This window comes from Pundamilia nyererei, unplaced genomic scaffold (assembly GCF_000239375.1).
Source record: "Pundamilia nyererei isolate P.nyererei 1_Seehausen unplaced genomic scaffold, PunNye1.0 scaffold00008, whole genome shotgun sequence".
Lineage (NCBI taxonomy): Eukaryota > Metazoa > Chordata > Actinopteri > Cichliformes > Cichlidae > Pundamilia > Pundamilia nyererei.
The window spans coordinates 6,421,887-6,475,672 of NW_005187409.1; the positions used below are offsets into that span (position 1 = coordinate 6,421,887).

A 53,786-nucleotide genomic window follows, 5' to 3' on the forward strand; every position below is an offset into this window, starting at 1 on the left:
CATGATTTTCTATTATTTCAATACCAAGTAAATACAGGGCCAGTATTGCAGATACCATTACCAGCACTGACATGTTTACTTTATAAAGGCAGCAGGGGAGAGCAGTGTGTAATAATTTATATGATGAATCATCATCAGTTTGAAAACTAAATCCCTGTGATTTTCATTTTTACAATAATTTGTTAACATAATAAAAGAAACCTTTTAGCAAATCATGTATTTTGAAACCGAGCTTCTTGGAGACCTGGAATTTAAATGTCCCCGACTCTAAAGCGCTGTGGGGCGAGTTCTATTGTTTAAATATGACACCGACTATAAATAAAAGACATGACAGTGAACAAAAAACATTCAGATATGTTTCATAGTGCATGTTTGAGGTATATTTTTAAGCTTTCAGATTTGACTCTGTCAGACTTTGTTAGTTTTCATTTTTGTCTTCTTTGTCTTCAGACATGATGTATCTGGGGAAATGTTTGCAATTTATAAACAAAACTGTATGAGAACAACCTACATGTCACAGTTTCAGACGCCAAAAGAGTTGGGTTGTTACAACAACCTTCGGAAACACTCTTTCAGTCTTTTAATAGTTATGACTTTCTCTGTTAAATTACCTTAAATGTGAGACATCTCCACATTGTGTGGTGAAGCCCTTCATTGCCAAATAAATTTTCTTTTGTTTGTTTTATTTTGGTTGTCTTTTTTTTTCTTGCCTATCCCATTTGGTTCTTTAGCCATCAGAATTATTGTCTGAAGGCCAAGAAAAATACCCAGTGGATTAACTTTACTAAGTGGTCCATTTGATTCATCTGGATCACCTGTTGAGAGAAGAAAACAAGCAAAAAAAAAGAGCAACATATCAACCCAACGCCATCACAATAATCTAGCTAAGTATAAATAACAGTAAATACTAAATATTGAATGCTAGTGTAGCGGGAAGAGGGAGGCAGCTGGGGATGGGGAGGGAAGGAAGGGCCAGCTCCCCCGCTGACCCCAGTAGGCACCAATACTCTCTGGAATCCACCAAGACCAGGAGGCCCAGGCCCATCCGAACCAGGATGGGCCTGAATACAACTATTCTGTCAAACGGAATGAAGTCTGTTCCTTCTAATATATGTTCCAAGTATTTGATTCCACTCCAATCTGGGAAGTTAATCATATTATTGTTTTGTAATATGTCAGGGTTGTTCCAGATAGGTGTATGTTTGCATGGGATTAATGAAGACTCCGTCATTTTTAGGAACTCCCACCATGCTGTCAGAGATGCTTTTAAAGCACTCATGTCGTTTGATGTTTGAGCTGATAAACTGTTGTCGTATTAAATGTATTTTCAGCTTGGTATGAAACATTAACCACATATGTGCTGAATCAGTTATTCTATGTGATCCCGTATTGCAGTGACTTTCCTTTAACCTCCCAAGACCCGGACTCTTTCATGGCATGCATTTTTAATTTCTCTTTGCTATTTGGCCTGATTGGGACCTGATGACTGTAAAAAGAAAAAATTACTGTAATTTTTTTTTTTTTTTTTTACCTGATTTTTGTTTCTGAGAAAAATGCAATCCACATATGAGGAAATTCACAGTGGTAGTATAAATTCCTTGTAAGTGGATATCAGGCCCCTGAAGAGCAAAATTTAGTATTTTGGTCTGGACAACTCAAAATGTGATGTCCACATATGTGGACCCCAGGTCCTACGAGGTCAAGGGCTCTTTAAAACTTCCATGCGCAATGCTGGAGGACATTTGCATGGAAGGAAAGACCAGCATGAATGTGTGTGGCGTAGTGACTTTTCTCCTCCCCTCAACAGGCGGTAAACTAGATGGGAGGGAGAAGTCAAATTGAAGGGGGAAGTGTGTGGTGTAACCGAAGAGAGAAAGGGAGAAAAAACGTGGACTTACAGGCAAGGAACATCAGTCTTCAACCAGGAAGAAAGGGAGAGGACAGAGGGAGGGGGAAAAGTTGTATTTAGGGGACTCGGGCTCAACTTTGCTATTAGGACAACAATTAGTTAAAGTTGAGCTTAAATTCTTATTTTGTTATTCAATAAGGAACCTTTATTTCGAGCCCCTGTGAGAGGACACACAACTGAAGTAAGTGTATGATGTTTACTTACATTTCCACGTTTTGCCGCTGTTGTGTTCACGAGTTTAGTGTTATATGTTAAAAAAAATAAAGAAAATTAAAGAAGTAAGCGGTGGCTTGAAACAGCAGGAGGAACAATCGACCTCTGATACACGTGGCATGAGATGGACAGTGTCAGCTTTCACGATACAGACCAAACGCTGCGTATTAAACTCACAATATATGTGTGTGTGTCCACGTGTGTTTGTGCGTCCGTGGCCTGGTGAGGGGAGAAATGGCGCAAAGTACGGGCGCTCACAAAGGGAGGATAAAAATGTGAGAATCGGCGCGAGCGGCAGATGTTGAGAAAGTTTCGGAAGTGACGATTAAAATGTGTACAATACGCTCAGTGAAACCTGAGCCTTCATTTCACGGAGCATCGGAGTCCTGCCTGTTATGACTCATTTATAATATTTATAAAACCCCTGGAAAGCCATAAATGCGCACAAATGTCTTAAGTTAGGCGTTTGTTTTATTATAGCCCAATTACAGCATAACAGGGTTCTAGAGGGGTGGCATGTGGTGGAATGTGCTGGCATAGACCCCTAATGCCACCCTGTTGCATATGACACTATTGCATATTAAAATAAGATTGCATTAACACTTTGAGCCTAGCTACAGTTAACCTAGCTACAGTTAACACTAAATATAAATTCTAAAACTGAATATATTGCATAGTGTACCCCTCCCCCACCATTAACACACAAATTTTTCTTGTTTTCAGTAGCAACCGATGCTTATGATTGTGCCAGAGACTTATTGCCTTGTGCCACATGCTATACAGTATATCAAATCAAAATCACGTTTTATGTAACTGAAATGTTTAATTATGTGGGCTAAAGAAAATAATTAAGCTATAGACGATATTTATATGAAACATGTATACTTACTGCATTTGAATCTTTTTAACCATATGTAACACCTGGAAGAAACTTTACATTGGGTAGTAGTCTGATGAATTTGTTGTGCATTTAATGTATCCATACATGCCTGTACTGACTTATTAAGTTGGTTTATGTCAGTCAGTGAAAACTTGCTGGGATGACATGATGAAAATCTTGTTTGCATCTTGAAAAACCAAAAGTTGGTTGGTTTCATTGATGAGGAATCAAATAAAACAAAATAAAATGACAACCCCTTAAATGAAAGAATATATAAAAAATGGGGAGAACGATGGGTGAAGCAACTGTATGTTTAATATGTGTGGATTTTAAATGCAGCATGTCCCCAAGTCACTGGGTGTAGCCTCTAACACCCAGTCTAAAGCATCAGATAGAGCAGAGCTCCCCATTTCTCTCAGAACTGGGGCGCTGGCGTTCATAATCAGTGGATGTTTTTGGGTGATTAATGGTCACAAAACCCTTGAAAAGCAGATTAAAAATAATTTTGATCTTTAAACAGCCTAATTATATATTTGTTTCCCTTTATCCAGCCAGTATGCCTATATTTTATGTATTTATTGCTCGTTTGCCTTCTTGATTTATTTCTTAATTGTGTCACGCTTTGATGGGATCTGGAGGCCAGGGGAGAACTCCAGATTTTGACATTTGGAGCAGCACATGAACGCGTCTCCTCTTCTGCCCTGCCTGGTAAGCGGAGGCTGACTATCACACCCATGGAGAGACAGCTGCTCGCTGGCCGGGCAACTTTTGGACTCTTTGGGGAACAGAGAGGCCCGGGGCTTTGTGGTTTATTTTATTTGGAAACATTTTTCCTGCGGTTCTTATAGTCCCGCAGAGTTTGATAAACACGTCAGGTCAAGGTCATCTATATCCCCAGCAGGGAAAAAAAGAGCATGGCTGGAAGTAAGCAGCAACAGGGAGACTTGAAAGTAAGCATGATAGGGACAATTGAGCCTATATGTTCACTCAGTTGTTGATTGAGAAGGAAGGCCCTGTTCAATAATTCAAAACCCATTAAAACCCCATCCGCTTATCCAGGCTGCCAGTGGCAAAGAGGAGTAGAGTAAGTCTTGGAGTTATTGCATCATTCAGCTGCTACTGCTCCGGTATTTCAGGAAACACCCTCCTTTTGTGGAATTTATCCCAAAGCAGGCTTCACCTGCTCTAACTTTACAAGCACACACTTCACAGTGTTGTGACAGGGACTCACAACTGCCTGCCAACAAGACAAAAAGCCGGGCTTTCATGTTTTAAGTTGTTGCCACATGTCTGTCATGTGTTGACCTTCCTGCACGGTAACACAGTAGCACTCCTGTTCCCTTTATTGACAGCGTGCAGTTTACTGCAGTAGTAACAGGCACCTGGAAATGGACGGAAAAACGGTGACGAGGGATGTGTGATAAGTAGTAGTTAGTCCGAATGGATCCGTGCCCTGCATCAGTTTGTGTGAAAGCGAAGCAGATGACACCACAGCCTTTTTTTACAGTAACAGACATGTGTTTGTGATACCAAGAAGCCATGAACTCCCATTTTCATTTACTGCTTTGCCTCCTGAGCGATGTGTGTGCACGATATTTTCATGCACACACATATTTCACCATGTGTGTGTTGATGCCCCTGATTCAGCCCCCGCGGTAAATCAAATACATGTGACTGTAACTTGTATACTTAGACCTTTAATGGTCTGTGTGTTACTTTAACATTTTAGTTTGTATATGTGGAAACTCTGACACTACTTAGGAGTTACTGATTTTTTAAAATATTTTAAAAAATTTTAAGTTAATGACTTTTATGGACTTTAAGTGGCTGTTTTTTAGAGTTTAATTTTGTGCATAGTGTAGTGGTGTATATATATATCTGCTTGACAAGCAAAAGGTTGCTGGCTCAATTCTAGTCAGAGACACAAATCCTTTCAGGGGCCGTGTCATGAAGGGCAGCAGGTGTAAAGATTAGCCAAATCAATCATGTTTGACTTGGCAGAGTTACATTTGCTACCTGCTTTAAAAGTGCACATTGAGGTTAATTAAACGACAGATTTCCTCAGCGAGATACTAACTAGGTTAGGCTGTCCTTACTTCACATCAGCTTTGGCTGAAATTAACAAGATTTAGATTTACGCTAGATTAAAGAAGTAATGTGTGCATATCGACAGACACCCTATCAGGATCATCAAAATAGCAGTTCGCTTGTTGACTGTAGCAACAGCTAAGCAACAAATTTTTATCTGTGTACAGTTATCTCTTATATACAAGGACACATGGGATAACTGTAATGGTTGGGTTTTTTTTGTCTGTTTTTTTCCTCCAGGCTAAAAATAAAATACAAAGCATATATGACACATCATGCAGGATCCAAAGGGGAAATGAACTCCTTCCTTCATTTTTGCCCTGTGATTGATAGCTGGAGTCTGTTTTTATTATCATTTATAAATTTGGTTGTAAATGATAATAAACTCTATGGACAGAAAATTTGGTTATCATTTTGCCCTTTGATTGATAGCTGGAGTCCGTTTTTGTAAGCAGGTGGATCTCTGACACATTTTAAAAGCTCAAATATGAACATCTTAGGCCTTTGCAACAGTGGATCTAATAACTTTGGTTCTCTCTGGCGTGCTGGGTGGATAAAACAATCAGTTTGAAAATGGTAATGGATCGACAACAAAATTCCTAACTTAAAGATGATATGAATGGTTGTAACTCAAGTGTTTGTAGAAGTTTGGCTAAAAGTTAGCCTCTTTACTGTTTGTGTGCTCAGACTTAATTAACGGGTTAATGTGTGGATTGGGCATTTACACGACAGCGTGAATAAGCACCGTCTTCCGCTGTCACCTCATTGTTGAGTGAGTGTGTGTTGAAGGGGTTTTTGTCGTGGGGTGTCAGTTACAACGAAATCCCGCTTTTCAAACACTCTTCAGCACAAAGGCGGTTCAGCGGGCAGTGGATAATCGCATTACACACACGCCTCGTGAAGGCACACGCAAGCTTGTGAGCACAAGCGGAGACAAATCTGTCCCATTAGGGCCTCTCTGGTTCTCCAGTATGACACATGCTTAAAGGATGCCGCCATTAAGAAGCACTGAAACTGATTTCCTATTTGAGGCCTTGACTGTAGGCCTCTTCTCTCGCTGTTCCCCTCCGCCCCCTTTTGTGGTTTGGCTGCCAAATGGAATAGCTGGTCATATTTGGATCATGGCTTCTTGTTTAGATGTTTTTCATATGTGTGTTATCAGATTCATGACTGTGTTGGGCGCTCATGTTGCAGATCATTGTGACCAGTGACCTGTACTTTGTGTGTCTATGTGTGTGTGTGTCTGTGTCTGTGTGTACTTTTCAGGTGGCCGTGACTAAGATGACTTTATTTAGTCAGTCAAATCACAGCTGCTGTGTTTTTGCCCATGTGTGTTTATGTAAAAGCAGCCTGATTATCCTGTGACTTAAAACCAAAGCCAAGCTGTAGTTCCATTTGGTTTCCATACTCATTTAATCCCACTCCCCTTTGCTTTTAGATGGAAACAGCGGCACTTTAAGGTGCCACCCCAATTTCCATAAGGAAAGCAGACCAATTCAGCACTCTGCAGTGTTTCTGGGAGTCAAACTCAAGTGCTTTGTTCACAGCACAGTAGGTGAACATCTGAAGCTGTCTGGCCTAGGATTTACAAAACAGTGACTCTCCACATGGACACTTATTAGATGTACTCATCAGGTTTCAAATGTCAATGTGAATGAGAGCTTAAGTTCACAGGAAGTAAATCTGGACTGGAATAATTTCACAAACCCAAAGTCATGGAAAGTGGTGTGAGTCACTCAGACTTAGGGTTACAGTTTGTGCCTTTTTTTTTCTTCCCTGAAACAACAAACTGGTTTAGCAAAAATCCTAACATTCACGTCGCTAAAGAATTTCCTGGTCCTTAATAAATATGGGAACATTGGGAAAACATTACTGAATGTTTTTGAGCTAAAACTAAATAAGGGCTTCAAGTAATTAATGTTGTTACTTCAAACTAAGACACCGGGTAATCAAACCTTTGGAGGAGGTGGTTTAGCATCAGTAATGACTCACATCAGTGTGTAATATTATTTAATAAAATCTGTTCAGCTTATTTAGTGTGTCTGGAAGTTTTTCAAAGGTGTTAAACAAATGGAAAACCCTTCGCATTTACATTGGATGCATCAACTATCTTTTTTACTTGTTAGAAAAAAAATAAATAACCTCCATGTTTGCCTAAAGTAATTTCAATTTATCCTCCCCCTCCCTCTTTGTTGCTCCTCAATCACAGAGCAGCAGCGATGGCGCCCACTCTCGTCCAGGCCTACAGGAGGCGCTGGTGGATGGCGGTGACAGCGGTAATTGAAAACCTGCTGTGTTCGGCTGTGCTGCTGGGATGGGGCTCCCTGCTCATCATGTTAAAGAGGGAAGGCTTCTACTCTCACCTGTGCTCAGGTAAGATCAGAATCTCTGAACCTTGATATGGAGATAACACATCTATTAGACATTTGCATAGATTGTAAATAGAAGATAGACGTACCCAAAATACCAGCAGCCAAATTATGTGTTAGCAAGCTTGCTACAGTTTTTTGTTTTGGGAGGCTTCTAACTTTAAGCCCTGATTAAATCCTAACAATTCACCCCATCAACAGTTCCTATGAAGGCATAGAGACAATGCTCAAGTACATTTTAACATTGGAGTCCATGAGGACTGACTCATTTTAGAAACGTCCCTTGAGTGGCCATTTGAGGAACTGCAGGTTTTAAGGCCTCATCACTTGGAATTACTTTTCGGGAAACATATGTATTGTGTTCAAATGTGTCATTGCAATCTATAAAGCATGAGATTGTCTTGTTTTGGAAATTGCAGAAAAGTCACCTTTAAGACAAGTTTAGAAAATGGGGAAAATAATGCTTAGTTTTGGAGTCAAGTCAGAGCCCACAAAAAACCTGAAAGACCCAAATAGTTCTTGAGTGATCTCTCATCAAGCCTACACACTTGTTCCCACAGAAAATGACACAGCGCACACGTCTTTGGGTAACTCCTCTGGCCAGAAGGTTGAGGAGTGGGTCAGCTGTGTGGACCAGGAAGAGATGCTGAATCTGGGCTTCACCATCGGTTCCTTCTTGCTTAGTGCCACCACCCTCCCGCTTGGTATCCTGATGGATAAGTTTGGACCACGTCCCATTCGACTGGTTGGAAGGTAATATTGTAACATTTGACAATGTATTCGTATGTGTGGCTCATAAATGATCCTTGTATGTTTGGCTTAATCATAAAAAAATCTTCCTTGGCACATGTGGAGACGAGGAAGGAAAACTTGATATTCAATCAATTCATTTACTGGTAATTATGTTCTAGTACAAAAAGTAGATGGATCACATTCCCACAGCAGGAGCGAGAAGTTGATCCAGTTTCTGCAAATTACCGAGTGTAGGCAGTCCTCGTTTGTATGTGTGCACCTTTTCTCAGTACACGTGTAGTTAGTCTACAACCGTTCATGTAATTACAGGATGTGTTCTGTAAGGTAGAGCTTGGACTGACTTCAGAGCCAGACTCAGAGAGACACAAGAAAAAAAAAAAATATGAGAAGATCCGAAAAATTTAAAAGTGAGAAAAGAACAGTCTCATGTTTTTATGGTAGTTTCAGTTTAATCGAGAGACATAAGATTAAACAAAAACACATTACATAAAAGTTATACTTGCATGAAATAAACGTTTGATCCTCAAGTAAAACATGACTTGGTACTTGGTGGAGGAACCCTTTTTGGCAAGTGCATTTGTGCATAAGATGTTTCCTGTAGTTTGGTACCACATTTGCATACGTCTCAGGAGGGATTATGACCCACTCCTCTTTACAGGAATGCTTGAGGTTTCTTGGCTGCTCAGCAACTCGAAGCTTAAGCTCCCTCCATAGGTACTTTTTTTTATAGGGTAGAGGTCTGGGGGTTGGCTAGCTGCTCCTTTGTTGTGTTGTATTGTCTGTATTTTTGGGGGGTTATTGGTCATTGCCTAAAGACCCATCTGTGATCCACCTTCAGTCTTCTGGCTGCGGGAAAGGAGATTCTCATGATTTTAGGGTACATGGTCCCATGGGCAGCACGGTGGCACGGTGGTTAGCACTGTTGCCGCACAGCAAGAAGGTCCTGAGTTCAATTCCAACATCAGGCCGGGGTCATTCTGTGTGGAGTTTGCATGTTCTCACCGTGTTTGCGTGGGTTCCCTCTGGGTACTCCGGCTTCCTCCCACCGTCCAAAGACATGCAGCTTGTGGGGATAGGTTAATTGGATAATCCAAATTGTCACTAGGTGTGAATGTGTGAGTGAATGTGAGTGCGAATGGTTGTCTGTCCCTGTGTGTTGGCCCTGCGACAGACTGGCGACCTGTCCAGGGTGTACCCTGCCTCTCGCCCTATGACAGCTGGGATAGGCTCCAGCGCCCCCCGCGACCCTGAAAAGGATAAGCGGAAGCGAATGGATGGATGGATGGGTCCCATCCATTGGCCTCTCAGTCCTATGAAGTCGTCCTGCACGCTTAGCAGAAAAACAACCCCCAAGCATGTTTCCATTTCCTGCTTGTCTGTAGGGATGGTATTTTGTGGGTCATATTCAGCATTTTTCTTGCTCCAAACACGACAGATCGAGTTGGTCCCAGAGGGCTGAATTTTTGGTTATACCTGACAACCGCACTCTTTCTCCAAAGCCTACTCAGAATCATTTAGATGTTCACTGGAAAACTTCAGTTAGAGGTTGGGTTATCTTCAAAACAGAAGGGTAAAAAGTCATGTTACATAAACAAACACACATGATTTCTGCCTTTCTCATCCACAGTTTGACTTTACTTGACTTTTAAAAGTCAAGCGTGACACTTATCGGATTTGAATGTATTCAAAAAGCATTCAGGCTGTTAAATCATTGACCAACTGTTTTATAAACCAGACTTTTTATAGCTGATTTAGACTTCTGGTCTTAGTCTTTGTAGACGCTTCAACATAACCTCCATAAGTGGCTGACACCGTTGTTAGTTTTATGTGTCAGCCTCGATGGAAACTGATAAAATGCTGATTTGGCAGATGACAGATTTTACGCCTGAGTTCCTGTCACAACTTCAAAGGGGTTTTGTGTCTCTAGCTGGAACGAATCAACAATCTCTCCAAGTCACCAAGCTACCCACTGTGGCGACCCCTTGTGGATAAGATAGCAGCAGAAAGTAGCTTTTTATTACTGCCGACGATGTCACCAGCAGCTAGCTATCTCGAGGTTTCATTATTTTTCTCTCTCTTTGTTGCAGCTCATGCTTTGGTCTGTCCTGTATTATGATGGCCACCTCTGCCTACAAGACCGACAGTGAGTAAAAACAGACAAGATATTGATGAGATAAATGATGCAAAATGGCACACAGGCTTTATAGAAGTCTGTATACCTGGATTTTTTTTTAATCACTGTAAAAACAAACTGATTTTTATCACTGATCAATAAGGTATCTATCTATTTGCATGACAAATGAGTTATTTAAAAAAAATTGTTCCTACCTGTCACTCATAACTTATAATTTTAAGCCTAATTAAAATTTAGATTAATTTTAGGGTTATATGAAAGTGTCTGTCACACTGGCTGGAACCATTTTATGTACCAGCTTGTTTATTTAAGCTGCTGTCTGTGTTGCTCAATATTACACTTAAACCACAGAGAAAGTGAAGGAGTTGCAGCTGCATCAATGTGTTTCACCACACCCTCATCTTCACACCACTTCACAAGTTAAAAGCCAACTGCTTTAGTGAATATCCGCTGCGGTTAAATTTTAAGGCCCATGGTAATTTGCTTGTTTTTGAAGGCGGTCTCCTTAAATGTTAACTTAAACTGACTTCTTGTAAAATGAAGTCCTCCAGTTTACCAAAGCGAGTTTTAATGTTTCTCTTGCTTTCTCTGCAGTCCTCTCAGCGCTCATCTTCCTGGCTCTTTCTCTGAATGGCTTCGGAGGCATCTGCCTGACCTTCACCTCCATCACGGTAAGACACATGGCTAACAGGCGAAGGGATAAGACATGCAGTATGGCTGATTAATTGAGGGGAATAGTGTGATATATATATATATACTGCACAGGCAGCTCAATATATAACCTATCCAGAGCCCTCATCAGTTGTTTCAGTTCAGTTCTTTCTGCTGTGACAAAACAAATTTCCCACGTGTGGGACTAATAAAGCTTGTCTTGTCTTGTCTTGTCAACGGCCAGTTCCAGTGCAGTTGGTTTCATGTTCACATCTCATTTATTGGTATCGTTGTGTCTTTTGTGATGTTGTTAGAACAAGACAATCACTCCACTCAGTACCAGTTTGGATTTATTTTTGGGTGGCAAAGGTCTTATTCCATGTGGTCAACTTTACAAAACCCCTAAATTAAAAGAAGGGAGCCTTTGCATGGACACCATGTCTTGTATTTCTTAACAGTTGATAGTAGTATGACTGGTAATCCTGTGCAGTACAATCAGTAACATTAAATGCTATTAGTCATCTGGTAGTCAGTCAGTAACTCTATGTCCTATAATATAATTTAACACCATCTATTTACATAACTCTTTCTAAGAAAGTAGTGACAGGGTTTTATTTTTTTATTCTTCCTGGAACAAATGAGCAGAAACATTTTAGTAGCATGGTTGGTCTCTCAGCTGACAAAATGGCATGTGTTGTTCTGACTGGGTGGGGGTAAGGGGTGGTGGTGGTACGGTGTGTGATGTCCACATCAGGCATGTGCATATGCGTGTGCTCTATCAGCAAGTGTGTTTTTTTAAATCATTGTCCTGGCAAGTATTTAGGTTGGTGCTTAGTCCTGGTACAGTGTTTTCGTCAGAGTGCACATGACTTCTACCACATGGAAAGTTTCCACCAATTGCAGCCCAAGGGTGACTACACACCCTCCCTAGTGCTCGGCCCCTTTACCTCTAATCAAAGATACTCAAGGACACATTGAGCACACATTGAGCTCTTCCTCGCGACCTTCTTCCTGCTCTCTTCAGTTTCTCCGCTCAGCAGTCAGCAGAATAATCACTACACAACCTTTTAAACTCTGCATGACTGTGCACACATGCGGATGCGCAAATGTGCGCGCACGGGGAGATGAACAAGAAACAGCTGTTTAAATGCTGAAGTTAAAGACTGACTGTGGACAGATGACCTTATCCTGGGACCTTTTTCTCTTTAAGCTTGCAAACTGCTTACGTGGGTGTTTTTACAGAAAGAAAAGCGTTAGAGGAGTCTATTATGAAACTGGATGCCATTGGGTATGAAAGATGTTTAGGGTGATATAAACCAGACAAACAGTGCAGATGTTTAAAAAAAAAAAGTGTAACTTGCAGGGACCTGTTGGTGGTGACTCAGCAGGTAGACTTTTTTCTTGTTTCTACATTGAACAAAATCGCAGCGTTGAATTTTGATGAAATGTTTTGGAAGTAGTCCAGCAGCAAATCGACAGAGTGGTTCGTTCGTTCAGGTTTTTACAGATGCTGCTGACTCATCTTTTTTTTTTTTTTTTTTTTTTTACACAACAGTGAAAGATGTTTAATTAGCACTTCTTCCCCCCCAGGTAGAGGTGTACAAAAACAACACCAATTTTAAAAGCAGAAACGAATGCAAAATTAAGAATATAGCTACGTTTCATACTCGCGTGGCTAACATTACATTAAGGAAACAGGCATAACACATGCAGGAACGTGGAGCTCCTTTTAGTGTTAGCTCACGCCGACACAGAATGTTCTTTCAAGCCTATCAGACAAACACGGCTAATAACACACGCACACACACACACACACACACACACACACACTGTTGAGTAATGATCAGCTGCCCCCTGTTGTTTGTCCCTGACTGACCTCCGTGTCCCTCGTTCCTTCCCTCTGTCGACACTTCTAATCAGGGTGAGGTTTACCAACACCGAGTGACCTCAATGCTGCTGCTTTTCTAAAGAGTGCAAGGGCAGACACACACAGACGTAAATTCACAAATGCCATCATAATTTAAACCATGTGGTCGAGAGTTATACAAGACCATCTCAGTCGTTTTGCGGTATTGTGCTCTGAGTCAGTTACTGGGGGGAAACTCCCAATACAAAGCCCATCATTGGATTTTTATACAATACATAAATATAGTAATTCATTTAGACAGACATTATAACTTCAGATTCTTTAAACTTGGGGCCGGTCTTAATTGGGATGGAAATTCTATGGATGGATTTCCTATAGAAATGTCTGTAGGAACCGCTGATGTCTTTGTCAGTAAGAAGACTGTAAAGCTGACAGAAGCACTGATGAACGTCCACATTTTATCCTCATTCTTTACAGTTTTCACATTTTCCAAAAGTGGACTGGACGTTTGGCGTTGATGAAAGTTTTAACATTTTTAACTCCATAACCTTGATCAGGGTAATTAACTCTGCCTCACTTTCACAGGTACTCTTGGTCCCCCTGTGATGTCCGTACATGTTCAGTGTTATTTTGTAATAATACATTCATGTTGCCAACAATAACACAAGATTGGCATAAAATTGTAAAATCATTTGAAGAGATGCTGTCAATTACAACAACAGGTTAAAAGATTGTGGGTTTTATTTCAAGGAGGAGTGACATAATTGAGTTTGGTTGAATATTAAATAAAAACAACTGAACACTGGGACATTTGAGGTGCAGTATCTTGCACAATGAGCTGAGATCCTGTGTGGGTGATGTAAAAGAACAACAACAGGCGCCAAAAGCTGCAATTGTGACGCCCTGTAGTTTTCAGTTTTCTGATTTCTTTCCTTCATGAAATATTTAGTTTGACTCATTACTGTGCTCAATATGCAAACACACCTTTAGTTTTTTTGGTTTTACCAACTAATTAAAGCCTTAAATGACAACAAGGTGATTCACAGACACCTTCTTTTCCAGTGAGTCACATTGTTAGGAATGCATGAGGTCCTTTGAACGCCCTATGTTCTCTATGTACAGAATGAAAGTTTTTCTGCTCCCAGTATCATGTCATTCATTTTTAAAGGAATGAAGCCTGGCCTGCAACTGACAATGCAAATACTTTACCACTGGCATGCGATTAGACAATGCAGCTACTTCTGTTAATCATGTTCCTTGTAATGACTGTGAAAGTTGTCAGTCTGCTTCTGACCTACTTTTAAATTTACTCAGTGAATAGAAGCAACTTCAGGGAATTGGGGGGGAAAAGGTAATTATCGTACATACCCTAATATTAAAAAGTCCCTAGTCTTTATACAAGTCCACTACAGCAGGCTTTTGACGGCTTTGCTAACACTCTGAAGTTGACAGTTTGACCAAACTGCGAACACTGAGGGAGGGAGCAAAAAGAAGTCTGTGCTAATCGGCTCCAGTTTAGGGTTTCCTGCTGGGATCTCCACAGAGGGAGGCTCTGCAAATGTAGCGTTGGGAGATCAAACACAAAAAGTTTTACTCCTGCTACCTGTCTTTTTTTTTTCTTACCTTGCTGATTTTTTATTTATTTATTTTTTTCTTGTGGCTTGTCCTGTCTGGCAGATTTGTGATCTGAATGTACAGTGGTGAAAGAACAGCTCTTCTTCATGTGAATTACATTATATGTGGTTTGGTATGACAATGCAGAGGCAAGACAGGTGGGGGGTGAATGCACAACTGCCGCACCTGTAAGACACAAAAGACAAAACAAACATACAGAACCTGGAACACAAAAATGAGAAAATACACAGATACATAAGCCAGCAATCTTCTTATAGTGTGTGTGAGTGTGAGAATGCCCGTGTCTTTGTCACAGATGTGCTTGCTGATTTGATACTCCCATCTGTCTTTCTTCCTCTCCTTTTTTTCCTTTCCCTTCTTGCGTCCTGTCTTTCAAAATTTCACTGCTCATTAATCTGCTATTTGGCCCATTCTCCCAGTGATTAAAGTCTTAATTAAACTCAGTGCCAAAGCCTTACAACACCCAAGTGAGTGAGCACGGCAGGAGTAGAGCCTGAACTCATTAGCTGTGGCAAGTGAATGGCTAAATCCTTTTTTTTTATGTGTGTGATTTTGACCCTGTGTGTGCGTCCATACAGTCATGCGTTTGTGTCCACATCCCCCTAGCAGCATTCGCATGCATAAGTGTTGCAAGGCCCTGTAAAAAAAATATTTATTTAATAGGATCTGACAGAACACAGAGGTAGATGATAGACATTTGCACTTTCCATATTTGGTAACCTGACATCTTACAACATGAGATGCAAGCTCGGAGGGCCCCGTTTCCCACATTCCATAAACTTCCACAGCACTGCAGACCTTATGTTCATAGACGAGCTGTAATTCAGTTCTCAGAAGTGCTGAATGAGGACGGGTGTTCTTGCGGTTGTTTTTCTCCTCTCACTCAGACAGGCAGACTCTCTCCTCGAACATCCTCAGGAAAGCTTTTCTTTCCTGTTTACCTGCCAACATCTCACTTCAGTGTCAGCAACTGAAGTGACCTCATGCTTCCTCGATAAAGCGCAGGCACCACAGCTTGCACATCGTCACAGTTATGTAATCTCAGGACAGCAGACAAAATTCATACATGGATGAAAAAGCACACCTCTCACCCACACCTTCCACCTTACATCTTGTTTGGCACAAAGGCCAAAATTTTGATATTTGGTTATAAAACTCCTGAAGACCCTTTTCTATGCAGCTCTGAATCCCAGTGTGTCTAAGTGATGGGAAAATTAAGGACTGCAGAATGTGCTATAAGAAATATTTATAGTAATTAGAAGGGATCTGTAATCTGTTAAAGGTACTATAATTAATATTTTTAACCAACATTTGCTCAAATAACTATGTATAATGTAAGATTAAACAAACTGCGGTTTTCTTAGCTCTACAGAAGTTTATACTCTTCTTACAAATTATTTTAGGTTTTCCCAACCCACAACTTTACTGCTTTGGTTCTCACCGCTATCTCGGTGCAGCTGTTTCCAATGAAAAGCCTTGTGTACACTTGCTGATACGCTAGAAAATACAAAGCGAAGTTACACTAGCAAACATCGCTTGATATTTCACTAAGGATTTGGTGGAGAGGGTAGGGAAAGTAGAGTGAATATTGCATTTAAACGTATAGGCTTGTAACACAGGACTCCAAATAAAATGCTGATGTTGCACCATGTTGACTGGTTGTGCAAACTGAAGCAAGTTGCGTCCAAGTCAGCCGTATCAACTTTCTAAGTAGCCTAAGCTGGTGTTGTTTTCAGCTCATTCTTAATTAATAGAGGTTTAAATAACTTAAAGAGATAATGATTTTTCGCATAAAAAAATTCTATATCTCTATACATCATCTCCCAATAAAAATGTTAGGAGGTCAACGTTGTGCTCCTTTATGTTTAATAAATGCTCTCTGCCTCGATAACGTCAGTGTAAGGGTGTGGAAACTGTCTGGGAGACAACAGTGGCACTGACGGCGTAGGGAGATTAGGTGACGTTTGAAGGAGGTTTGGAAAACTGTGGTCATTGGGAGAAAGAGAAAGAGAGAGAGAGAGAATAGTAAGCTTGTCATCCAGCACAATTAAAATCCTACACATGTGATTTTTATAATCACGATTAACCCATTTAAAACTCTAATTAAAAGGACACTTACTGTGCCACAAGCACAATAGGTCACTGTTGTGTTTGCTAAGCTCCTTGTCACTGTAAATAGGTTGACCTAATATATGGTGTCCTAGTGCCTAATGCCCACCACCTTGCCCCCCTCATGCTAGGTCAGAGGAAACTAGTCAAGTCTGAACTAGTTTGAATTTTATTTCTTTGTTTTAATTGCAAGGATAACAATGTTTCTAAGTATAGCATAATCCATTAATGAGCCATGGGGCCATGTCTTCATTTCTTCTTTGTTTTGACATGGAAACTAATATTTTTAATGAGTCTGCTCTGCAGGAAGAGAGAAGTGTTACTGGGTGCAAACGCTGCAGGCTAGAGCAGTGAACCGTTGCTGTTAGGAGCAACCTCATCAGTGTTCAGTATTTCGTCCTGCTAACACAAAGCAGACCACTGCCCTCTGCTGGCAAAATAACATAGTGAACCTTCACTAAAATAAATGATGAACTCCGGGTAGTCCATGGACCACTGTGAATGTTTTTATATGTGACCATGTCTGTTTTGTCTACATGTCCCTGTGCCTACAGCTCCCCAACATGTTTGGTGCCCTGAGCTCCACCATAATGTCTCTGATGATCGGCTCCTACGCTTCCTCTGCAGTCACCTTCCCTGGAGTCAAGGTAAATTAAGGATATGTTAACAAATACACTGTTAAAGTTACACGCTTAGATGAATTTCTCACATAAACCGGGTGGAGTTGTAACTGTGAGTCTACTTCAGAGTGCCTTTGAAATGTTAGAAATGTTATGGATGGAGTTATAAGGCATAAACATTGAGGTACGCCACTGTAAATAAATGCATAAATGTGTCTGGATGGTTTCTAAGCACGCTCACCGTAAAAACTTTACAAGGTGATAATGTCTGTGTTGTGTTTACAGCTTGTTCTGTTTCCGCCATGTGGTTTAAAAAAAAAAAACAGTGAGCGAGCACACCTTTAAACACAAGTGAAACATGAGTGTAAAAACACAACTTCTTTTCCCTCCCAGGCCATCTACGACGCAGGCGTGTCGTTCACGGTGATCATGTGGACGTGGGCGGGTCTTGCCACATGTGTCTTCATAAATTGTTTTGTAAACTGGCCCAAAGAAGGTTTTCCAACACCTGAAGAGGTGGACTACAGGTCTGTTTGTTTTTGTTTTTTAATATTGATACAGTAACTGTTGATGACAACCGTAACTCCGTAATTGAAACCCTCCTGTTTATTGGTAACAGTAAGATCCTCCATGTTCAAGAGCCACCTTCATCTGAGCAGAAGGTTGTTGGTGAGAGACTGAGCCACCAAAACGGAGACATCCGACGCTCCACAGAGAAGCTTGCTAATGGACATGAGGTTGCACCCAGTAGGTCAACAAATCTGTCCTCTTTTCCTTCTGCAGTTTGCGTGAATGTGAATGGTGCACTATACAAGTGCCAATCTATATTGAGGTAAATAGATTGGATATAGAGCAAGCCATCTACTAATTAAAAAGTTGGTGGTCCAATGTTGAATATTGTGAATGTTGGGTAGAAAAAGCACTTGGGTATAGAAAACAGTGCTTATCCGAATGTAATTGAGGCAATTTAAAATTTTAAAGTGCTTTGAGTGCTTGAGCAGAGTAGAAAAGTGCTATATAAGAACCACTTTACCATTTAACACAGTTGTGCCACTTTGAAGGAGAATATAGTATGTTATAGTTTTGTGGGTAAAACTACATTTTTTCCAACTGTAAAATTTTAAGATTTGTCTTATGGGGTCTTGCTTTTTGACCCCAAAAGATACAGAGTCCCCACACATGTGTGACTGTACGGATATAGGTCCCCCAAAATGAGTAATGCAAGTGTACCCACACACACAGCCACAATGCTCGCAGTCATGCACCTTTTGTTTTGTGGCCACAATAAAATTCTGTCCCATTAATCATCTTGCAACCCCTCAAATTATAAAATTGTAGACAAACTAGAAAAGTGCCTCACGTCTTGCACATGTCAGGCTGAGAACCACTGATTTATTTTGTGTGATATTACTGAGAGACTGGATCTCCCACAAGGTTTACGGTAAAAGTTAGAAATCTGAACCACTTCTCCTGAATTTCCATCACAATCATTACAGGAAAATAAAAACACTCGTCCTCTCACAGATGCGGTTCCTTTCCGTCGGTCTGTGTTTTCTCCCATCTTCCTCTGGAGTCTGGTTACCATGGGGATGTCCCAGTTGAGAATCATCTTTTATATGGGGGCAATGAACAAGATGCTGGAGTTCCTGATCACCCATGGAGAAGAGCACCGTGAGTGTCCAACCCTCAAACACAGTCAGTATTTACAGTACTGTGAAAAACCTTTGAGCAGTACTGACAGAAATGCTCTTTATTATATGTATCTTCCAGCGTCTGGCAAGCTAGCCAAGGAGGCAGAAGACAATGGTGAGCACTGTAGTAATAAGGCTTTAAACTGAAACTTGTTATCTTTGTTATTTTGTCTTCTCTTAATTTAATGTTTTGTCTTTCAGTGGGTTTCTACTCGTCCACCTTTGGCATGCTACAGCTGTTGTGTCTGGCCACATGTCCTCTGATTGGCTACATCATGGACTGGAAGATGAAGGAGTGTGAAGAGGATCAGACAGTCCCCTCAGGCAGACAAGAGAGGTATGTGCAGAGAAACTTGACAGATTTGGGAATAAACATTCATTTATTATTCGCCTTTATTGGGTAGTTTGACAGTAAAGACATGAATATAGGATGATGGAGAAGGACTGACTAGACTGACGAGGCCATTTATATATGAGAAGCACACACTGTATGTTGTGATGGGAACTTCTTTGCCTGTGTCCTCAACAGGCTCACCAGTGGACCCAAAAGAGACCGTAAGATTCAGAAGGTGACAAATGCAATGAGGGCGTTCATCCTCACTAACCTGCTGCTAATTGCATTTGGAGTCTGCTGCCTCATCGACAACCTGCCTCTACAGGTAATGCCTTATTCTGTGACAACAACGATACAACAGTAATTAGTGTGATGCATTAATTCCCTGACTTTTTCCATCTCTTTTCAACCTTAGATCTTGACCTTCATCCTCCACACTATGGTCCGAGGCTTCATCCACTCCTGCTGTGGAGGACTTTATGCTGCTGTGTAAGTGCTGATAAATCTTTGTACAACACAATTACATGCAAAGTTTCACAAAAACCTAATTTTTAAATCACATGGCATTTAAGTGACGTAATAACTGGAAGAAGTGCTCATCAAAGTGAACATATGTTGAGTTTCAGGTTCATTAATAAGACAACTAGGATTTCACTTAATCTTGGAAATGAGACAATGGACTCTTTTCTGACCCATTTAGTGTGATTATCTAACACCATATAAACACCAAAAAGCGCGGCTTTACAGTGTGATAAAAGCAACCAGATGTGGTAACAAAAGGAGGGGGGATCCTGTATTGTGTGCCCGGAGACCACACTGCAACCTTTCAGCTTATGCATTGCTTTATACATTTTATACTTATTCAGTATGACATGCATAATTATGTCATTGTAGGATTGGTACATATCTAATTGTTCATTATCACCCAACATCGTGTGGGCAAACATTAAACTTGTTGGTTATGAGTGCCCTCCAGAGCCACATCAGCATGAAAACAAGCTCTCGCTGGCACTAAATCCTGCATTTCAACATAGATGTTATGTCTCCAACACTAAATCAGCTGTTTTTATTTTATGTATTGTCAGCCTATTGTCACTTGGTATTTCACGCTAACCACTAAATCTTTCCCACAGCTACCCGTCCAACCACTTTGGCACGCTGACAGGCCTCCAGTCCATGATCAGCGCTGTGATCGCCCTGCTGCAGCAGCCACTCTTCATCGCCATGGTTGGACCATTGAAAGGAGACCCCTACTATGTGAGAAAACACATTTTCTCTGCATGCCTGCGAACTTCACAATGAGACGCCCATAAAAAGCTCTCAGCATTGTTTATTGCGCCACCAACTATCCATGGGATAACTGAAATTGTAAATGAAATGAATTTGCATTTGTTAGCTACAGTTTTATACACATTAATTTCATTAGGTAATGAGTGCACTAAGTGAAGACTGAAGAGGCCAAATGGTAATCCTAAATTGGATCATCATGTTGATTCACCTCAAAATGTCCACATGACCACTCAGTGTATGTTAAAACAATCATTCAGGTTTAAAACATAATGAGTCCTAATCACTCGGATCACCTGCAAATGTTTTATCTAGAGCCACATAGTAGGTTGACATTCAGCAAGTATAATATGAATATAGAAAAAATATATATAATATAGCAAAAATATTTGAGCTTGGGTGTCACATGAGTTACAAATCTGAAGACATTCCCTTCTGCTTCTTTTGTTTACTGCAGCTAAACTAGCCTGTGAACATATTAAACACTGTGTTATTTTGAGAATGTTAGCACTGTAACATTAGCATTTTAGCACAAACCATGACTATGCTTAAAGGAGACAAATTATACGTGTCCCTTTGTTTGCTTACATAGTTAAGTAAAATTTAGTGTTTGCTTACATTGGTAAGTAAAATTTAGCCAAATCTTCTGGCTTCAGGCTGGTCTAAACAGGGAATTTTCCTTAAGGTTAAAGCTCTCTACATGCCTGAGATAAAGAGGAGGGGCTTACAAGCCTAGGGTTCTGTTTATGGAAGCCAGATGAGGGGCCAGCCAATCAGAAAAAAGTAGGCTTTTAGGAATGCCCCCCCTAAAAAAAAATACAAACTAAGAGTTAGAAGGGCTGTTTTCAAAGAACAAGCTGCATAATTGGCCAGAATAGGACGCGAGAAAGTTTGAGATTTAATCTGTTGTTGTTGTTTTCAGTTGATCGGTTCTTGCTACATGTTAAATGTAATTTGATTTTATATGGGTTATTGTCTCAGTTGGTTTCAAACAGTTTTAAAGTTTTCTTCCTGTAGTTTAAAAATAGTCACAGTTGAAACTGTCAATTTTAATTATGGCCTGACAATGTGAATCATAATTACAACTGTCCATCTTCCTGATCTTTCTTTCCTGCAGATCAACCTCGGCCTGCTGATCTTCTCGTTTACTGGCTTCCTGTTGCCAGGTTACCTGTTCTACCACTGCAGACAGCTGACGAGGGAAAAGAAGGCCAGAGAAAAGCTGGCTGCCAATCAGGAGATGGAGGCGCTCAACCACACCAACGCCAATGGCTGCAAACCTCACACTAATGGCTTCGCTGCTATAGATGCTTAGAGAACACAACAGCTTAGGATAGGGGGGGACAGTAGGATTAGATATGAAATAAGCAACCATAAAGTTATGTTAAGTTTTGTTTTTTGTTTTGTTTTGTTTTTTTAAGCTGGTGCTAGTTCTCGTAACAAACCACATCAGAAAGAATATGATATCCCACATGTTTGTATTTTAGGGAGATTTGTCATCACTTGTTTTGTTTTTTTATTTATTTTGGTCTAGGTCAAGGATCAAGTTCGTGTGTTTAAAAAGCCATGGATTTCATTTGATATCACAGTACTTGAAATACTATGATATAGTTTTCTAAGACTTATAATCATGACAATACTAGTTAACACCAAAGAACTGCTTGAAGATATTAAGTTACACTTCCAGTTCACAAGCTTGTGGGGATAGGTTAATTGGATAATCCAAATTGTCACTAGGTGTGAATGTGCGAATGAATGTGAGTGTGAATGGTTTTCTGTCCCTGTGTGTTGGCCCTGCGACAGACTGGCGACCTGTCCAAGGTGTACCCTGCCTCTCGCCCTATGACAGCTGGGATAGGCTCCAGCGCCCCCCGCGACCCTGAAAAGGATAAGCGGAAGCGAATGGATGGATGGATGGACTTCCAGTTCAGTATTTTAGGACTCAACCATTTAGTTCTCTATATGGACAAAAGTAATAAGTGACTCATTTCAATAATTGAATTCAGGTGTTTCCAGTCCCACTGCCACAGGTGTATAAAGTTACGTGCCTCACCAGCTGCCTGCCTTTACCAACATACCAACATTTGTGAAATAATGGGTCGCTTTATGGAATTCACTGACTTTAAGCACAGTGCTGTAATAGGATGGCTTTGTTACCACCAGTCAGTTAGTGGGATTTCTTCACTTAGATATTCCATGATTAGTTGTAAAAGGGGTTATTGCAAAGCAGAAGCGTTAAGGAACCACAATTAATTCAGTTAATAAATGGTAAACCAAATAAAGTCATAGAGTGGGGCTATTGAGTGCTGAGGCGCATAATGTGTAAATGTTGCCAACAAGCTGACTTGATAACTCTGGAGTTCCAAACCTCCTGTCGCATTAACATCAGCACAAAAACTGTACGCCAGGAGCTTCGTGGCAGGCCAAGAAGCTCCTGTAAGTGTATTGTGTAGGTGGTCTAAAGTGTAGATTAATAGTGCTTTTTCTACTGTAGTCTCCAACAAACTCTTAACAAAAAAACAAAACAAAAAAAACACACACAGTAAGTAACACTGTTAATACATGTGAAAAAAAAAATCCTAAAGACCTAGACGATTTGAACATTTCAATATTTATGAGAACTTCAGCTCTTCACAAACGTTCTCTGATTGAAACACAGGCGGACACCACATCTACCTCCATTTACTTTTTCTTTTTTTTGTACTGTCACTCTTTAACAGACTCCTTTGCCTATCCAGCATTTTCATTTAAATTAAAATACCCGAGCTGAACAGAGAGATTTCTCCTCGTGCATTTGTGTGATTCAGAGATGAAGTTTAACCAGCTTATTTTCCCCTCACATTCTGAACTCTTTTATAAATATAAACATCTATAGGAACACATTTTGTAACTTTTACAAAGAAAGAACGGGATGGGTTTTGGTAATTGTGACGCACAGTGTGTCAGTGTTGGGGACTACTTTATACTACTTTATGCACAGAAATGAACTAGTGTGTGTATAAAATGTGTATTGAAGTGTAGTTTTTATAATTTCTGTAGCATTAAAAAGGGAAGCGCTTCATTATCAGCTAATGTTATTTTGTAGCGGGCCTATTCTAAAGGAAGCTCGGGTGATTTAATGTTTATTCTGCTCAGTTTTGTATTGCAGGTAAAGCAAACGTCCTCCAGCAAATTGTCTTGTAAATAAGTGTGAGGTGTGACTTGTATTTTATGATCTGCCGCTTGCTTAACATTTTTGTGTACAGTATATTAAGTGAAGACTGAGGAGGAAGTGGCTGGGGTCAAACTTGTTTGTTGTAAATGTGATTTTTAACTCGATAAAAACACATCTAGCTGCAGCACGTGGTCTCAGCCAATGGCTGGCAAAAACAAAATGTATTTTTATTCCAAAGTGTTGTGTACATGATCTACATGACCTTGTGTCATTGTGTTGTGTACATGTTTGTTCTGTACAAGTGTCCACAAATTACAGCACAAATCAGCTTTAATGTATATTTTTAATTGTTTTAATTCAATCCATTTCAATGCCTGGGCAGCTTTCCGTAGATTTTCTGTTATGTTTTGTCATTTTATTTATACACCATTTTCCTGGTCATAGGACGTGTTCAGCTGCTTGACTCTTTGCACGCTTGCTTAGACGTGAGGTTTTTATTTCAGCTTTGTGCCTGTGCTGCTATCTTTGCAATGGAAGTGAAGGCAAGATTAATGCCTCTAGCAAACAGCTTACTCTATACCAGGGGCGGGGGAACTCCAGGCCTCAAGGGCCAGTGTCCTGCAGGTTTTAGATGTGTCCTTGATCCATCACGGCTGATTTAAATGGCTAAATTCAACATGGCTTGAACTTTTCCAGTGGCCTGGTAATGAACTACTCATTTAAATCATCCGTGTTGGATCAACGACACATCTAAAACCTGCAGGACACCGGCCCTTGAGGCCTGACGTTCCCCACACCCTACTCTTAACCAAAGACATCTTTAGGGACTGTGATAACAGTTGCTAGTATAGGAACATAAACCAGGAATGCCTTAATATAAACTATGCACTAGCTCTGCAGTAAAGTCCAATTTGTTGTAAACTCACCTTTAATCTTCCTAGAGGCTGAAATTTTTATTACTTTGAATAGATTAGCATTTGAAAGTTTGAGGTTCTACTTTATGCCATTTCTTTATGTCCTTCTTGTCATGTTAAAATATTTAACAACCATCTGTTGTATTATAGTTCCGTGTAAGTAGCTGTCTGAAAAGCTAATGGCTTCTGCTTTTGTCTTTATATTTGATTAGTAGTTGCCACCTTGAATTTAATCTGTGCCTTTGACAGTCTTGAAAACATCCTTTGCTGTATCTGTAAAGACTGTTAGATGAACTGCCTCCATGATTAGTGTTGAAATGCTGCTTAGCTAAATTAAATCTTGCATCACTATAACCAGCATGTGCATTTGATATATGAATAAATGATCAAATGCCAAGACGTTGCCAGAGTGATCATTATTTTAAACCTGATCGTAATCTAAGACAGACCAAGACACAAGATAGTAACCAAAGTTTATTTAATTTTGGCATTATGGTCAAAAGATATTACAACATTTTTAAAGAGAGAGACACACACACACACACACACACACGTCGTCATCCACAGCACCACACAGCTTATCTGCCTTTTACACTGTACTGAAATCAATCTTTCCATCACATCCTGTCACAGCTCACTCTTTCGCACACCATACATTTATTTCTCTCTTTAAACATACTCTTAATAATACAATTACTTGTAAAATACACACACATCCTCTTACAAAAGTCACGCATCCAAACACAGGCATGCACACAGTGGGCTGTCTATCTGAGGCTGTTGCTGTTGGGTTGTGATCCAGCGAGACCGGGGTGGTCTGGACTGTGGCGGTTCTGTGGGGGGGCAGAAATAGAGTTGTCACACTTATAGGATGAATATAGGTGTGGTCTTCACTGCTGCTGAGTGACATGAAGCAGGAGTTTAGGGAGGCTACATCTGCAGTGGGACCCCAGATGGTTTTAAAATTATTGAGGTTGGCAAACACAATTAAAGACCTTGTTTAGAGATTTGGTGTCTCAGAAAGGACTAAAACTGTGGAGAAAATATGGATCTGGTTTTTGCAGAATATTGCTTAAAGTTAACTGTTTTAGCAGGTTAAAGCAGAGGAGATTAAGAACTTTTCAATGCTTTATTGCAAAAAAGCTTAATTATTTCGATCAGGGATTACTCACAATGTTTGATGAAATCTAGTAAACAAAAATCAGCAGTAGAAGTCATGGTTATGTTTTTTATTTAACCTAAGAACATTTCCACATGCACAATTTTTAAGACAATTTTTTTCAAGGGAATGGGGCTAAACAGCTGTGTAGCCTTAAAAAAAAATAAAAAAAATCACTTATCGGTGAGGTTAACTGGAAAGAAGAAAACTTGCTAGGAAGGAATAAAGACCAAAATCTGAAGGAGTGGGAAAAAAAGGTGATGTGGTGTGATGAGCCGAAATTTAATCTGTTCCAGAGTGACGGGCACATCTTACAGGTGTAAGAAGAGAGGCAGATGAAGTGATGCATAAATCACGCCTGGTGCCTAATGCACAATCCTATGGGGACAGTGTTATGATCTGGGGTTGGTTCAGTTGGTCAGGTTGACAAATGTTATGTAGCAACTTTAAGTTTCTAAAAAATAAATAAATAAATAAAATAAAATAAAATTGTCAGCCAAAAACCTGGATATACTTAATGACTGGATTTTCCACCAATTAATTTTTTGATGGGAGGCTCTTGTTCCAAGATGAAAATGCCAGGATTCAATGGGCTCAAACTGTGTATGACAAATCGTTTCTACACTTGGATTGGCCACCACTGCATTGGTGAAAAGCCTGCGCAACTCTGGAAGTAGATAAATTTAGTCATTAAAGCTCCAGTTAAATAAAATTTTAAAATAGTGCGATTTCAATTTTTTCTTTTGGTTGAGCAGTGTACATACAGGTATCATCATGATCATGTAGTTAAAGCATTCAGATCCCACGACTTTTTGCACATTTGGTGTTTTCCACTGAATTAAGATCAAATGATGCATTTGCAAACATGTAACGGTTTACATATTTGCCTAAAAAGTGAAAGATCCTCACTTTTGATAAGAGACACAAATCCCTTTGTTTTTGTGTGAGGAAGGGTTTTTGGTTTAAAATAAATAAATAAATCTGCCGACTCAAATACGAGGAGCTACTTGAAGTGTCGATCCCTTGTGAATAAGAGATCAGACAAAAGTAGCCTTTAAAAAAATAAAATAAATAAAATACAGAAATTAAAATAAACCTGAAGTGACTATAATAATGAGATCCGTCTAACTAGTTCAGGTAAAGTTTGACAAATGATCTTACCTTCTTCTTTTTCTTGTCTTTCTTCTTTTTCTTGCGATCAGGATCATCATCTCTCTTTTTCTTCTTTTTCTTGGGATCAGAGTCTGACGGCGTTTCTGTGACATCAAACATCAAAATAAGAAAGGTTATTGAAATGATAATATTTGTACCTTTTTGCAGACATGCATGTGGATAAATTTATATCATACCTTGTGGTAATGGATCCTGCGGTCGATGGTGTTTGTGCTTGTGCTTGCTCTTCTTCTTTGGAGGCTGTATGTGCATCAGTCTGTACTGTTCTGGGAGCTGCAAAGATGTGATGAAAAATTAGTTGCGTACTTAATATGCAAATATGAGAATTAAGATCATTTAAATGTCAGTTGAATTTGAATAATCAGTGTCAGTCAGGACGTTGAAAATGTCTGCGTGAACTTTATACTGCATTGTATTGTGTAGTATGTACCGGTCCTGTGTGTAGTCTGAAGCCTGTTAGCAGAGCGCCAGTCAGTGGGCTGAAGGAGTTTCCACACACTGGAGGCTTATCAATCAGAGAGCGTAATGAGCTGCCGTCCTGTGTGCCCGGACAGTCAATCATACCTGCAGAGAAGCAGAAAGGTCAAAACGTAATTGCTCAGCTGTGTTCACAGGTAAATTTAATTAAATATTCAAATCAAAAGAGAAAGAAACAAATAAACTGCTGCAACTTTTTTCCCCTACTGGGTCCCCACCCACTCTTTGTTGTGATCAGTTCTTTTTTCCACATGCATCCCTCTAGTTTTTCCACTTTTTGTAGATTCACTCCATTCTGATAGTTTCAACAATATCCCTCCAGGAATTTGCTGACATTTGTGAGTCCTTATACTGATGTTATGATTATTATTCCTTATATCGATATGATGATTCTCTCACTGATAAATTGTGCAGCAGAAAAGTAGCTGGAAATGCACAGGACGAATCACAATAGTTTCAGACTGCTTCGACCTGACATGTAGTTAAATTTCTATGGGAGGTGCATGTCAGGTTATGTCATAACGTTTTAAGAGAAGTTTGCAGTTATGATGTAGCTTCGCATAAAATTCCCACTGATTCCCACTAATATGTTATATCTGTATTAACTAGTTGTGGATCATGGTTTAACAGCTCCATTATCAGAGTACTCATAAAGATCCAAAACAAGAGATGTGATTAGAGTATTACAATCATCTTTACTATCACATCACATTGTTTATGTCCTGTGCCGTAGCAGAAGAAATGGCTGAAGATAAACTACAAAGTGTTTTTCCAATATGAGTTTATTTTGCAGCCAGTTTCATAACAAAAGGTGGCCTGTATAGTACACTTAAAACTAGATAACCAAAACACACAATAATATAATTGGGATCTTCAGGCCCATGAATGACACCTACACTTAGAATTCATTATTTCAGAACTCATTTGGCATTATTAAATGACCCAAAATGACAAACAATTAAGATATCAGAACTTGTGAAACAGGCTGGTGTGGAGGATAGACTACTTGTATAACTGACACTGACACTTGTGTCAGTCCACTTAAAAGGGAGTTGTCCTTTCCCACTTTCTCCAAGTGGTTGCTCATACGAAAAAGTTCTGATAACTCTCAGTTGTCAATGTGTCCTTTAGTAAAACTCAGTTTAAAGACTTTTTCTCAGTCAGCGGTATCCAACGGACAGTGAGAACCCAGGTTTTAAAATATTTTAGAATATTACATTTCACAGCTATCAAAGCAAAGCTTTACGGCTACTGTCCAACACTGATCACTATAAGATTGTTACTAAACAGTTATCCGACCACATCTGTGACTGTAGCACCCACCTGGTAACTCTGGCAGAAAGTTGCTGAGCTTCTCCTTCACCTTCTTCCCGCAGAACTTATTGTAAGCGTGCTCCAGGTTGTAGTGCGTGATGAGGTTGGTGTTTCCCGTTAACTCGTTCCCCACTAAGCACACACACCAAATTCATATCATTTGTAACCAATCTGTACATAAATGTTTGTGAAATAGATGGCCATTTCCAAAGGGAACCTGGGCTACTTCAGGGATGTTCATTCCCATAATAACCGTAGTTACACAACATATTTTTAAGCCACAAAAAGGTGTTAAATCTACAGCATTTGTGTTACACACTGAATATAAACGCTTCACTGAAAAACACATCGCTACTAACTACAATCTGCTAACTCAATGTTAGCCCACAACCAGCTAGTCAACCTACGTGAGCTAGTATTGTTTACAAACTATTTAAGCAGCTTTAGATTTCGGCTAAAGTTTAAAAATAAAGGACAAATTAAACACGAAGCACCCAACAGTTACAAGAATTCACCAGTACCAGGCAGCTCCCGCAGTAAATAGAAAGGTTCATTCATAGCTCCAGGCTTCCGTAGAGCAGGCCCTTCATCCCCGAGCTGCGGTGGTATCTGACCCGCCATGGCAACTTGGTTTTGCGGCATAGGCGGTGGAGGCTTCCCCGGTCCAAAACCCAGAGACGAAGAACCAGGTGGTCCCTGAGCTTCATTTGACCCGAAAAGAGTTGAAAACATTTCCGTCATATCTACCTTGAATAATACATTTATATGGAAAGAAAATGCCGGGCTCTTCAAGCTTATGGCCTGCTATCTGCGAGGAAGCTGTTCTCCGTGAATTCGAGTGTCAAGCGCTCTGCTCCTCACTTCTTTTCATGGCCACTTAACGTAATGCAGGCAACAAACACGCACTGTACCGTAACTGTCGGTGTATACAGGACTATAATCACTAACAATTTCCAAAACGTCGTGTTTATTTTCAAACAAACAGGCACAGTAAACAAACTCATTATGTACAATTAAGTTAGTGGACATATTGTGTAATTTGGAAAAATCACACATCAAAAACATCAGCGGGGCAAAGAGATGACGCCAGCCTTTCAAACTCTGTCACTGATACCTAAAAATGAGAGATAAGAACACACATAACAAAACTATTAGTACTCAATTTATTTATGTTACAAGTAGAAAAGTTCTATAACAAGTTACCAAATAAAACCATTAAAGCTACACTGAGACTAAATATACTGAACATCCTCATTAGGAATGATAGAAACATAGAATACAATAGAATAGCTACTTTATTGTTATTCAGATCATCAGTTAGTGCGCATTAGAATGCATTTTCAGTGCATTGACTCGCTTTTAATAATAATATAACAAATAAATCTTAAAATATAATACAAAAAGGACCTAAGATGTATATACACACAAATGTAAGAATATGAGAAAAAAGGTCTATAAACATGTAACAGCTAAAAAAAAGACTGTATGTGATCATCAAAATAAATGTACTGTATAAAGAATATTTTGTATATAAAAATCGAAATGACACAGTTTATACTTCCATACATGCTGAATATGGTTTTTTCATGGATCTTATTAGGGACAAGTCATATCTATTCTGCCAATTATCTACTGTCTCTCTCTCACCTTCCACTCATCAACAGCAGCAGAAATTCGGTGTTCAGTCTGACTGATGCTCTCTCTTCCACCCTGAACCTTCTGTGCTAGAGCAGCATTCTCTGCTTGAATCTTTTTCAGCTCCCGTCGCATGTAGGCCTCCTGCTTTTGATAGTACGGCATCAAAAAGCTGCAAAAGTCCTGCTCAGGGACCCCGCTTGGTCGCCTAAGACAACATTTGAGATGATGAGGGATTAAAATGCTTTGATTGTTAAAAAGCTGAAATAACACAGTGGTGATATGCAGTATAGTAAAGGAAGGCAATATAACTATAATACAAGATGCAAAGTTACCTTTTCAATCTGATTCACTGACTAAATGAAATTCTTAAATATACAGTTAGTACATTTAATGAAAAAATATTTCCACTTAGTTATGTTTCACTATTTAATTAGATAAAAAATAAGAAAAGAGAGAATTTCAGCAGTTTGGTAAGAAAATGCACAAAGCATATATAATTAAATACTCAAGATTTCAGAAGTTCAAGTGTTTTCAAAGCGGTTTACTGACCATGCAGGGTCTGGACTGTCCTTGGTGGCTCTCTCTAGTTTGTCCAGCTCATTCAGTTTTAACTCTAGCTGGCCTTCTTCAATCAGTCTGTTGATATCTTCCTTCATGAGAAGGAAAACACAAACTTTTATGTAAACAAGTTTAAATAAAGACCAGTAGTAGATCAGTGAATATGGCATACAATGAGTATTTGGACAGCTATACAAATGTTGGTTTTGCCCAGGAAAGTTATTTGGTTTGTCCTGTTGAATGACAAAATGCATTTGTAATACTAATTTTACTGCTATCAGCAAGGAAATTGACAATAAATGTCATAAATGTAATAAATGTCATATACAGTGGGGCAAAAAAGTATTTAGTCAGCCACCGATTGTGCAAGTTCCCCCACTTAAAATGATGACAGAGGTCAGTAATTTGCACCAGAGGTACACTTCAACTGTGAGAGACAGAATGTGAAAAAAAAATCCATGAATTCACATGGTAGGATGTGTAAAGAATTTATTCGTAAATCAGGGTGGAAAATAAGTATTTGGTCACCTCAAACAAGGAAAATCTCTGGCTCTCACAGACCTGTAACGTCTTCTGTAAGAAGCTTTTCTGTCCCCCACTCGTTACCTGTATGAATGGCACCTGTTTGAACTCATCATCTGTATAAAAGACACCTGTCCACAGCCTCAAACAGTCAGACTCCAAACGCCGCCATGGCCAAGACCAAAGAGCTTTCGAAGGACACCAGGAAAAGTATTGTAGACCTGCACCAGACTGGGAAGAGTGAATCTACAATAGGCAAGCAGCTTGGTGTGAAAAAATCAACTGTGGGAGCAATCATCAGAAAATGGAAGACATACAAGACCACTGATAATCTCCCACGATCTGGGGCTCCACGCAAGATCTCATCCCGTGGGGTCAAAATGATCATGAGAACGGTGAGCAAAGATCCCAGAGCCACACGGGGGGACCTGGTGAATGACCTGCAGAGAGCTGGGACCAAAGTAACAAAGGTCACCATCAGTAACACACTACAACGGCAGGGAATCAAATCCCGCAGTGCCAGACGTGCTCCGCTGCTGAAGCCAGTGCATGTCCAGGCCCGTCTGAAGTTTGCCAGAGAGCACATGGATGATACAGCAGAGGATTGGGAGAATGTCATGTGGTCAGATGAAACCAAAGTAGAACTTTTTGGTATAAACTCAACTCGTCGTGTTTGGAGGAAGAAGAATACTGAGTTGCATCCCAAGAACACCATACCTACTGTGAAGCATGGGGGTGGAAACATCATGCTATGGGGCTGTTTTTCTGCCAAGGGGACAGGACAACTGATCCGTGTTAAGGACAGAATGAATGGGGCCATGTATCGTGAGATTTTGAGCCAAAACCTCCTTCCATCAGTGAGAACTTTGAAGATGAAACGAGGCTGGGTCTTCCAACATGACAATGATCCAAAACACACCGCCCGGGCAACAAAGGAGTGGCTCCGTAAGAAGCATTTGAAAGTCCTGGAGTGGCCTAGCCAGTCTCCAGACCTCAACCCCATAGAAAATCTGTGGCGGGAGTTGAAAGTCCGTGTTGCTCGGCGACAGCCCCAAAACATCACTGCTCTCGAGAAGATCTGCATGGAGGAATGGGCCAAAATACCAGCTACTGTGTGTGCAAACCTGGTAAAGACCTATAGTAAACGTTTGACCTCTGTTATTGCCAACAAAGGTTATGTTACAAAGTATTGAGTTGTATTTTTGTTATTGACCAAATACTTATTTTCCACCCTGATTTATGAATAAATTCTTTACAAATCCTACCATGTGAATTCATGGATTTTTTTTTCACATTCTGTCTCTCACAGTTGAAGTGTACCTCTGGTGCAAATTACTGACCTCTGTCATCATTTTAGGTGGGGGAACTTGCACAATCGGTGACTGACTAAATACTTTTTTGCCCCACTGTATACAATGTATAAAAAAAAGGTGTACCACACATACAGCCTAAGCAATACACAATGCAAAGGAGGCAAAAGTCCTCCCATTTGTTTGTTTTTAAATACAGGGTTTTAATGTAATATGCTACAGACCTGTATGGTGCTCCGCAGCTCCTCTATGAACTGCTTGTGAATGCTCTCCATTCTCTGAGGGTTCTTACTGTACAGTGGACGAAACATGCTGGCGAATCTGTTAAAACTGTGAGAGAACAGTGTGAACAAAGTAAAGTAAACTATGACCTTTCCTGAAAATGATAGCTAAGGAATAAGTAGATCATTAACATTATAAGACACTACTGCTATGTTAAAAGTACGTTTGGATAGGCCTTCTTATTTGGAGGACAGGAGGGCAGTGGAATTGTTTGGTTTTCATCTGTAAGTAAAATAATATACATTTAAAAAATAATCATAACAGAGTGCCTGTCTGAAGTGTTAGATTTGTCCAAACCAGAGTTCTGAATAATCGTATTAAAGATTTCTTGCTAACAAACACCACAGGATCATTCCTTTGTCAATTTATCTCACTATCTCACATGTGCAAGGGCAAAAAATCTGTATGGGAAAGATACACTTCTTTAAAAGAAATATGTCAAATTCAAGTCCAATATTTATCATAAGTGATCATAAGTAGTCTTCTAGATAACAAAAAATGTAAAATGAAAAAAAAAATGCTAGGGCTCTTAAACAGCCCAACCTCCATCCCTTATTTTTATTTATTTGTTAAAAAAATAATAATAATAATAATAATAACCCTATGATTTTGCACAATTCCCAACAAGCTTCCCTCTGTTTTTCCCCAGAAACGACAACAGACTACACAAACTGCAAGTAAGCTGTTCATCGAATGTTTTTTTTAAAGCTGAGGTTCATTAAATATGAAGCTTTTAACACACTTAGTTGTTAGTTTTACTTTTTAAGTCCCTTATTGTATTACTTTTTTTAAAATTAATCTCGCTATTCCAGGGTTTTTAAGCTATTAAGTTTTATGTTGTTTTTAATGCCTCGGTGTTGTGACACAATGAGTACCCTAAATTTAGGGCTAGATTGAGGAAATATCTTATATATACTCTTGGGGTATTCTAGGTTATTATACTGGAGTTTTATTGGCTCACTTGAGATAAATTAAGACTGTTTGTGTTCTGATAATGAGATCTTCACACTTGGTTTACTGTTTATTTAATGACCACCACCTTTGTAACTATTTGATGAGAAACGTTCAAACCAGCTCTCACCCCTGTTTATATCCTTCGTGCAGAGGTAATATCATGACATACGTGTAGTTCACCGTAAAAACAAGGTAATAAACACAACACCCAACACGTTACCTGACATCTTCGATAAACCTGTTCAGGCTCTTCTGCATGACTTTGTCAAAAAGCTTCATCCTCTTGTACCGAGCCTCCGCCTCCGCTGTCGGTTTATTCGGCATCTGTGAGGAAGCTTCTCCTGTCGCTTCATTAGCCTGGCTTTCAGCTGAATCTTCCGCACCAGTTTTAACCGCACTGTGCACTTCTGTTGCTGACTTACTTTCCTCCATTTTTCAGCTGCCTCTGTTTATGTTTTGCAGCGCCCGCCAAATCTACGGCGAGCCGCCGGACCCAGAAACGACGCCGCCGCCCCCATTTGGCACATGCGCACTGTAACACCGTAGCTCAACAGCTCCAGCTGTCATTTCTCCTCCAACACTCTGTCGCGGTGGTTCGTCTTCTCCGTCAGCATGGGTTTACTCACGGGACTCTGCGCTTTCTTGTATCACTTACCTCAGATTTACAAATGGCTGCTCAAGCCGTACTATATCACGTCCTTCCTCTTGACCATCTCCTTCGTGGTGGTGCGAAAGACTCCAGGTCTTTGCGAGCACCTGGTGACCCAGCGCGAGGACGGCAACTCCTGTGACTTTGACTGGGTGAGCATAGTGGTGGTGGGGGAGCTGCGGTAATGCTTGCGGTTACCTTTGGTGGGGCTAATTAAGCCTCTGAAATATGAAATAAATAGAAGTAGTAAATAAACTTGACACAAAGTTGTTGTTTGTTTGTTTTAATGATTTTGCTCCTTTTGTTTTACAGAGAGAGCTGGAGATCCTCATGTTTCTCAGTGCAATAGTGATGATGAAGAACAGGAGAGCTAGTGAGTAGTCTACCCCCCCCCCCCCCCCACACACACACACACACACTGTCTTATGTGTAAACCTACTGATGAAAGTGTGTTTACACTATAAACTGTCACATCACAAAAAGTGGCCCAATCAACCATGTGGCCAATGATCCAAACCACTCAGCGAATCATAGGAAGCACCGGGATATGTTGTGATTTATTTGTTGACCTTAACTTTTTAGATAAAGTCAGGAAGGTCGCTTTGTTTGTGTCTTTATTACATGCTGCTGTTAATCTTTAACCACACAGTCTGATGTTTAACTGTTTCCACTCCTTGATCTGATAAGCCATTTGAGAGGAACCCCCACTCTACTGAGAACACACATCTGTAAAGTGATTCACTGTAAACTTTGGGTTTGTTGTGTAAACATTAAGGGAGTGGGAGGGGTTCACTTACACACTGCAAGGTCAACAGTATGAAGGTGTTCCTCTGCTGTTCATTCATTGTTCCCTGCTCTTTGTTTCCTCAGTCACAGTGGAGCAGCACATTGGGAACTTGTTAATGTTCAGCAAAGTGGCCAACTGTATCCTCTTCTTCAGGATGGACATTCGGTTTGGCATCCTCTACCTTGCACTGTGCCTCGGTCAGTGGTCTGTCACAACCACCTTTAAAATTGTGTAGTGTAAACTGTGTCTACCAGTGGTTCTTAATTAGAAAAGCACAACTCTACTGCATTAACCATCCCCAGTCTTAAGGCAGTGATGCTGCACTCATTCTTTAGTTAGAGAGATATGTTAATGAGAATAGGAGTGGTCTTTTGTTTTGTTTTGACATGCCAAATTAATCAGCCCTCTGTATTCACCTTGTACTGATATCTAAAGCTCATCAAGGGGTTTCTCCTTGAGCCAGTGTTTCTGAGACATAATGTGCAACAGCAATTAGTTCCCATTTCTGTTACTGCTGTAAAAAATGATCATTATTTTATGTACTTGAAGCTCATTCCACTGATAAAAGTCCTCACACTTTTGACAAATTTTTCTTCATCTGAATACCATACAGTGGGAAGTTGGTGTTATCACTGTACAGAAAAGTGACATCAGCAGTTTTCTTGTATATATTTAGATTATTTTCCAATGCAGGTGAGGTGCAATGAGTATTTTTACTCTGAAGTCCTGAATTTTTCATCTGGCAAAGATTTATGTATTTATTTTAAGAAAAAGCTTCACATCTTCTCTGTGAAGTGTTCTCCTGGTAAAGCAGCAATCTGAGCCCTGTTTAGAAACTTCTCTGAGCTTTCTGCAATCAGAACTTTTTATTAACTGGCCTACAGGTGGTGCCATTGTGTAATTTATAAAAACAGTGTCCTTTACAACCCCCCCACCCCCCAACAAAAGAAGCATTCATTCAAAGTCAAATTTATCTTTATAGCACATTTAAAAACAGCTGTTGACCAAAGTGTACACCTAAAATAATCAAATTACATAAAAACATAGGACAAGATGGCAGAATTTAAGAAAGGAAACATAAAATGAGAAAACTTAAATAAGAAATAACACAAATAAAAATGTTTTTTACCAAAGTATCATAGGTGAACAGAGACTACCACTGGATAAACTGTAAAATGTACATTGTTTTTATCCTTTTTAAGCTCACCAGTCTGTTTATCTGTGTATTCTCTGCAGCATTTGTCATGACCTGTCAGCCACCTCTCTACATGGGCCCAGAGTACATCAAGTACTTCAGTGACAAGACCATCGACGTGAGTCCTGTCTGATATCAGCTGACCATTTGCATGTATAGTAGTGCCACTGGTCTTTGTAATGATAGATAAAAACAAAAGAGGTGGGAATTACATACAGTTACATCAGTTGGGAGTGTTATTTTATTTGAAAGTTCATGGAGTGATTGAGTCTATTAATCATTTTGTTTGAAATTAGAGCAGTTTCCATCAAACACTGAAATCCAGTTATATGATATTATATTAATTGTATGTCTGACATTTAAAAATTCCTAAACTAAAATACCAAAAAAAAAGCGAACTCTCTAACTGATCATGCCCTGCTCAGAGGGGTGGGTTGGTTTGAGTGTAACTTTGTGTTCTTCACTCATTAGGAGGAGCTGCAGCGGGACAGTCGTGTCACATGGCTCGTTGAATTCTACGCCAACTGGTCCTCAGATTGTCAGTCGTTTGCTCCCATCTTTGCAAACCTTTCTCTCAAGTAAGAAATCACACCCTTTACTCCAGTCGCATTCAGGTTTTCTAAGGTTAAATATTTCAGAACATAAATTTTTTTAAATCACCTGCTTCCTACCAAGTTTAAAATGATTTGAATACAGTTTCAGATAGACACGTGTCATAATACACCATGTCATTAAATACTTAATAAAAATTGTGCAGGAATTTTGCTTGGACAACTGTTCTTCACAGCATTGCTTCAGTTCATTGAGGTTTGCAGTGAGGCAGTTATGCACAGCATTGAGGTCTGGATTCAACTGGGCCATCGGAACACTTTGAACACTTTGCAGTCATTCTGTTGTAGATTTGCTGCTGTGCTTGGGATCATTGTCCTGCTACATGACCCTTTTTTTGACCAAGGTTTAGTTTTTTGGAGAGATGGGTATACATGTGGAAGAGTTCATGGTCCACTCAGTGGAGTATCCAAGTCCTGTGGCTGCAAAACAAGCCCAAATCATCACCACTCCACTACCGTGCTTGACAGTTGCTTTGAGGTGTTTGTGGCTTATAAGCTTTATTTGGGTGTCTCCAGACATGGCGATGCATGTTATGGCCTGTTACGACCCCCTCTGCTAGGGGACAGGGAGGAGTAACATACATAAGCATACATACACAGGAAACTAAATGAAGAAAAGGTTTAATTGCAGAAATTCAAACTGAAAACCAACAGGGCTGCATTCTGCAGGCCACTGTGCAACCAGTTAACATGTAATACAATAACACAGACGAGGGTAAAAGTTAAGGTTTAACTAAGGCAAGTTAGCATCACAAAACTCCAATCAAACTAAGTTCACCCATATACCAAGGTTAACAAGCAAAGTTCAACACTATGAACAGGGTTTAACAAAAAGTTCAAAGAGGGAGGCACGAAGGGCAAACTGCATGTTCAGTCCTAAGCAGCAGCCCGTGAGTGAAGACTTTCCTTAGCAGGAAAGACAGTCAAGTGTGTGTTGATACGCACCTGAATGCTTCAGACCAGAAAAGCTGCCAAAACATCTGTTTTTATGGATCTGCTACCCAACTGCTACTTACCCTCTTAATTTCTTATGGAAGCTGTAAGGATGTGCTTAGTTTATCACACACTGCTTCTGCACTTTTGTTAATTAATGACACAGTAAAACATGTCATGTGGTATTGTTCATATGAGGTAACATTTACCTAAATTTTAAGACTTGCTAAGGACCAAATAATTTTTTAATTATGTGCTGATATAGAAAAGAAGAGTCTAGATGATATTTAATCTCAGTCAGGGTTTCTTATTTGAAAACAGAAATGACACTATGTAAAAAAAAAAAAAAAAAAAAGATCCAAGATGTTAGTTAACATTTTGAAACAATACCCTTGCCTGATTGTTGCTGGTGTACCTGTTGTAGAGTCACTTCAAATGCAAGATAATGTAATTTACTTCATGTTAGAGAAACAGCTGTGTATTTGTCTCAAATGTCTCATGTGTCGTCCTTTATATTCTGCAGCTACAACTGTGCTGGACTCCGCTTTGGGAAGATAGACATTGGTCGCTATGAAGAGGTTTCAAAGAAGTCAGTTTTGGGGGGCTTTTTTGCCTTTAATAAATGATCTTTAATTATCCAGTATTGCTCGATTCTTTCTAGAATTCTATTGACTGGTATTAACTGTCTTTCTGAACAGGTACAGGGTTAGTACTTCTCCTCTGGCCAAGCAGCTACCTTCAGTTCTGCTTTTTCAAGGAGGACGGGAAGTTATGAGGCGTCCAATGGTGGACAGCAAAGGTAGAGCTGTATCTTGGACCATGAACGAGGTACGTCTATTCAGATTTTAAGAAAACACATGAAATAAGACCTGAGTAGATGCTGCTTGCTTACACATGCAGACAGCATAAATACATTTTGTATCACCCACAGGAGAACATCATCCGAGAGTTTAACCTCAACGAGCTCTTCCAGAAATCCAAGAAGCTGAACAAAAGCCATGGTTCGAAGGAAGAGGAGCAGAATGGCTCTCAGCCACAAGAGGGTGGCGAGGAGCTTCCTCCTGACACCGACAATACGGAGCAGCCAAAAGAGAGCAAGAAAGACCAGTGAAGAGGAGCTGCATCAAGTCTTTGCTTTGCTCTTAACATTTCTGTAACTTTCCTTATTGTAACAGCCAAATATTTTTAGTTTAAGGGAAGAAAACAAGCTCCACTACCACAAGAAATAGTCTCTACACTGTAAGTCTTTATTGTGGGGAAATACCCATAACCGCTGATCTTATTTAAACGATCTGTGTGTGATGCAGATTGAAGCAGCAGCGATTTTGGAGCATTTTATTACACTAAGTTATTGACGAACAAAAAAAGATTTTTGCTAATTTTTTTTCCACTTTTGTCAACGTGTCATTGGTTCTTTTGCTGCCTGTATTTATTGACTGGTTTGTTTACTTTTGTGTCAGAAAAGCCAAAGTAAAAGCTTGAGGTGAAACAAAGTAAGACTGCGTGCAATGATAAAATCCAAGACACATTCTCTTTCAACAGTTTGACCTTTTTATTCTGACACGACATCTTTTTAAAAATTCTTTATAAGGCCATTTTGGAATTTTTTTTAAATGTTCTCATTACAGATAGTTGAAACTCGTTCCATTCATCACAGCCAACAACAGCAATATTTTATCTCACATAGAAGTTACTTGCTATACTCACATAGGTTCAGGTTGTTCAGTGGCCACCATCCCTTGGCCAGAGCGGGAAGAAAAAAAAAGTCAACACAGGTTCTCTTTATTTCTCTGTACGATGGCTGCTTTGTGCCATTTGTGATATTTATTTTTTTTTCTGGATGCCACTCGCACAGAAACCGGATGGGCGTTTGACAATAATCTCACAAGAATGCACGCCAGAGAAGCAGCAATGAACCGAAAAATAAAGTTTTTTTTAAAGAGTCACATGCACACTGAAGACACAGCCTGGTAGGGTATAAAACTCGTACTGAACAGTGATATTTGTGTGCTTCAAGCATGTACTTTCTCCCCCAAAATGATGTGCCATGTTCCCTTTAACATTCTGCAAACACTGCTGTGGGCCTTTACAGAAAAAAAATAAATAAATAAGCTTTCTGTAATGCCCAATCGTGAAAAACAAACACACTCCTCTTCTGATTAATCCCTTTCTTAACATGGCTGTGGGTATCAAAGTGAGAAGTGTTCCTTTTAACAAGAAAAAAAAGCAAATGAAGCAAGAAATTCTAAATACTTAAAGAAAAGTGTAAAAATAATTAAAATAATTAGGAAAAAATAAAAACATGCTTCACTACGAATGGTCTCAAGGCAAGGAAAATAAACAAACCCCAACGAACACACTGGCCAATTTCAAACCAGTCCCTCTTACATATTCAGTGGCATGGCATTAAAATTTAATGAAATAACCATAGTTTCTATTTTCTCTTTAAAAAAAAACAAACAAACTATCTGGGACTGGTTTGAAATCATGTACAGAACTACAAAGTTTCTTTCCACTGGTGAAATAAATAAGCCCTTCCCCGCTGCTCCTATTTGGCTGGCCATCTGTTAAAGGTATAAGGTTGCTAGCATCTTGACTGACTGACAGACAAAAACCTCTCAGAAAGAAAAGAGAATAAAAACACCAAAAAGACATACGATGATCTTAAAGCTACAAACAGATTTTGCATAATGTCTCTAGCATAAACATTACAAGCGTACATTCCACAAAGATGCTTGTGCTGCGATTGTGAGAATTAACATTTCTTTGTGGCTTTTAAGAAAGAATAGAAAAAAAAACAACCTGTAATTTTTTGCCACTTCAGGTGTCCACCAAAGGATCATCATCATCTTCTTCTTTGGACAGTGAAAACTCCAGCAAAAACTTTGAATAGCTGATGCAGCCATCATTTCTCAACAGGCAACTGATTTTTAAATCACTTTCATGAATAATTACATACAGTATAACTGCCACCGTTATCAATAGTCATCTCCAATACCTGACAATTTCACCCAATAATAATCTGTATACATTTATATAAAACAATATTTAAAAAAAGACTTATAAAACTAAAATGATACTGTCTTTATAGATTGGACTCTTTACTCCATGATTCTTATCAATATACAGATTGTGTGGTCCGTTCAGACATTATTATTGGTCAACAGTCCGAAATCCTCCCTCTTAAAGTTTTACATCCACTGGATAAAGGCCATCCTTTCTATGAGTGTCAGACACTGTTGTCAGTACTCTGTGTGCTAATGTACCAAAGTAAAATGGCAAATCATTGACTAGCTATGCGTGCTCTATAGACAAATCTGTACCCAGCTGTGATGATACAGTCGCATCAGTCTATGGCTCACAAAGTGGCTAATTGTTTGTTCAAATCTGAAAGGCTGGCAGATAAGACTGGCCAGTGGCATTACAAAGATAATAAAGTGAGTACCAAACAGGCCTGCTCCCTTAGTCCAGCGCAGCAGGAGCCTGTAGTCATGAATAATATCCAGCTCGGGTAAAAGACAAGTGGAAGTTGTCCAGTGACTTTCTCCCATCCTTGTGGCAGATCATGTGGGATGTTTGTCACTTAAACCGATATCTCATATGTGGTCCCTCCGACACCGGTTACCTTCTTCACCCCTCCCCCTGGTTTGGATGTGGTGTGATTAGCCAAGACTGGGCGAGAGGTGGATCTGATTGGACAGCCATCGGGAGGGGAGGAGCCACATCAGGGTAGAGGAGAGAGAAGAGAGGGAGATGCAGGTGAGTGGTTCTTTTTCGAAAATAAAGCACTAACCGCAGAAGTTTCTTTACACGAGATCTTGTAAGGCATTCGGTAACTACACTGAGTGAGGACAGGGGAAAGACACAAAAGGCTACAAGGCAAAACACAGCAGCATGGGCAGACATGTCACATTCCAACAACTAAACCAAAAAGACTTACACAGACACAGTTTACTATTCAAGCACTAAACAGGTAAAGACTGTAAGTAAAACATGAAGGAGGAAAAGGAAGACTCACACAGATCATGGAAGAAGAGGAGGGCTGACACAAACCAGGAAGGAAGAGTAGTAGGAAAAGGAGGAAGAAGAGTAGCAGGCTGACGGATCTGGCGACGGATCACTACTCACTGTGTAGCCTGTTGCCCTCCTCCCCCTCCCAGCACAGCGCCTCCTCCTGCAAGTCGAGGCTTGTGCTGAGGCCCTGCCTCCATATTGTAAGGCAGGGACTTGCCTAGGGAGAGGCCACGAGGAGGCGGGGAGACAGGGGGCTCGAGCGATCGAGCCCCAGGAGAAGAGGATGAGGAGGAAGGGTTACGAGGGGGACGGGAAGAGAAGTCCTGGTTATGCTGAAGCAGGTGGTGGGTCTCAAGTGGCCCAGCGGAGGAGGGAAGGGGAGGGCTGACAGCACGCAGGTAGGCCTTGTGGGGGGAGGAGAAAGTGGCAGAGCCCTGGAGCAGCTGCCCCTCCCTCTGCTGGGCAATCTGAGCTGAGAGAAAGGGCGACGTGTAGCCCTGCAGCGGAGTACTGGGTGACACCACCTCAGTCTGGCCCCTTACAGCTGAAGAGAGAAATGGAGCATGAGGCTTCTGTGGTGACAGCTCGTGGGCGGCTGACTCGAACTCTGGGCTCTCGGATGGTGTCAGCAGGCTATCATAGGACAGGCTGCCATTCCGAGGTGTCTGATTGGCCAGGCTTTTGTAGCTGGTGTCTGTGGTGCCCTCTGAATGGAGCGTGGCCAGCGGGTTATGTGCAGTGTGTGCTGAGCGCAGGCTGGAGGAGTGTGAGCCACCAGTGGACAGAACCAGAGAGGATGGGTAGGAGGTGTAGGAGCGCCCAGTCAGGGAGTAACCTGACATGCCCCCTAACACCCCACCAGCAGTCCCGCCAGGGCCTCCGGGGCCCTCGCCCCTTTCCCCTCCCCCTCTGCGCACCCCTACACCTCCCCCCACCACTGTGGTTCCATCCAAGCTGCTCGGCTCAGAGCGGTAGCTAGGTTGGCGGCTGGACTGCAGGATGGAAGGAGATGGAGAGTCAAGACTCTCTCCACGGATCATCTGAAGAGGAGAGAGGAGGAGAAACAGACCAAAGGGGAGAGGGTAAGGAAAAGTGTGATGAAGATGAAAGCAGGAGTAAAGAGGGGAGGGAGAAAGATGAAAATTACCACCTTGCCGTGGGAATAGAAAGCAGAGAACAGAAAGCAATTTTGTAGAGATTTTTAAACAGGGAAAAAAATAAATAAAAGAGTGGTGGGGAGAACTGGATGCTTGACCGGTGTGCTACTCAATCATCACACTACTGGATTGGGAATATTGACTGGTTTCAACAAGCACTAACACTGCATGTCAAAGACTGTGTGTGTCAACAAATGAATGGAAATACAAAAACATATGGAACATGAACTATACATTGCAGTCAATGCAGTCTCAGGGGAAAAGGACAGATCCATTCAAACACACAGAGACAGCCAAAGGGATACAGGTATACACACGTACTGAGACTTACTGATCAACCGATGGCCACTGAATGAACAATTTAAAGTAAAAAAAAAAAGGGGCATGTATTAACCATTAAGGATTTAGAGGGGCAGGGCATATAAGCCACCAACGCTTCCCCTGTTTCACGCATTAAGCTTGAGCACATCTGTGAGTTTTTCCTCATTAAGCTATGTATAAATCAACAAGGCTGTGTGCAGATGGTATTTTGATTTGATTATGTCTGCGTTTTAAATGTAATTAACTTCAGCTATTTTTTCCTTTTCGTACATGGTTTACACAGAGCACTTTAAGGTGTCTGTAAACTAAGATCTACCTTGTTGGGATGTGTGAGTGCAGTGTGGTTTCTCCCTGGGCTGTTGAAGGTTGGCCGGTACTTATACATTGATGGCGTAGGTGGTGCTTCAGTCAGCAAGCTGCTCTCTGAGTGACAAGAAACCAAAAGTGACATTTGAACAAGGTCTGTTTATGATTAGAAAACAAATATTCATCTATTTACACAAAAGCTAAGAACTCTCTCTGCATATTCTGTCATACAAAGTGGAATCCTAGGTTCAATTATGCATTTGTATGTGCATCTCACCCTCTGTGTCAGCACGGGGAAGGCCAGGGTAACGAAGCTCTGGCTTTGGAGGAGGTGGAGCCTCTGCATCCGCTGACTGGCTCTCCATCTGATCTAGACTACTCTTGGACTGGAAAGGATGAGGACCGAAAACAAAAAGCCATTCAGTGAAATCAGACTGCCTGGAACAGAGGGCTAAATCTGTAACGTTTTCCAGGTTTTGATATCTGATTAATGTTGCAGACAATTTCAGGATCCTGTGGGAGTGAATTATCTTTTCTCATAACCAAACATTAAAAAAAGAAAAGAAAGTTTGACACCCAATGACTGAGGGGAAAATGTAAAATAATTAATTTAAAAAAAGCATCTTCCATCACACAAACTCTTGAATGTTCTGAGTTTTGCCCTCCATGCTATTGAGTCACGACAGACACACACCTCTCTCAAAACACGCAGTTTCACAACATAGACGGTGATACATGGTAATACTAACAAGTTAATATTTGGTACAATGACCTTTATTCTTCAACACAGGCAGCTTTCTACTATGTTCTTCAAGTAGTCTTCAGGAGCACTTCTCCAGGCTTCTTGAAGGACTCTTCTTTGCATGTTAGCTGCATTTTGATCTGTTCTCTGTCAAGATGATCCCACTCATCCCTAACACACGTAGAGTGTTCCAGACTTTGGGGAGACCAATCCATGACTCTTAGTATCACACTGCTGTTTTTTTTTTTTTGTTTCCTTTTATATCCAGATATTTTTTACTGTATTTGCAGTGTTTTTGGGAGTACTATCACAAACAAAGCCACTACCATTAAGATGCTTTCCACAAGTAGCTCAATGTGGCTCAATATCGTGCAATTCTTTTCTGCAATCATAATTCCATTAATTATAACAAAATCTCCAATACCACTAGCTGAAATGCAGCCCTAAACCATTCACATGCATTTCAGCTAGTGGTGATCAACAACTCTTGAATCACTCTTGTTGGAAAATTCTGACAAAACAACACAAAGAAGAAGAAGACTACTATTAAGTTATTCAATCTCTACTAATAGTATGGTCTGCAAAACTACACCTGCTGCTACTTTCCAGCAGCTGCAGCACCAATATAAACTACATTAGCTGACTGCTAACAACCAGAGTTTCTGTGTTGCTTCTGACCTTTTAATATTTAAACATGAAATTAAAATTGATGAAATATTTTGTGCACCAGATTTCTCTTCTCTAAAACTCATACCACAGTAATAATATAGACATATAGCATATCTGTGGAGCTGTTATAAAGCGCTATACAAATACAGGCCATTTATCAGGCCATTTATATCCAGACTTCTCTGTACAGACTGCATGTGTTTGTTCAATTCATTATAACTCACCCTAGTGCTATGTCGGTCATTCTGGATGCCGTTGTCCAAGACCTTGGCTTCTAGTTGAGCTTCAGTGAGAGCAGGTCTAAGAAAAGGTGGCTGAACTTCCACCATCTGCCGGCCCCGCCAACGACCTATGTATCTATAACACACACACACACACGTATTCAAAAAGATACAACCCAGCTCTGTTGACCAACACCTCACCCACTCACTCCAAAGGTCTGCATTAGATATTTAATTACCTCAACAGACCAGAATGAACTATAAAAGAGTAGGGTGGAAAAGTGGAAGGGGAAAGAGAGCAATGGAAAGAAAGAGGTAGTGGAAAAGGAATAACTGCAGAGCTGAGTGTTAAACGGGGGGGAGTAAATAGATGAGTGCAGAGAAGAAAGATTGCTGACCTGGGGGCTTGGGAGCTGCAGAGTACATGGGTAATATTCCTCAAGCAGCCGTTGGTGAAAGGGTTAACGCCTCCCCGAAACTTCCCTGTCACCTACGCAGAGGGAGCGAGATAAAACAGTTGCATACCTAACAAAAACACATTAACCAGTGTAAAGCATGCCTGACTTATCTCAGTGATGCAGACCGTGATTTGCACAACCACCTCTGGTATGTACCTGTTCATTTGTGGTTCGACCGCGAGCCACCAGCACTATGTGAAACCCAGTCAGACCAGCGACTGGGACAAAAAACAGGCCAGCCACACACATCACACCCATACTGGTGGGGGGGGGGGTTGTCAAGGAAATCACAAAAAGAAAAACCCCTGTCATAAGACACAGGAAAATCTATTCCAATGATGTGTTTTGTGTTTGAGAGTTCCATAATGTGTTGTGCATTTCTATGACAGACTTATGCCAAGTAAAGGATACGTAACAGCAGCACCTGGCGTGTCCAACTCCTGTTGGTGGTGCAGGACATAAACCAAGCCAAAGCCAAATACGTTCATGATGTGGGTTGTGAGAGAAAGTAAGAATAGGAAGAAATAACGATAATTCCTCCGACCAATGCAGTTGTTCACCCAAGGACAGTGGTGATCAAAATCCTAAGAATAAATAAAAAGATTAAAAGATATCTCTCAGAGGGAAACGATAAGAATAAGCAACAACTACAGTACATCATATTGCATGTCCACACAATTTCCACCTCCCACACTCACACATGAAAACTAAGAATAGGACAGATCTAGGCTGTGTAGTGAAACCACACAGGAGTGTATAGAAGCCCACTGTGAAATTAGGACTTGCTATTAAAACTGAAAGACATTTTAACATGAATATATAACAGTCATTTAGGTCATTTTATTACATTAAGTGCTTAAACTCATGGAAACATCAGATTTCCAAGATTGTGTTTCCCTACCATTTAGTTTATAGGTTAAAAAAGAAATAGCATAACCAAGGCAACAACAGAAATTTTAATTAAAAGATTTTTAGCATACATAATTACAAAACATTATCCAATTTTTAATGAAGTTCACTCATTGCTGTATGATACTACCAATTCATTTCTAATTTAGAGCCACAAGAATACCCAGTCAACATTATTAAGCAGGGATAAATGTATAATTATGTACCTCCACACAGTTGTCGCACACTGAGCAGTGCGAGCAGCGCGGTGGTCGGTAGAAGCGGCATGTTGAGCACCACTTCATGCGCACCTGGATGCCTTTGATCTCCACTGTCTTATAGAGTGGAGCGCGGAAGTCATCCTCTTTGTCCTCATCTTCCTCCGCTGCAGACACAGACAACCTGAGATTAAACTTGTATCATAATCACCTAATAACCATCACAAACGGTCTCTCTAAATTACTTTATAGGCAGTGAGTATTCCAACAAATAGTCTTATTTTGCATGTACTTTAAAAGTATTGCACATGCATCATTAGGACGTGACATTTTACTTTCTAGAAGTTCACCTCTGGGAAAGATTCCAGGATCCATAAAAGTGGCCATGCAGAAGTTGGCGAGGGTGAAGAGGAAGATTACGGCATTATATATAGGAATGACAGAGGAGAAATGCTCTGACAACCATGGGCACCTGGAGAGTGTTAAGGAGGATGGAAACAAAATTACAGTTAGACAAGCTTCCACCAATCCCCACACTTAGTGGTAAGATGTGGAAAGGAAAAAAAGTAACCAAGTAACATTTCACACTCCACCATCAACTTCTTATAAGCTTATGTGCAAGCTAAACAACTGCCCACAAAAGTTGCTCAGTGGCAGAAATAGGAGACTGTGTTTGTGTTGGGGAGGTGACAGGTGTGGCTGCGATAAACTATGAACAAATGTTCCTGAAAAGCTGTCAACTTACTTTGAATGAAAAAACATTAAAAGAACAGCAAAAAAAAAAACCTGCTTATTTTAACACTGAACATAATGCATGTGGACGCTCCAGCATGTACAAACACGTGTATGTACACACATGTAGGCCCTTTAAAACCCATGTTTGATATGAAACAAAACCAAGAAACACTCACGTGAAGCAGAAGAAGAGCGTTGTGGCTCCGACAAGGAAAGTGGTGGCTGCAGACACCGGGACGTACCGGCTGGGTCGAAATGGACGGGGAGGAGCAGAAGCAACGCCACCTACTCCTCCCCCAACCCCCCCACTGCTGAAGCCAGGCATCAGAGATAGAGAGAGGGTGGAGGAAGATGGAGAGAGGTAGCTATCTACTGTCTACCTGCTGTAAAGGGGTGCTTTCCAGGTCAAAATGACATATGTGGCGTTCGTCTGGGAGGAGGGGCCATAGCTACTGACTGGAAAAGAAAACCAACACTATGCAAAGCAGCAAATAAAGGGAAACATTAGGGGTTTTCTGTGTCCAGAAACTAAATGTCTCCCAGTACTAATATAATCACTAAAAACAGATTTTTTTTTTTTTTTTACATAGCAATATACAAACTGCTGTGTACAGCTTGTTTAAATATTTGTGTGCATAATCTTAATAGAAGCTTATAAAAGCAAAACTATACAAGAGCAGTGTGATACAAAAATATGTATAGGTAATTCATAAATATTTTTGTATGGCTTTAATGGAACTGTATTTGGTGCAACAATATAAATAAATCTAATCTTCTACTGTTACTCCCTGGCACCAGTGCAACCGTAACACTGCTGTGCATATACGCGAAAGGACCAGCACTCACGCACAAAACACTGGAACAGCTCAGGGTTTACATTAATGCTCCATCACTGGGCTTCAGTTCTGATTATCCCGCTCAGTGAAAATGAAAAGACCAGAAAAATTAAAGAGGTAGTGGGTGTACAGCCAACAGGCCGAGAGCAGAAGCACATGGAGGAGAACAGGCAGAGGATTGAGCGCAGCAGCTGCTGATGACTTCTGTGATCCTCCCGAGAAGGCTTATTTAGGCACTGGGTGGGTGGAAGAAACTGAGGATAGTGGCAGGAGGGAGAGTTCCAGCATTTCAAACTTAGTCCACAGGGGAAAACAACTAAACAAACAAATTCAGTTTTAAACCAGTTGTGGGAAGGGAAGCCGTTTAACATCAAACTAAAGTCCAGCTGGGATTTGTTTAAAAAAAAAAAAGCTGCTATTAAAAAGAAAAATCATAAAAAAAAAAAAGATGTCTAGCCTTTTATTTACTAGGAAAATAACTCAAAAAACCAAGTGGAGTCCCCTGGATCTTCTGAGACTCCTGTTGTCAGTCTCTGTGTCATTAAGGGCACAAAACCAACTCATTCCACATGGAAGTCCCGTGTATGTCACCGAGGTGTCACCACTTTTTGCTGGGATTGGGTCTTCCACCTCCAAATTCTCTGCAGGTTGAGCTCTTTTCCCATACTGCGTCTCCTAAAGAAAGCCACGTAGAGTTTGGATGTCACATGGTTAGATGCATTCAAAACCTTTCCCCCCCCCAAAAAAAAAAAACAAAAAACCCCCAAAAAAAAACAAAAAGATCTTTGGCTCCTTTTCTTCTTTCACACTTGGGTTCTTTGTGCAAGTTGCTGGACAACCCTGTAAGAAAAATAAATCACACAAAAACTCAATGAGCAGAACAAAGACAGGACCAGAACGAAATTGTTTCAAATAATTGAAGCTTTAATGAGCCCTTGGTTCAGATCAGTAGTGTCCAACCAGTTTGTTCCCACAGTACACCTACATTAATAGTCCCACAAAGTCTATATAGCAAGGCACTTCTAGCTGCAATTTTGCTTCATTGGAACACAGCATGCCAACTACAATTTAGCAGTTTGAATCACACAGAAAGTAATCTTTTTGCCCCTCCTGCTATCAATCAGACCCTCTGACCTGTAGAAATATGGCAAATTAAAATCTTATTATTTTTTTGTGTCGCTAGAACAATATTTGTGATGACTTCCGCCTCATGACAAGAAGGTCCTGGGTTCAAATCCAGTTTGAGACCTTTCTGTGTGGAGTTTGAATGTTCTCCCCGTGTCTGTGTGGGCTCTTTCCAGATACTCTGCCTTCCTCACACAGTCCAAAGATAAGGATGAGATTAGGTTGATTCCTAATTCTGAATTAGCCCCCTTGCAATGCTGAAGTGAAGTCCTACCTGTCTTTAGGAAGACCATTTTGGAAACCCGGGATTAGAGTAATGGGTTTTTGATAACCACTATATTTGCATTACATTTATTATCTTTGTCCTATGTGGTGGCAAATTAAATCTTTGCATCTCTGACTGCCAATGCATAATACATCTCATACCATAAGCGTGGAATATAGAATCACCAAATATGTTTGAAAACATGTATACTACAATGTTTTGCAGGTAGCCTTCAATGTATTTCCTTGTTAAATCACAGGCCAAAGGTCTTAGTTTGATTTCACAACAAACCAGACTCACTGACCAAGTTCCTCCTTTCTCTACAAGCTTGCCTTAAGCAGTGTGGGTATTTCACCATAACCCCGTCACCACCTCAGTGACCTCAGGTTGTCAGATGGAAATACCTTCCACGAAGGGAAACTGAAAACAACACACAGACACAACGATCTGTGGAAAAGGTGCACGCCTTTCACACACACAATCACGCTCATACTCCTTAACTCTTGTAGAAAAACTAGTCTGTGAGTACACTGAAAACGGATCCGAAGCAACAGTGTAATCTGATCGTTTGGACACACCTCTCTCGTCAACAACCATCCGTACTAACAAATGGCAGAGAGAGGTGTCAGTAGGTAATAATCGCACTTGCCCCAAAACTACCCCCCCACCACTGTAATACATGTTAATCCTAAAATCTCCGTGTCGAGCATTGCTTATCATGTCACCGCAACAATCTACACATCGCATGCTACAACCGGTCAAGCAAATTTAATACATTTTCCGAGTAACAGTGACATACTCGCGCTTGATTTTTGCCGTCTGCTTTAAATCTACACCCATAGACAGACTTTGACTTCATCTCAAAATGAAACGTTACACATACCAACCGTTAAACAGCAGGCCAGGGCAGTGCTAGGATTCAGTCAAGACCAGCTAACGTTATCATAATCAGCTGCCAACACCGTGAACCTCATAAAAATACACACACCACTGTTTTAAATCCAAAAGCCGCAGAGAAGTAGTAGCCCATGCGACCTACAAAAACCGATTAAAACACGACCCATACTTGGAAATCACAAGATACTGAGTAGGTAATCATACAGTGAGCTTTTTACCTAGCCTAAAGTTTTTTTGCGACACTGTACGATCCTTTACCACAGCTATAAGAGTTAGCTTAACATTAGTTATCTGGCTAGCATGAGAGCTGTACAGTAGCAAATAGATTTTCATTAACAACTGACGAAACAACTGTGGCGAATTTCACCTGAAAAATGGCTAAAAAGAAGAGGTAAAACACACACCTAATCATGAACACACGAGGTGTCTTGCTTGTAGGGTGTGGGTCGATTCGGTCCTCCTTGAGTTAGCCGCTAGCAACCTACTTAGCTCGCCTGCTAGGCCGACGTAGGAATCCCGGAAGTAGCCCGTCAGGCCTCAGGTGGGGCAACCAGCCAATCACAGACATGGAAGGCGTCGACTCTGGGAAAAGAAAAACACTGTGCGTGATGGGCTAGTATTATTATTTTTTGTTTGTTACTAGAAGTAATTCTATATAGATTAACCCTAAAACGATTATGTATTATGTTCTAGGAACATGTGAGTACTTTCATACACTTTCTAAAAGACAATAAGGTACTATTTGTATGCAACAAAACAAACAAGCGCTGCGTTTGAATGGTGGAATGAAGAAGTACTGGCAAGTGTTCAAAATGTTGTGCCAAAAAGTGATCGTCTACCAAAAACTGATTTCCGGTATTTGTCAAAAACTGATTGCTCGTATTTAAACTGCTTTAAGTAACTTGTTGGGCTATAATATGTGAAACATATGTCAAATGCGTCCCTCATGGATGACATAAAGTTATCTTGAGCCACAAACAACATTCGTGCAAGAAGGTAGAAGCCGCAATCAGTTTTTGGCAGTGACTTTTATATAACCTTTATTTATGCAGTTAAAAAAAAAATCTCATTAACATTAAAAATGTCTTTTGTAAGAGTAAGTTGGCCAAGAGGACTCCAGAAATAGCAGCAAATATTACAATAGTTCTGTAAAAATACTTTAAGTGGGGATACAGGACCGGATTGGTTATAAAGTAAGTAGAGTAAATAGAGTTATAAAGATACTTGAAACACAGATAATTTTTTAATTCTATTTTTTTTTTTATATAAACCGTGTTCACCGAAGTCTATTTACCAACATACATAAAGATATTACACGTAAAAATACACAGAAACGCTGGAAATCAGTTTTTGGCACGCAATCACTTTTGGCACAACAAATGGAAGAGGGTAGCGAAGAAAAAGTGGGAGACAGACAGTAGACAGGAGTTCCTAGTGGCTAGTTGGAAAATGCTTATGAGACTGGAGACAAAGCTGGAAAGGATGTGCAGCAGTTTGGATGGTTAAGAATAGAGATGGAAAGATACTTATCAGTGAAAGAGTGTATTGAGATGATAGAAGGAGTTTAAGAGCTTTGCGGAAAGTTAGTGAATCAGTTGGTTGGGTTCATGGTCAGGCTGGGTTTATGTCAGAGATCTGCTCTGAGACCCTTGTTTGTAATTGTGATGGACATTTTGATATATGAGGTAAGCCAGGAGTATCTGTGGACTATAATGTTTGCAGATAACATTGTGATCTGTAGTGAAAGTATGAAGCAGATAGAAGAGAGCCTGGAGAGAGAAGAGGAAAGTTAACAAAGCAAGATAGAATACATGCATATGAATGAGAGGAATAAAGCTGTAACAGTGAAGCTGCAAGGAGCACAAACAAGAAAGAAAGAAAGGGCAGTTTTGCTTGAAAACAGCTTTAAAACCTAAATTCACATTAGTGTGGCAAATCCACCGAAAATGCTTAAAACAACCCACCTGGAACATACCTTAGGGGAAAAAAATGCTATACACCAAAGAGAACAACTGCTGTTTAAAAAGAAAACAGCAGTCACACCAGATACTGATTTCTATATTTTTTAATAAGGAGTTTTATTTGCCATAAGCTGTTTGTGAAAATAATTTGACGGTACACCCACTTGAAATGGTTTTACACGGTTTCTTTTCCACAAAATTCACAATCTACGTTCCAGATGGCCATCTCAACCCTCCACAAAAGACCCACCTACGATTAATCCAAACCCTGCTGGTTATGACAAATGGTTAACACTGACATGCATAAAGTAGGTGCAAAGAAACACTACATATGGCAGGCAGGGAATAGAAAAGAAAAATTAAGTAATTTATTAAAACAAAAAGGTTCAGAAAACCCCCCCCAAAAAAACCAAAAAAAACCCACAAAATATTAGCAAGAAAAGATTCAGACAACAAATCTATCCAATATTATTTTTTTGAACCACGTGCTTACATTTAAATATCTACTTATTTATTATATACTTAGTTTGAGATATTTGCACGTATTATGCATCACACAGTGTTGTTTTTGTGTATGCTTATAAGTCATGTTGTCATACATAGAAACGCTGTTACTCTAAAAAATTAAAAGAGCATCTGGTATGGTTTGGTAAGCTGGTAAGTGTTTACAGAACAAATATTAAATGACCTGCTAGTGTAGTGCTCCCAAACAATCACTAGCATGCTGGTACTGTTTGTGTTTTAATGAAGCCTACAGGATATTATTATTTGCCTTTCTTTTGTCAAAACAGAAGACCTACTGA

General features: G+C 40.2%; 5 protein-coding genes across 7 annotated transcripts; 2 read left to right on the top strand and 3 right to left on the bottom strand.

Annotated features, from left to right (window-relative positions):
• Positions 1-1,819: 1,819 nt before the first annotated feature.
• slc43a1a (solute carrier family 43 member 1a) lies at positions 1,820-22,285 on the top strand. Its single transcript, XM_005723156.1, has 15 exons — positions 1,820-2,090; positions 7,300-7,463; positions 8,020-8,212; positions 10,300-10,355; positions 10,941-11,017; positions 17,163-17,255; positions 17,622-17,755; positions 17,848-17,975; positions 18,753-18,899; positions 18,999-19,034; positions 19,121-19,256; positions 19,449-19,578; positions 19,669-19,742; positions 20,387-20,510; positions 21,658-22,285. Exons 2-15 carry the CDS (start codon positions 7,310-7,312, stop codon positions 21,853-21,855), a joined length of 1,680 nt encoding a protein of 559 aa, XP_005723213.1. The 5' UTR covers positions 1,820-2,090; positions 7,300-7,309; the 3' UTR covers positions 21,856-22,285.
• Positions 22,286-25,109: 2,824 nt separating this feature from the next.
• med19a (mediator complex subunit 19a) lies at positions 25,110-29,629 on the bottom strand. Of its 2 annotated transcripts, none has more exons than XM_005723157.2 (6): positions 29,247-29,629; positions 28,741-28,863; positions 27,371-27,504; positions 27,117-27,213; positions 26,929-27,023; positions 25,110-25,441 (listed from the first exon to the last, which is right to left on the bottom strand). In XM_005723157.2, exons 1-6 carry the CDS (start codon positions 29,470-29,472, stop codon positions 25,376-25,378), a joined length of 741 nt encoding a protein of 246 aa, XP_005723214.1. In that variant the 5' UTR covers positions 29,473-29,629; the 3' UTR covers positions 25,110-25,375. The 2 variants fall into 2 exon arrangements, with proteins under 2 accessions (XP_005723214.1, XP_005723215.1); XM_005723158.2 differs by having other exon boundaries at positions 29,253-29,628.
• A 52-nt stretch (positions 29,630-29,681) lies between these two features.
• Positions 29,682-34,498, bottom strand: pmf1 (polyamine modulated factor 1). The gene is made up of 5 exons (XM_005723161.2): positions 34,216-34,498; positions 32,984-33,089; positions 30,919-31,019; positions 30,379-30,574; positions 29,682-29,845 (listed from the first exon to the last, which is right to left on the bottom strand). Exons 1-5 carry the CDS (start codon positions 34,425-34,427, stop codon positions 29,780-29,782), a joined length of 681 nt encoding a protein of 226 aa, XP_005723218.1. The 5' UTR covers positions 34,428-34,498; the 3' UTR covers positions 29,682-29,779.
• A 37-nt stretch (positions 34,499-34,535) lies between these two features.
• Positions 34,536-39,924, top strand: tmx2a (thioredoxin-related transmembrane protein 2a). The gene is made up of 8 exons (XM_005723160.2): positions 34,536-34,796; positions 34,957-35,017; positions 35,515-35,628; positions 36,668-36,744; positions 37,098-37,204; positions 38,694-38,759; positions 38,869-38,998; positions 39,102-39,924. Exons 1-8 carry the CDS (start codon positions 34,608-34,610, stop codon positions 39,279-39,281), a joined length of 924 nt encoding a protein of 307 aa, XP_005723217.1. The 5' UTR covers positions 34,536-34,607; the 3' UTR covers positions 39,282-39,924.
• A 73-nt stretch (positions 39,925-39,997) lies between these two features.
• On the bottom strand, positions 39,998-49,084 carry zdhhc5b (zinc finger DHHC-type palmitoyltransferase 5b). Of its 2 annotated transcripts, none has more exons than XM_005723159.2 (11): positions 48,076-49,084; positions 47,515-47,636; positions 47,174-47,331; positions 46,470-46,642; positions 46,215-46,317; positions 45,999-46,090; positions 45,604-45,736; positions 44,246-44,354; positions 43,979-44,085; positions 42,299-43,224; positions 39,998-41,859 (listed from the first exon to the last, which is right to left on the bottom strand). In XM_005723159.2, the coding sequence occupies exons 1-11, from the start codon at positions 48,222-48,224 to the stop codon at positions 41,754-41,756; spliced, it is 2,178 nt and encodes a 725-aa protein (XP_005723216.1). In that variant the 5' UTR covers positions 48,225-49,084; the 3' UTR covers positions 39,998-41,753. The 2 variants fall into 2 exon arrangements, 1 of the variants encoding a protein (XP_005723216.1); XR_311456.1 differs by having other exon boundaries at positions 41,798-41,859; positions 42,189-43,224.
• Between the last annotated feature and the right edge of the window lie 4,702 nt (positions 49,085-53,786).

Excerpts from the sequence above, each read along its gene's own strand:
- tmx2a (XM_005723160.2), top strand. The coding sequence starts at position 34,608 with ATGGGTTTACTCACGGGACTCTGCGCTTTCTTGTATCACTTACCTCAG. Across the intron at positions 36,745-37,097 it reads TCAGTGACAAGACCATCGAC|GAGGAGCTGCAGCGGGACAG; the intron begins GTGAGTCCTGTC and ends TTCACTCATTAG. Across the intron at positions 38,760-38,868 it reads TATGAAGAGGTTTCAAAGAA|GTACAGGGTTAGTACTTCTC; the intron begins GTCAGTTTTGGG and ends CTTTCTGAACAG.
- slc43a1a (XM_005723156.1), top strand. The coding sequence starts at position 7,310 with ATGGCGCCCACTCTCGTCCAGGCCTACAGGAGGCGCTGGTGGATGGCG. Across the intron at positions 17,976-18,752 it reads TGGACATGAGGTTGCACCCA|ATGCGGTTCCTTTCCGTCGG; the intron begins GTAGGTCAACAA and ends GTCCTCTCACAG. Across the intron at positions 19,579-19,668 it reads TCGACAACCTGCCTCTACAG|ATCTTGACCTTCATCCTCCA; the intron begins GTAATGCCTTAT and ends TTTCAACCTTAG.
- pmf1 (XM_005723161.2), bottom strand. The coding sequence starts at position 34,427 with ATGGAGGAAAGTAAGTCAGCAACAGAAGTGCACAGTGCGGTTAAAACT. Across the intron at positions 33,090-34,215 it reads AGGTTTATCGAAGATGTCAG|TTTTAACAGATTCGCCAGCA; the intron begins GTAACGTGTTGG and ends GTTCTCTCACAG. Across the intron at positions 29,846-30,378 it reads CTGCTGTTGATGAGTGGAAG|GTATCAGTGACAGAGTTTGA; the intron begins GTGAGAGAGAGA and ends TCTCATTTTTAG.
- med19a (XM_005723157.2), bottom strand. The coding sequence starts at position 29,472 with ATGACGGAAATGTTTTCAACTCTTTTCGGGTCAAATGAAGCTCAGGGA. Across the intron at positions 28,864-29,246 it reads GCGGGAGCTGCCTGGTACTG|TGGGGAACGAGTTAACGGGA; the intron begins GTGAATTCTTGT and ends GTGTGTGCTTAG. Across the intron at positions 27,505-28,740 it reads CTTTCTGCCAGAGTTACCAG|GTATGATTGACTGTCCGGGC; the intron begins GTGGGTGCTACA and ends GCTTCTCTGCAG.
- zdhhc5b (XM_005723159.2), bottom strand. The coding sequence starts at position 48,224 with ATGCCTGGCTTCAGCAGTGGGGGGGTTGGGGGAGGAGTAGGTGGCGTT. Across the intron at positions 46,643-47,173 it reads TGTGCGACAACTGTGTGGAG|GATTTTGATCACCACTGTCC; the intron begins GTACATAATTAT and ends ATTTATTCTTAG. Across the intron at positions 46,091-46,214 it reads GTCGAACCACAAATGAACAG|GTGACAGGGAAGTTTCGGGG; the intron begins GTACATACCAGA and ends CCCTCTGCGTAG.